This window comes from Passer domesticus, chromosome 11, assembly GCF_036417665.1.
Source record: "Passer domesticus isolate bPasDom1 chromosome 11, bPasDom1.hap1, whole genome shotgun sequence".
Lineage (NCBI taxonomy): Eukaryota > Metazoa > Chordata > Aves > Passeriformes > Passeridae > Passer > Passer domesticus.
In genome coordinates, this window is record NC_087484.1 from 31,603,549 (window position 1) to 31,664,496 (window position 60,948).

The 60,948-nt window shown below is 50.0% G+C and overlaps 1 protein-coding gene and 1 long non-coding RNA gene across 4 annotated transcripts; both read left to right on the forward strand.

Annotated features, from left to right (window-relative positions):
- Positions 1-31,489: 31,489 nt before the first annotated feature.
- Positions 31,490-49,774, forward strand: LOC135278273 (serine/threonine-protein kinase PAK 3-like). 3 transcript variants are annotated; one of them, XM_064384825.1, is made up of 18 exons: positions 31,490-31,609; positions 31,808-31,977; positions 32,791-32,862; positions 33,193-33,315; positions 33,595-33,720; positions 34,296-34,437; positions 36,618-36,681; positions 37,493-37,541; positions 38,783-38,892; positions 39,720-39,837; positions 40,672-40,771; positions 41,197-41,393; positions 41,724-41,858; positions 43,385-43,587; positions 43,768-43,907; positions 46,153-46,243; positions 46,624-46,944; positions 49,708-49,774. In XM_064384825.1, the coding sequence occupies exons 1-14, from the start codon at positions 31,546-31,548 to the stop codon at positions 43,427-43,429; spliced, it is 1,515 nt and encodes a 504-aa protein (XP_064240895.1). In that variant the 5' UTR covers positions 31,490-31,545; the 3' UTR covers positions 43,430-43,587; positions 43,768-43,907; positions 46,153-46,243; positions 46,624-46,944; positions 49,708-49,774. The 3 variants fall into 3 exon arrangements, with proteins under 3 accessions (XP_064240895.1, XP_064240897.1, XP_064240898.1); XM_064384827.1 differs by lacking the exon at positions 46,624-46,944; XM_064384828.1 differs by lacking the exon at positions 41,724-41,858.
- A 357-nt stretch (positions 49,775-50,131) lies between these two features.
- Positions 50,132-52,424, forward strand: LOC135278274 (uncharacterized). Its single transcript, XR_010345816.1, has 4 exons — positions 50,132-50,537; positions 51,266-51,437; positions 51,892-51,936; positions 52,076-52,424. It is a non-coding gene; the product is annotated as an uncharacterized LOC135278274 (long non-coding RNA).
- Positions 52,425-60,948: the final 8,524 nt, after the last annotated feature.

Here is a 60,948-nt window from a genome sequence, read left to right on the forward strand (position 1 = left end):
ACCCCCCTGTTGCTATGGTCAGTTTCCATGGCAACCATTCCCAGCACCCCGTTGCTATGGTCAGTTTCCATGGCAGCCATCCCCAGCCCACTGTTTCTATGGTCAGTTTCCATGGCAACCATCCCCAGCTGCCGTTTCTATGGTCGGTTTCCATGGCAACCATCCCCAGCCCCTGTTGCTATGGTCCGTTTCCATGGCAACCATCGCCACCCCCCGTTGCTATTGTCGGTTTCCATGGCTAGCATCACCAGCCCCTTCTTGCTATGGATAGTTTCCATACCAACCATCCCCAGCCTCGCGTTGCTATGGTCGGTTTCCATGACAACCATCCTCAGCCCACTGTTGCTGTGGTCAGTATCCATGGCAACCATCCCTAGCTCCCTGTTGCTATGGTCAGTTTCCAAGGAAAACGTCTCCAGCCCTCCCTTGCTATGGTCGGTTTCCATGGCAACAATCGTGAGCCCCCTGTTGCTATGGTCTATTTCCATGGCAGCCATCCCCAGCCCCCTGTTGCTATGGTCAGTTTCCATGGTAACCATCAACACCCCCCAGCTGCGATGGTCAGTTTCCATGGCAACAACCCCAGCCCCGTGTTGATATGGTCGGTTTCCACAGCAACCATCAATACCCCCTAGTTGCTGTGATCAATTTCCATGGCAACAACCCCAGCCCACTCTTACTATGGTCAGTTTCCACGGCAATTATCACCAGCCCCCAGTTGCTATGGCCAGTTTCCATGACAACCATCCCCAGCACCTTGTTACTATGCCAGGTTCCATGGCAACCATTCCCAGCCTCTTGTTCCTATGGTCAGTTTCCATGGCAACCAACCCCAGCCCCCTGTTGCTATGGTCAGTTTCCATGGCAAACATTACCAGCCCCCTGTTGCTATGGTCAGTTTCCATGGCAACCATCCCCAACCCATTGTTGCTATGTCAGGTTCCATGGCAACTATCACAGCCCCCGTTGCAAAGGTCAGTTTCCATGGCAACCATCAGCAGCACACTGTTGCTATGATCAGTTTCCGTGGCAACCATCCCCAGCCCCCGGTTGCCATGGTCACTTTCCATGGCAACCATCACCAGCCCCTTGTTGCTATGATCAGTTTCCATAGACACCATCCCCAGCCCCCCTTGCTATGGTCGGTTTCCATGGCAGCCATCCCCACCCCATGTTGCTATGGTCAGTTTCCATGACAACCATCCCCACCTCCGGTTGCTATGGTCAGTTTCCATAGCAACCATCCCCCCCGTTGCTATGGTCAGTTTCCATCGCAACCATCACCAGCATGCCTGTTGCTATGCTCGGTTTCCATGGCAACCATACCCAGCACCCCGTTGCTATGGTCAGTTTCCATGGTAACCACCCGCAGCCCACTGTTGCTATGGTCACTTTCCATGGTAACCATCCCCCGCCCCTTGTTGCTATGATCAGTTTCCATGGCAGCCATCCCCAGCCCCTTGTTGCTACGGTTAGTTTCCATGGCAGCCATCCCCAGCCCACTGTGGCTATGGTTAGTTTCCATGGCAACTATCACCATCCCCCTGTTTCTATGGTCGGTATCCATGGCAGCCATCCCCAACCCCCTGTTGCTATGGTCAGTTTCCATGGCAACCATCCCCAGCTCCCGTTTCTATGGTCGGTTTCCATGGAAACCATCCCCAGCCCCCTGTTGCTATGGTCCGTTTCCATGGCAACCATCGCCTCCCCCCGTTGCTATTGTCGGTTTCCATGGCTACCATCACCAGCCCCTTCTTGCTATGGGTAGTTTCCATACCAACCATCCCCAGCCTCTCGTTGCTATGGTCGGTTTCCATGACAACCATCCTCAGCCCACTGTTGCTATGGTCAGTATCCATGGCAACCATCCCTAGCTCCCTGTTGCTATGGTCAGTTTCCAAGGAAAACCTCTCCAGCCCTCCGTTGCTATGGTCGGTTTCCATGGCAACAATCGTGAGCCCCCTGTTGCTATGGTCAGTTTCCATGGCAACCATCAACAGCCCCCAGTTGCGATGGTCAGTTTCCATGGCAACCATCACCAGCCCCCTGTTGATATGGTCGGTTTCCACGGCAACCATCAACACCCCCCAGTTGCTGTGATCAATTTCCATGGCAACAACCCCCAGCCCACTCTTGCTATGGTCAGTTTCCACGGCAATTATCACCAGACCCCAGTTGCTATGGCCAGTTTCCATGGCAACCATCCCCAGCCCCTTGTTACTATGTCAGGATCCATGGCAACCATCCCCAGTCCCCCGTTGCTATGGTCAGTATCCATGGTAACCATCCGCAGCCCACTGTTGCTATGGTCACTTTCCATGGCAACCATCACCAGACCCCAGTTGCTATGGTCGGTTTGCAAGGAAAACATCACCAGCCCCCTGTTGCTATGGTCAGTTTCCGTGGCAACCATGCCCAGCCCCCGGTTGCCATGGTCACTTTCCATGGCTACCATCACCAGCCCCTTGCTGCTATGGTCAGTTTCCATGACAACCCTCCCCACCCACTGTTGCTATGGACAGTTTCCACAGCAATCATCACCAGACATATGTTGCTATGGTCAGTTTCCATAGCAACCATCCCCCCCCGTTGCTATGGTCAGTTTCCATCGCAACCATCACCAGCCCGCCTGTTGCTATGGTCAGTTTCCATGGCAAGCATCTCCAGACCCCTGTTGCTATGATGAGTTCCCATGGCAACCATCTCTAGACTCCTGTTGCTATGATTAGTTTCCATGGCAACCATCACCAGACCCCTGTTGATATGGTCAGTTTCCACGGCGAGCCTCACCAGCCGCCCGTTGCTATGGTCAGTTTTCATAGCAACCATCAACACCCCCCAGTTGCTATGATTAATTTCCATGGCAACCACCCCAGCCCCCTCTTTTTGTGATCACTTTCCATGGCAACCATCACCAGCCCACCGTTGCTATGGTCGGTTTCCATGGCAGCCATCCCCAGCCCCTTGTTTCGATGGTCGGTTTCCATGGCAACCATCCCAGACCCCTCTTTTTGCGGTCAGTTTCTATGGCAACCATCACCAGCCCACCGTTGCTATGGTCAGTTTTCATACCAATCATCCCCACCCCCCTGCTGCTAAGCTCAGTTTCCATGGCAACCATCCCCAGCACCCTGTTGCTGTGGTCGCTTTCCATGGCTACCATCACCAGACCCCTGTTGCTATGGTCAGTTTCCATGGCAACCATCACCAGACCCCTGTTGCTATGGTCAGTTTCCATGGCAACCATCACCAGCCCCCTGTTGCTATGGTCAGTTCCCAAGGAAAACATCACTAGGCCCCTCTTGCTATGGTCAGTTTCCAAGGCAACTATCCCCAGCTGCCTGTTGCTATGATTAGTTTCCACGGCAACCATCACCAGCCCCCTGTTGGTATGGTCCGTTTCCATGGCAACCATCAACACACCCCAGTTGCTATGATCAATTTACATGGCAACAACCCCCAGCCCACTCTTGCTGTGGTCAGCTTCCACGGCAATTATTACCAGCCCCCTGTTGCTATGGCCAGTTTCCATGGCAACCATCCCCAGCCCCTTGTTACTATGCCAGGTTCCATGGCAACCATCACCGGCCCCCCGTTGCTATGGTCAGTTTCCATGGCAACCATCCCCAGCCCCCAGTTGCCATAGTCACTTTCCATGGCAACCATTCCCAGCCCCTTGTTCCTATGGTCCGTTTCCATGGTAACCATCCCCAGCCCCCTATTGCTATGGTCAGTTTCCAAGGAAAACATCACCAGCCCCCTGGTGCTATGCTCAGTTTCCATGGCAACCATCCCCAGCACCCTGTTGCTATGGTCAGTTTCCATAGCAACCATCCCCCCCCGTTGCTATGGTCAGTTTCCATCGCAACCATCACCAGCCCGCCTGTTGCTATGGTCAGTTTCCATGGCAAGCATCTCCAGACCCCTGTTGCTATGATGAGTTCCCATGGCAACCATCTCTAGACTCCTGTTGCTATGATTAGTTTCCATGGCAACCATCACCAGACCCCTGTTGATATGGTCAGTTTCCACGGCGAGCCTCACCAGCCGCCCGTTGCTATGGTCAGTTTTCATAGCAACCATCAACACCCCCCAGTTGCTATGATTAATTTCCATGGCAACCACCCCAGCCCCCTCTTTTTGTGATCACTTTCCATGGCAACCATCACCAGCCCACCGTTGCTATGGTCGGTTTCCATGGCAGCCATCCCCAGCCCCTTGTTTCGATGGTCGGTTTCCATGGCAACCATCCCAGACCCCTCTTTTTGTGGTCAGTTTCTATGGCAACCATCACCAGCCCGCCGTTGCTATGGTCAGTTTTCATACCAATCATCCCCACCCCCCTGCTGCTAAGCTCAGTTTCCATGGCAACCATCCCCAGCACCCTGTTGCTGTGGTCGCTTTCCATGGCTACCATCACCAGACCCCTGTTGCTATGGTCAGTTTCCATGGCAACCATCACCAGCCCCCTGTTGCTATGGTCAGTTCCCAAGGAAAACATCACTAGGCCCCTCTTGCTATGGTCAGTTTCCAAGGCAACTATCCCCAGCTGCCTGTTGCTATGATTAGTTTCCACGGCAACCATCACCAGCCCCCTGTTGGTATGGTCCGTTTCCATGGCAACCATCAACACACCCCAGTTGCTATGATCAATTTACATGGCAACAACCCCCAGCCCACTCTTGCTGTGGTCAGCTTCCACGGCAATTATTACCAGCCTCCTGTTGCTATGGCCAGTTTCCATGGCAACCATCCCCAGCCCCTTGTTACTATGCCAGGTTCCATGGCAACCATCACCAGCCCCCCGTTGCTATGGTCAGTTTCCATGGCAACCATCCCCAGCCCCCAGTTGCCATAGTCACTTTCCACGGCAACCATTCCCAGCCCCTTGTTCCTATGGTCCGTTTCCATGGTAACCATCCCCAGCCCTCTATTGCTATGGTCAGTTTCCAAGGAAAACATCACCAGCCCCCTGGTGCTATGCTCAGTTTCCATGGCAACCATCCCCAGCACCCTGTTGCTATGGTCAGTTTCCATGGTAACCACCCGCAGCCCACTGCTGCTATGGTCACTTTCCATGGCAACCATCCCCCGCCCCTTGTTGCTATGGTCAGTTTCCATGGCAGCCATCCCCAGCCCACTGTTGCTATGGTCAGTTTCCATGGCAACCATCCCCAGCTCCCGATTCTATGGTCGGTTTCCATGGCAACCATCCCCAGCCCCCTGTTGCTATGGTCCGTTTCCATGGCAACCATCGCCACCCCCCGTTGCTATTGTCGGTTTCCAAGGCTACCATCACCAGCCCCTTCTTGCTATGGATAGTTTCCATACCAACCATCTCCAGCCTCTCGTTGCTATGGTCAGTTTCCATGGCAACCATCACCAGCCCCCCGTTGCTATGGTCAGATTCCATGGCAATCATCCCCAGCCCCCTGTTGCTATGGTCAGTTTCCATGGACACCATCCCCAGCCCCCCGTTGCTATGGTCAGTTTCCATGGCAGCCATCACCAGCCCCATGTTGATATGGTCAGTTTCCACGGCAATCATCACCTGACACCTGTTGCTATGGTCAGTTTCCATAGCAACCATCCCCCCGCCCGTTGCTCTGGTCAGTTTCCATCGCAACCATTCACCAGCCCGCCCGGTGCTATGGTCAGTTTCCACGGACACCATCCCTCCGCCCGTTGCTCTGGTCAGTTTCCATGGCAACCATCACCAGCTCCCCGTTGCTATGATCAGTTTCCATTGCAACCATCCCCAGCTCCCCGTTGATATGGTCGGTTTCCATAGCAACCATCCCCAGCCCCTATTGCTATGGTCAGTTTCCATGGCAACCATCACCAGCCTCCTGTTGCTATGGTCAGTATCCATGGCAGCGACCCCCAGTCCCCGGTTGCTATGGTCTATTTCCATGGCAACTATCACCAGCCCCCAGTTGCTATGGTCAGTTTCCATGGCAACCATCAAGGCCCCCCAGTTGGTATGATCAATTTCCACGGCAACCACCCCCAGCCCCCTCTTGTTGTGGTCAGTTTCCATGGCAACCAACCCCATACCCCTGTTGCCAAGGTCGGTTTCCATGGCAGCCATCACCAGCCCCCCGTTGCTATGGTAAATTTCCATGGAAACCATCCCTAGCCCCCTGTTGCAATGGTCGGTTTCCAGGGCAGCCATCACCAGCTCCCAGTTGCTATGGTCAGTTTCCGTGGCAACCATCCCCAAGCCCCTGTTGCAATGGTCATTTTTCATAGCAACCATACCCAGCCCCCTATTGCTATGGTCGGTTTCTAAAGCTACCATCTCCAGCCCCCTGTTGCTATGGTCGGTTTCCCTGGCAACCATCAGCAGCTCCAATTACTATGGTCGTTTTCCATGGCAGCCATCACCAGCCCACTGTTGCTATGGTCGGTTTCCAAGGAAAACGTCACCAGACCCCTGTTGCTATGGTCAGATTTCATGGCAACCATCCCCAGCCTCTTGTTGCTATGTCAGGTTCCATGGCAACCATCCCCAGCCCCCCGTTGCTATGGTTAGTTTCCATTGCAGCCATCCCCAGCCCCTAGTTTCTATGGTCGGTTTCCAAGGCAACCATCCCCAGTCCCCTGTTGCTATGGTTGCTTTCCATGGCAACCATCCCCAGCCCCCCGTTGCTATGGTCGGTATACAAGGAAAACATCACCAGCCCCCTGTTGCTATGGTCAGTTTCCATGGCAACCATCCCCAGCTCCCCGTTGCTATGGTCAGTTTCCATCGCAGCCATACCCAGCCCATTGATTCTGTGGTCGGTTTCCATGGCAACCATCCCCAGCTCCCCATTCCTATGGTCCGTTTCCACGTCGACCACCATTAGTACCCCGTTGCCATGGTAAATCTCCATGGCAACCATCCCCAGCCCACTGATGCTATGGTCAGTTTCTATGGCAGACATCAAAAGCCCCTTGTTCCTATGGTCCGTTTCCTTGGCAGCGATCCATAGCCCCCCGTTGCTATGGTCAGTTTCCATGGCAATCATCCCCAGCCCCCTGTTGTTATGGTCTGTTTCCGTGGCTACCATCACCAGCCCCCTGTTGCTATGATCGGTTACCATGGTAACCATCCCTAGCTCCCTGTTGCTATGGTCAGTTTTCCAGGAAAACATCACCAGCTCCCTGTTCCTATGGTCAGTTTTCAGAGCAACCATCACCTGCCCCCTGTTGATATGGTCTGTTTCCACGGCAACCATCCCCAGCAGCCCGTTGCTATGGTCAGTTTTCATGGCACACATCACCAGCCCCGCGTTGCTATGGTCGGTTTCCATGGCAAGCATCCCAAGCTCCCCGTTGCTATGATCAGTTTCCATGGCAGCCATCCCTAGCCCCCTCTTGCTATGGTCAGTTTCCAAGGAAAACATCACCAGCCCCTTCTTGCTATGGTCAGTTTCCATGGCAACCATCCCCAGCACCCTGTTGCTATGGTCAGATCCCAAGGAAAACATCACTAGCCCCCTCTTGCTATGGTCAATTTCCATGGCAAACATCCCCAGCCCCCCGTTGCTGTGGTCAGTTTCCACGGCAACCATCACCAGCCCCCTCTTGCTATGGTCCGTTTCCATGGCAACCATCAACACCCCCCAGTTGCTATGATCAATTTACATGGCCACAACCCCCAGCCCCCTCTTGTGGTGGTCAGATTCCATGGCAATCATCCCCAGCCCCCTCTTGCTATGGTCAGTTTCCAAGGAAAACATCTCCAGCCCCCTGTTGCAATGGACAGTTTTCATATCAACCATCACCAGCCCCCCGTTGCTATGGTCAGTTTCCATGGCAACCATCCCCAGCCCCCCGTAGCTATGGTCAGTTTCCACGGCAGCCATCACCAGACCACTGATGCTCTGGTCAGCTTCCATGGCAACCATCCCCACCTCCCCGTTTCTATGGTCAGTTTCCACGTCGACCACCATTAGTACCCCGTTGCTATGGTAAACCTCCATGGTAACCATCCCCAGCCCACTGTTGCTATGGTCAGTTTGCATGGCAGCCATCAAAAGCCCCTTGTTCCTATGGTCAGTTTCCTTGGCAGCGATCCACAGCCCCCTGTTGCTATGGTCAGTTTCCATGGCAATCATCCCCAGCCCCCTGTTGTTATGGTCGGTTTCCGTGGCTACCATCACCAGCCCCCTCTTGCTATGATCGATTTCCATGGTAACCATCACCAGCCCCCTGTTGGTATGGTCAGTTTCCAAGGAAAACGTCTCCAGCCCCCTGTTGCTATGGTCAGTTTTCATGGCAACCATCCCCAGCCTCTTGTTGCTATGGTCGGTTTCCATGACAACCATCCCCAGCCCGCCGTTGCTATTGTCAGCTTTCATGGCAGACATCACCGGCATACTGTTGCTATGGCAAGTATCCAAGGCAACCATCCCTAGCTCCCTGTTCCTATGGTCAGTTTTCCAGGAAAACTTCACCAGCCCCCTGTTGCTATGGTCAGTTTTCATAGCAACCATCCCCAGCACCCCATTGCTATGGTCAGTTTCCATGGCAAACATCACCAGCCCTCTTTGCTATGGTCAGTTTCCATGGCAGCCATCCCCAGCCCCCTCTTGCTATGGTCAGTTTCCAAGGAAAACGTCACCAGCCCCCAGTTGCTATGGTCAATTTCCACGGCAACAATCAGCAGCCACCTGTTGCTGTGGTCACTTCCCAATGAAAACATCACTAGCCCCCTCTTGCTATGGTCAGTTTCCATGGCAACCATCCCCAGCCGCCTGTTGCTATGATTAATTTCCACGGCAACCATCACCAGCCCCCTGTTGATACGGTCCGTTTCCATGGCAAGCATCAACACCCCCCAGTTGCTATGATCAATTTACATGGCAACAATCCCCAGCCCACTCTTGCTATGGTCAGTTTCAAAGGAAAACATCTCCAGCCCCCTGTTGCAATGGCCAGTTTTCATAGCAACCATCACCAGCCCCCTGATGCTATGGCCAGTTTCCATGGCAACCATTCCCAGCCCCTTCTTACTATGCCAGGTTCCATGGCAACCATCACCAGCCCCCCGTTGCTATGGTCAGTTTCCATGGCTACCATCCCCAGCCCCCAGTTGCCATAGTCACTTTCCATGGCAACCATTCCCAGCCCCTTGTTCCTATGGTCAGTTTCCATGGCAACCATCCCCACCTGCCTGTTGCTATGGTCCGTTTCCAAGGAAAACATCACCAGCTCCCTGCTGCTATGCTCGATTTCCATGGCAGCCATCACCAGCCCCATGTTGCTATGGTCAGTTTCCACGACAATCATCACCAGACACCTGTTGCTATGGTCAGTTTCCATAGCAATCATCCCCACCCCCAGATGCTATAGTCAGTTTCCATGGCAACCATCACCATTCCCCGTTGCTATGGTCAGTTTCCATGGTAACCATCCGCAGCCCACTGTTGCTATGATCACTTTCCATGGCAACCATCCCCCGCCCCTTGTTGCTATGATCAGTTTCCATGGCAGCCATCCCCAGCCCCCTGTTGCTATGGTCACTTTCCATGGCAACCATCGCCACCCCCCGTTTCTATAGTCGGTTTCCATGGAAACCATCCCCAGCCCCCTGTTGCTATGGTCGGTTTTCATGGCAACCATCCCCAGCCCCCCGTTGCTATGGTCGGTTTTCACGTCAGTCATCACCAGACCACTGTTGCTATGGTCAGTTTCCATGGCAACCATCCCCAGCTCCCCATTGCTATGGTCGGTTTCCATGGCAGCCATCACCAGCCCCATGTTGCTACGGTCGGTTTCCATGGCAACCATTCCCAGCTCCCCGTTCCTATGGTCAGTTTCCACGGCGACCACCATTAGTACCCCGTTGCTATGGTAAATCTCCATGGCAGCCATCCCCAGCCCACTGTTGCTATGGTCAATTTCCATGGCAGCCATCCCCAGCCCACTGTTGCTATGGTCAATTTCCATGGCAACCATCACCCGCCCCCTCTTGCTATGGTCAGTTTCCAAGGAAAACATCTCCAGCCCCCTGGTGCAATGGACAGTTTTCATATCAAACATCACCAGCCCCCTGTTGCTATTGTCTGTTTCCATGGCAACCATCCCCAGCCCCCAGTTGCTATGGTCAGTTTCCAAGGCAGCCATCACCAGACCACTGATGCTCTGGTCAGTTTCCATGGCAACCATCCCCAGCTCCCCATTGCTATGGTCAGTTTCCACGTCGACCACCATTAGTACCCCGTTGCTATGGTAAATCTCCATGGCAACCATCCCCAGCCCACTGTTGCTATGGTCAGTTTCCATGGCAGCCATCAAAAGCCCCTTGTTCCTATGGTCAGTTTCCTTGGCAGCGATCCTCAGCGCCCCGTTGCTATGGTCAGTTTCTATGGCAACCATCCCCAGCCCCCAGTTGCTATGGTCAGTTTCCATGGCAATTATCACCAGCCCGCCAGTTGCTATGCGCAGTTTCCATGGCAACCATCCCCAGCACCCCGTTGCTATGGTCAGTTTCCATGGTAACCATCCGCAGCCCACTGTTGCTATGATCACTTTCCATGGCAACCATCCCCCGCCCCTTGTTGCTATGATCAGTTTCCATGGCAGCCATCCCCAGCCCCCTGTTGCTATCGCCAGTTTCCATGGCAACCATCCCCAGCTCCCGATTCTATGGTCGGTTTCCATGGCAACCATCCCCAGCCCCCTGTTGCTATGGTCCGTTTCCATGGCAACCATCCCCACCCCCCATTGCTATTCTCGGTTTCCATGTCTACCATCACCAGCCCCTCCTTGCTATGGATAGTTTCCATGGTAACCATCCCCAGCTTCTCGTTGCTATGGTCGGTTTCCATGACAACCATCCTCAGCCCACTGTTGTTATGGTCAGTATCCATGGCAACCATCAACACCCCCCAATTCCGATGGTCAGTTTACATGGCAGCCATCGCCAGCCCCCTGTTGGTATGGTCAGGTTCCATGGCTACCATCACCAGCCCCCTGTTGCTGTGATCAATTTCCATGGCAACAACCCCAGCCCACTCTTGCTCTGGTCAGTTTCCACGGCAATTATCACTAGCCCCCAGTTGCTATGGCCATTTTCCATGGCAACCATCCCCAGCCCCTTGTTACTATGTCAAGATCCATGGCAACCATCACCATTCCCCGTTGCTATAGTCAGTTTCCATGGTAACCATCCGCAGCCCACTGTTGCTATGGTCATTTTCCATGGCAACCATCCCCCGTCCCTTGTTGCTATGGTCAGTTTCCATGGCAGCCAACCCCAGACCACTGTTGCTATGGTCAATTTCCATGGCAAACATCACCAGCCCCCTGTTGCTATGATCAGTTTCCATAGCAACCATCCCCAGCTCCCGTTGCTATGGTCAGTTTCCGTGGCAACCATCCCCAGCCCCCTGTTGCTATGGTCAATTTCTATGGCTACCATCACAAACCCCCTGTTGCAATGGTCAGTTTTCATAGCAACCATACCCAGCCCCCTGTTGCTATGGTCAGTTTCCATGGCAAGCATCACCAGGTCTCGTTACTATGGTCGGTTTCCAAGGAAAACGTCACCAGACCCCTGTTGCTATGGTCAGTTTCCATAGCAACCATCACCAGCCCCCGGTTGCCGTGGTCACTTTCCATGGACACCACCCGCAGCCCCCTGTTGCTATGGTCAGTTTCCATGGCAACCATCCCCAGCCCACTGTTGCTATGGTCGGTTTTTATGGCAGCCATCACCAGCCCCATGTTGCTATGCTCAGTTTCCATGGCAACCACGCCCAGCGCCCTCTTGCTATGGTCAGTTTCTATGGCAACCATCACAAATCCCCTATTGCTGTGGTCAGTTTCCATGGAAACCATCACCAGCCTCCTGTTGCTATGCTCAGTTTCCATGGCCACCATCTCCAGCCCCCCGTTGCTATGGTCGGTTTCCATGGCAACCATCCCCAGACCTTTTTTGCTATGGTCAGTTTCCATAGCAACCATCCCCAGCCCCCAGTTACTATGGTCTGTTTCCATGGCAACCACCCCCAGCCCCCTCTGGTTGGGGTCAGATTCCATGGCAATCATCCCCAGCCCCCCGTTGCTATGGTCAGTTTCCATGGACACCATCCCCAGCCCCCCTTGCTATGGTCAGTTTCCATGGCAATCATCACCAGACACCTGTTGCTAGGTCAGTTTACATCGCAACCATCACCAGCTTGCCGGTTGCCATGGTCAGTTTCCATGGCAACCATCCCCAGCCCTTTGTTGCTATGGTCAGTTTCCATAGCAACCATACCAGCCCCTATTACTATGGTCAGTTTCCATGGCAACCATCCCCAGCCCCCTGTTGCTATGGTCAGTATCCATGGCAGCGACCCCCAGCCCCAAGTTGCTATGGTCTGTTTCCATGGCAACTATCACCAGCCCCCAGTTGCTATGGTCTGTTTCCATGGCAACCATCAACGCCCCCAAGTTGCTATGATCAATTTCCATGGCAACCACCACCAGCCCCCTCTTGTTGTGGTCAGTTTCCATGGCAACAAACCCCATACCCCTGTTGCTATGGTCAGTTTCCATGGCAGCCATCCCCGGCCCCCCGTTGCTATGGTAAATTTCCATGGAAACCATCCCCAGCCCCCTGTTGCAATGGTCGGATTCCAGGGCAGCCATCACCAACCGCCAGTTGCTATGGTCAGTTTCCGTGGCAACCATCCCCAGCCCCCTGTTGCTGTGGTCAGTTTCTATGGCTACCATTTCCAGCCCCCTGTTGCAATGGTCGGATTCCAGGGCAGCCATCACCAGCCCCCAGTTGCTATGGTCAGTTTCCGTGGCAGCCATCACCAGCCCCCTGTTGCTATGGTCGGTTTCCAAGGAAAACGTCACCAGACCCCTGTTGCTATGGTCAGATTTCATGGCAACCATCCCCAGCCTCTTGTTGCTATGTCAGGTTCCATGGCAACCATCGCCAGCCCCCTGTTGCTATGGTCAGTTTCCACGGCAGCCATCCCCAGTGCCCTGTTGCAATGGTCGGTTTCCATGGCAACCATCACCAGCCCCCCGTGTCTATCGTCAGTTTCCATGGCGACCATCCGCAGCCCAATGTTGGTATGGTGAGTTTCCATGGCAACCATCCCCAGCCCTCCGTTGCTATGCTTAGTTTCCATGGCAGCCATCCCCAGCCCCTAGTTACTATGGTCAGTTTCCATGGCAACCATCCCCAGCCCCCCGTTGCTATGGTCGGTTTCCAAGGAAAACATCACCAGCACCCTGTTGCTATGCTCAGTTTCCATGGCAACCACGCCCAGCGCCCTCTTGCTATGGTCAGTTTCTATGGCAACCATCACAAATCCCCTATTGCTATGGTCAGTTTCCATGGAAACCATCACCAGCCTCCTGTTGCTATGATCAGTTTCCATGGCAACCATCACCAGCCCCCCGTTGCTGAGATCAATTTCCATGGCAACCATCAGCAGCCTCGTCTTGCTATGGTCAGTTTCCAAGGAAAACATTTCGAGTCCCCTGTTGCAATGGACAGTTTTTATAGCAACCACCACCAGCCCCCTGTTGCTATGGTCAGTTTTCATAGCAACCATCACCAGCCCCCTGTTCCTATGGTCAGTTTCCATGGCAACCATCCCCAGCCCCCCGTTGCTATGGTCAGTTTCCATCGCAGCCATCCCCAGCCCCTTGTTTCTGTGGTCGGTTTCCATGACAACCACCCCCACCCCCTGTTGCTATGGTCAGTTTCCACAGCAATCATCACCAGACAGCTGTTGCTATGGTCAGTTTCCATTGCAACCATCAGAAGCCCGCCTGTTGCTATGGTCAGTTTCCATCCCAACCATCACCAGCCCGCCTTTTGCTATGGTCAGTTTCCATAGCAACCATCCCCAGCCCCTTGTTGCTATGGTCAGTTTCTATGGCTACCATCACCAGCCCCCCGTTACTATGGTCGGTTTCCATGGACACCATCCCCAGCCCCCCGTTGCTATGGTCAGTTTCCATGGCAATCATCACCAGACACCTGTTGCTATGGTCAGTTTCCATAGTAACCATCCCCCCGCCCGTTGCTATGGTCAGTTTCCATGGCAACCATCAACACCCCGCAGTTGCTACGGCCTCTTTCCATGGACACCATCCCCAGCCCCCCCTTGCTATGGTCGGTTTCCCTGACAACCGCCCCCAGCCCCCCGTTGCAATAGTCAGTTTTCGTGGCAGACATCACCAGCCCACTGTTGCTATGGTCGGTTTCCATGGCAACCATCCCCAGCCCCTTGTTGCTATGGTCAGTTTCTATGGCTACCATCACCAGCCCCCCGTTACTATGGTCGGTTTCCATGGCAGCCATCTCCAGCCCCCTCTTGCTACGGTCAGTTTCCAAGGAAAACATCACCACCCCCTGTTTCTATGTTCAGTTCTCATGGCAGCCATCCCCAGTCCCCTGTTGCTATGGTCGGTTTCCAAGGAAAACGTCACCAGACCCCTGTTGCTATAGTCAGTTTTCATGGTAACCATCACCAGCCTCTTGTTGCTCTGTCAGGTTCCATGGCAACCATCCCCAGCCCCCCACTACTATGGTCGTTTTCCATTACAGGCATCACCAGACCCATGTTGCTATGGTCAGTTTCCATGGCAACAATCCCTAGCCCCGCGTTGGTATGGTCGGTTTCCATGGCAAGCATCCCTAGCGCCCCGTTGCTATGATCAGTTTCTATGGCAGCCATCCCCAGCCCCCTGTTGGCATGGTCAGTTTCCAGGCAAAACGTCACCAGACGCCTGTTGCTATGGTCAGTTTCCACGGCAGCCATCCCCAGCACCCTGTTGCAATGGTCGGTTTCCATGGCAACCATCACCAGACCCCCGTTGCTGTGGTCAGTATCCATGGCAGCGACCCCCAGACCCCTGTTGCTATGGTCAGTTTCCATAGCAACTATCACCAGCCCCCTGTTGCTATGGTCAGTTTCCATGGACACCTTCCCCAGCCCCCTGTTGCTATGGTCACATTCCATGGCAAACATCACCAGCCCACTGGTGCTATGGTCGGTTTCCCTGGCAGCCATCCCCAGCCCCATGTTGCTATGGTCAGTTCCCACGGCAATCATCACCAGACACCTGTTGCTATGGTCCGTTTCCATAGCAACCATCCCCACCCCCCTGTTGCTATGGTCAGTTTCCATCGCAACTATCACAAGCCCGCCAGTTGCTATGGTCAGTTTCCATGGCAACCATCACCAGCTCCCTTTGCTATGGTCGGTTTCCATTGCAACCATCACCAGCCCCATGTTGCTACGGTCAGTTTCCATGGCAACCATCCCCAGCCTCTCGTTCCTATTGTTGGTTTCCATGGCGACCATAATTTGCCCATCGTTGCTATGGTCGGTTTCCATGATAACCATCCTCAGACCCCCTGTTGCTATGGTGAGTTTCCATGGCAACCATCAACACCCCGCACTTCCTACGGCCTGTTTCCATGGCAACGAACCCCAGACCCCTCTTGCTATGGTCGTTTTCCATGACAACCGCCTCCAGCCCCCCGTTGCAATGGTCAGTTTTCATTGCAGACATCACCAGCCCACTGTTGCTATGGTCAGTTTCCATGGCAACCATCCCCAGCCCCATGTTGCTATGGTCAGTTTCTATGGCTACGATCACCAGCCACCCGTTACTATTGTCGGTTTCCATGGCAGCCATCTCCAGCCCCCTCTTGCTATGGTCAGTTTCCAAGGAAAACGTCACCAGACCCCTGTTGCAATGGTCAGTTTTCATGGCAACCAACCCCAGCCTCTTGTTGCTCTGTCAGGTTCCATGGCAACCATCGCCAGCCCCATGTTGCTATGGTCAGTTTCCACGGCAATCATCACTAGACACCTGTTGCTATGATCAGTTTCCATAGCAACCATCCCGACCTCCCTGTTGCTATGGTCAGTTTCCATGGGAACCATCCCCAGCCCCGCGTTGCTATGGTCGGTTTCCATGGCAGACATCACCAGCCAACTGTTGCTATGGTCTGTCTCCTTGGCTACCATCCCCAGCTCCCCGTTGCTATGGTCAGTTTCCATGGCAGCCATCCCCAGCCCCTTGTTTCTATGGTCGGTTTCCATGGCAACCATCCCCAGCCCCCTGTTCCTATGGTCACTTTCCATGGCAACCACCACTAGCACCCCGTTGCTATGGTAAATCTCCATGGCAACCATCCCCAGCCCACTGTTGCTGTGGTCAGTTTCCATGGCAGCCATCACCAGCCCCCTGTTCCTATGGTCAGTTTCCATGGCAGAGATCCACAGCCCCACGTTGCTATGATCAATTTCCATGGCAACCATCACCAGCCCCCTGTTGCTATGGTCAGTTTCCATGGCTACCATCACCAGCCTCCTGTTGCTATGATCGGTTTCCATGGCAACCATCACCAGCCCCCTGTTGATATTGTCAGTTTCCATGGCAACCATCCGCAGCCCACAGTTGCTATGGTCAGTTTCCATAGCAACCATCCCCAGCCCCCGGTTGCCATGGTCACTTTCCATGGCAACCATCCCCGGCACCTTGTTGCTATGGTCGATTTCCATAGAAGCCATCCCCAGCCCACTATTGCTATGGTCAGTTTCCATGGCAACCATCACCAGCCCCCTCTTGCTATTTTCAGTTTCTATTTCAACCATCCCGAGCTCCCGTTGCTATGGTTAGTTTCCATGGCAACCAGCCCCAGCCCCTTGTTGCTGTGGTCAGTTTCCGTGGCAACCATCACCAGCCCCTTCTTCCTATGGTCAGTTTCCAAGGAAAACATCTCCAGCCTCCTGTTGCTATGATCAGTTTCCATAGCAGCCATCCCCAGCCCCCAGTTGCTATGGTCAGTTTCGAAGGCAACCATCACCAACCCCCTGTTGCTATGGTCAGCTTCCATGGCAACCATCATTTGCCCCCGTTGCTATGGTCGGTTTCCATGGCAGCCATCACCAGCCCCATGTTGCTATGGTCGGTTTCCATGGCGACCACAATTTGCCCACCGTTGCTATGGTCCGTTTAGATAGCAACCATCCCCAGACCCCCGTCGGTATGGTCGGTTTCCATGATAACCATCCTCAGACCCCCTGTTGCTATGGTCACTTTCCATGGCAACCACCAAAACCCCGCAGTTGCTACGGCCTGTTTCCATGGCAACCATCCCTAGCTCTCTGCTGCTATGATCAGTTTCCATGGCAACCATCACCAGCCCCCTGTTGCTATGGCCAGATTTCATAGCAGCCATCCCCAGTCCCCTGTTGCTATGATCGGTTTCCATGGCAACCATCCCCAGCCCCCTGTTGCTATGGTGTGTTTCCATGGCAGCCATCCCCAGCCCCTTGTTCCTATGGTCAGTTTCCATGGCAACCATCCCTAGCCCTGCGTTGGTATGGTCGGTTTCCATGGCAAGCATCCCAAGCTCCCCGTTGCTATGGTCAGTTTTCATGGCAACCATCCCCAGCTCCCCATTGCCATGGTCGGTTTCCATGGCAGCCATCACCAGCCCCATGTTGCTACGGTCGGTTTCCATGGCAACCATTCCCGGCCCCCTGTTTCTATGGTCAGTTTCCATGGCAACCATCAACACCCCCCAGTGGCTATGATCAATTTCCATAGCAACAACCCCCAGCCCCCTGTTGCGATGGTCGGTATCCATTGCAGCCATCCCCATCCCCTGTTGCTATGGTCAATTACTATGGCAACCATCACCAGCCCACTGTTGCTATGGTCAGTTTCCATAGCAACCATCCCCAGCCCCCGGTTGCCATGGTCGCTTTCCATGGCAACCATCCCCAGCACCTTGTTGCTATGGTCTGTTTCCATGGAAGCCGTCCCCAGACCATTATTGCTATGGTCAGCTTCCATGGCAACCATCACCTGCCCCCTCTTGCTGTTGTCAGTTTCCATGGCAACCATCCCCAGCTCCCGTTGCTATGGTCAGTTTCCATGGCAACCATCACCAGCCCCTTGTTGCTGTGGTCAGTTTCCATGGCAACCATCCCCAGCCTCCCATTGCTATGTCAGGTTTCCATGGCAACCATCCCAAGCTCCCCGTTGCTATGATCAGTTTCCATGGCAACCATCCCCAGCCCCCTCTTGCTATGGTCAGTTTCCAAGGAAAACATCTCCAGCCCCCTGTTGCTATTGTCAGTTTCCACGGCAGCCATCCCCAACCCCCTGTTGGCATGGTCAGTTTCCAAGGAAAACGTCTCCAGCCCCTTGTTGCTATGGTCAGTTTTCATGGCAACCATACCCAGCCTCTTGTTGCTATGGTCGGTTTCCATGACAACCATCCCCAGCCCCTCGTTGCTGTGGTCAGCTTTCATGGCAGACATCACCAGCATACTGTTGCTATGGTCAGTATCCATGGCAACCATCCCTAGCTCCCTGTTGCTATGGTCAGTTTCCAAGGAAAACATCACCGGCCCCCTGTTGCTATGTGTGAGAGTCTGTCCGAAACTTCCCTCATTTTTTGCCTCTCGATCGTCATGAAAGCCAAGACCACCGGAGAAAGGGAAAGATCCTGTTCTGAAAATCCAGGTCTGTCTGGTCCACCAAGCCAGATTATTGCCTACGGGTGTGTTTGCTCAACTCATGGAACACTGCACCCAAGAAGGGGCAGTGTGCTCTCCTTCGCCTGCATCACCTAGCAACACTAGTGCTGGAATTTCTCCACCCTTCTGACTTGGCTGGACTTTCTCTCTGGAATGACCTTCCTGGAGGTCGCCACAAAAGGACCCTCCACTCACCGTACATCAACCACCGTGACAGATGGACTGAGATGGGAGAAGGTTCTCCCCTCAAGGACTGAGACGTGCGACCCCTACATGGAAAAGCTCCCCTCTTTTGCCAAAAGGACTAAGACTGAAATCCCCACCGTAGGGTGAAGGAAGGCGTGTGTGGGGACCGGAGCAAGTTTTGCAAGCGACCACTGGACCGAGAAGACAATGGTTCCTGCCTACGACATCTGCTGCTGACAACGCCTGCTCCTGATGGACTACTGATGGACTCCTTGTACCCTTTATCAATAGACTATTTTGAAATGGGTCCCCTTCCCCCTTTTCAAAAGGACTATAAAAAAGGTTAGACCTGACTGATACCTTTGAGATCTCCCCTGACGTGAAGACGACAGGCCTCTTCGTCGACCGGACTTCGAGGGACTTTGTCATCCGCACGTCTGGTAGCTATATACCTCCTTGCCCTCTCTCTCTCTTCTTTTTCTTTTCCTTATTCTTTTCCCTTTCTTCTTTCCCCCTTTCTCTAACACATCTTTGCTATGGCTATTTAATAAAAGTACATGTATTTTGATTTTACTGCAAATCCCCTTGTCGTGTCAGTTTTTGCACCCTGAGATCAGTGAAAAAAGAACCTCCACGAATCACGTCCTTAGGACGGATCGTGTCAGCAAGTCACGGGCTGTGCCAAGTTCTGCGTGGAGAACGATCACGTGTGACTCGTTTGCCTCTGGTACACTCTCCTTTTAGTGTTGTTATTACCGTTTGTGTTCTTTTTTCACTGCTCTTTCTAGTAAATTGTTCTTATCTCAACCCGTGATCTTTACCTATTTGTGCTCTTCTCTCCATCCTGCCACAGGGAAAGTGGTGGGGAAGTCAGTGAGGGGCACGTGCTCTGAGGGGTATCAGTGTGAGCACTCAACTAGGGAATACCATTCCTACACTGCAACAATGTGGAAAACTCAGTTTCCTAAGGTACTTTCCTTGGCTAGTCCTACAGGAAAATCAGCCTGCTGAAAAGCAACTGCTGTCATTGAACTGAAAGCCATTCTAGGTGACACCTGTTTTAAAGCACAGATTTAATAAAGTTACACAAGCAGCAAAAATTAAATATTGCCAAATCGTCTTTATAATAATATTTTAAATTATTTTAAAATCCAAGATGGGAGAAACTCCTGTGAATTTTTCCAATGCCACAGTGGCAAATAATACAAAGAATGTAAAGCAAATTACAACTGAATATTTTCAGCCCCTAAAAAAAAGTTAAGCAAAACAGCAGAAAGAGCTACATTTCAGCTGCATTTCCAAAGCAGATGGTTGATTTTAATGCTTAAGGCTACAGAAGGGGAAATGAGAGAATCTGTGTGTTGAAAAAAAAAAAAAAACAAACCATAATGGAACTGTGCACATGCATTCTGCTCCTCCTTGAAACGGGAATTGTCATATTCAAAATATCACTGAAAGTTGAGGCCAAAATTTCAAGCGACTTGATGTCAATCAGCTGTGTTGAATCTTTGAAGAGGGCATTGCTGGTCTGGCTTCACAGGCACCTGAATGAATTATGAACAGAAAATCTGTGTGTTCCAAATTATACTTTCTTGGATAAGTCAGATTTTCCAAAGATTCAACAAACAGGTTTGGGTTTGGTTTATTTTCTCCCTCTAAAAAGAGCTAAAAGAGTTCATGCACTCGCTTAGTCAGGTCAAGGTCCTGAAGGGTCACTCAGCCAGTATTGAGGTCACAGACAGTGGATTCCAGAAAGATGTCCTTGATTTTCAGACTTTTCACAGACAAAATACCAAGAAAGAAAAAATTGAAATCAATTGAATTCAGACTGCTTTGCTCTCCATGAAACCACAAACCCACACTCTACCCTTCTCATCAATACAAACACAGAAACACTGGCAGCCTTGGTTGGCAGAAGATGGAAAACTGTCATTTCCAGACACTCACTGAGAGCAGGCAATGTGAAAGCCCCGCCCTGGGTTTCACAGCCACTCCCCTCCTGTGCCCATCCCTTCAGGGCAGGCCCAGCATCAGGACGAGCTGTGGGAAGAGCTGGTGACAGTGGCAGGTCCCTCTGCCCAGGGCAGAAGGCACAGCACCTCTGCTCCTGGCTGGAACAGGGGCTGTTTGCCCAGCTAGACCTGGTGTCCCAAAAAGAGGAGGGGCCCTGGCCCCAGGGCTCTCCCCAGCCCTGCAAGAGGCCAAGCCACCAGCAGCTCTAGCAGGGCTCTTGCAACTCTTTACTCAAGGAAAAGGAAATCAATTGGTATTTCCCTCACACACTCCCTAGACACTGGTTTCTCTCCCTCCTAATGCCCTTCCCCTTCCCCTTGTGCCCCCCGTGGGTGACACTCCTGTGCTGGGGGCACAGCCAAGGGCCCCTGCAGTCGAGGGCCATGGCAGCAGTGCTGCCTCTTCCACAGGAAATCCTGCTGCAGCTGCCACACCTGCAGCATATCAGATGCCAAAGGCAGAGCGGGCAGCAGGAGCATCTGCTCTCTCACAGGACCATGCCCTCAATCTTCCTATCCAAACATCTGGATACACAGTGACTCCACAGCCCGAGGTAATCCAATCGGGGACACTCCCCTCTGATGTTCCAGCCCAGAAGGTAGAACTAATTTCAGTCACCCGAGCTTTGGAACTGAGTAGAGCAAAATGAGTTAACATTTGAACTGATTCATTATACACTTTTGGAGTGCTACGGGTACATGGGATTTCTGGAAAGAAAGGGACCTTTTGACCTCTCAAGGCACATCAATCAAAAATGGAAAAGAAATCTTGGACACACTTGAAAGTATCCAGAAACCAGAGGAAGTTGCCATCAGGCAGTGCAGAGCACACCAAGTGGATAGGACCAAATTTGAATTGGGGAAACATTTAGCCAACGAGGCTGCAGAAAAAGACATGTTAGAAAACAAAGCTTTATCTTTAATACCCTTGCCAGAGATACCTCTCCCAGTAGAAAAAACAGAGTATAATGCTAGGGACTGTCAATTAAGTGAAACTGTAGAAGCGTGATTTGATCCACAAGGCTAGGCACTTATCCCAGCTGGGCAAAGAGTAGTCCCAGAATCACTCCTCTGCGAAAAAATGGATTGCAAACACAAAGCTACTCATTGGAGTATTGAAAAACTCTTGAAACATTTGCAAAAATCTGTAATTGGGTCTGAAATGGCTCAGATTGTACAATCAAGACTCCAAAAGTGTATAGTTTGTAAAAGAGACAACTGTAGCACAGCTTGCAATGTAGTGCTAAGAGCCATAAAATCTGGAGATGTTCCAAGGGAATAATGCCTGATGGATTTCATTGAATTTCTCAGAAAATGGGGGTATCAATCCCTCCTACATCTGGTGGATACCTTTTCTGGGTGGCCAGAAGACTTCCCTTGTCATACCAACCAATCTAGGGAAGTGGCTAAAATACTGTTGAATCAAATAATACCTAGATTTGGGGTACCTTTGGGAATGTCATAGATAGAGGTTCCCACTTTCTTGCAGAAGGGGTACAAGAGGTTAGGAAAGCCTTGGGAATAGCTTGGGATCTTCATGCTCCTTACAGGCCCCAAGCTAGTGGCAAAGGAGAGAGAATGAATTACACAATCCAATTGAACTTGGGTAGAATACGTCAGGAAATCTCCTTGACATGGTTCCAAGCCTTACCCATGGCTCTGCTTTGAATCAGGATTCAGACATGGGGCACCAGCAAAATCTGGCCCTGTAAGCTGCTGTATGGTTGACCCTACCAAGTACCACACATTTCAGGAAACACACACATATAAGGAGAGGTTGATTTGAATAATTACCTCATTTCTCTCAGCAAAACTCTACAGGACTTACAGCGAGCAGTGGCGATCTCCAGACCAACAGGACTGGACATAGCAGTGAACAAGTTCCAACCAAGAGCTTGGGTGTACTTGAAAGGCTGGGGAAACTGCTCTGCTACAGCCAAAGCAGGACCTTCCCGAGTTCTGCAGACAATATTGCTGCATTGAAACAGACAGGGTAAAATTGGGGGTACACTGTGAGCAAGGGTGCTCACAGTGTACCGGAATCAAAAGAGCCAAAGCCTCTTAGCTCAAGAAAACATGTATTTGGGATTTGAAGAAATCCTTGTAAAAATCTTTGCACTTTGTAACATCAGCTGAGCCTGCCCCCAGCCTGGCTGATGGGACCCTGTCAGCAAAGGAAGTGCAGGAAGCCTGGAGAGGAGGCAGCGGTGCTTGAGGAGGCTCTGTGCCCTGCCAGCTCAGCACAGGACTGGGAATCCAACCACCTGACTCCTGCACTCCGTGGGAGCATTCCCTTCCTGGCCAGGCTGCGCTGAAGCTGTGCTGTGCCCGGCGCTGTGCATTGCCCTGGCGCTGTGCGTGCCGCACGGACAGTCCCGTTTGTGGCTCCGCACTGCCCGAGGCTCTCCCCCCTCACACAGGGCCCCGCCCCGCCCCGGGCGCCCCCTGGCGGCTGCCCGGCCCCGCCCGCCCCGCGCAGGCGCGCTCCCTGCCCATGGCGCCGCCCAGCGGCAGCCGCCCCTCCCTGCAGGCCCGGGCCGGGCTCGGGCCCTGCTGCTCGTCCTGGCCCTCGGCTCCCTTCTTTCCAGAGAGAGGAAGGCTCCAAAGGAAGCATTTCCAGCTGTGGCCCTCTGCTTTACTCTGTGGGGCCGAACGTCTCCCCTGAAGGTGGCCCTGGTGCGTCCATGAGTGCTGGTGCGGGAAAAGGCCCCTTCCTTCTGCCGCCAGCCGTCATCAGTGGCTCAAAAGCAGCACCCAGCTCTGGAAGGAGAAACAGCCCGTGGCACAGTGGTGCCATCCCTGCCCAGACGGGGCTTTCTGCCACAGCAGCAGCAGCAGCAGCAGGGCTTGCCTTGGCTTCACCTGGAAAGCCAGAAGCCTCTGTAAGTCAGCAGGTTGCCAGGCTGCATCAGCTCCTGGTGGGGATGAATCCTGCTAGCTCTGACCATTTCCAAAAGGTTATAAAGGCAGCAGTACAGACATACATGCAGAGCAACCAGCATCCCATAAATGTGTAAAACTGTGTGGGTTTTGTGGCATTCTTAGGGCTGTCATGCTGACGGTGCCTCCTGCACAGCTTGTGTGCCATGCCATTGCTGGGCCAGCCTTGTCCCCAAGCTGTCACCCCCAGACTCGTTCTCTGGCTGCTGTTGCATCTCAAAGCACGATTGCCCAATTGCTGAGTTCCAGCTCTCAGGCTGGAGCACCAACCCGTGCTGTTGCATGTGAACGAATGGTCTGTGTCCACTTCATTGTGCTGGCAGAAGCCACTTTTGCTGAGACATAGGACATAGAAAGTAGAGGAAAAAATCAGTTGGGAACTCTTGTATCAAAAATCAAGGTGACTGTGACATTGTGGAGAGGGAGAGAGAATGATGCATCTGACTCCACCTTATCAGAAAGCTAATTAATTACTTTGTTATAACATACTATATACATTGCATCTAAACTGAATCTGCCACACACTCACCCTTGCTCACAGCTGCACAGAACTGCATCCACTCTGATTCTCTCGTGACTGTCTCGTGACAGTCCCAACACACACATTCTCGTGGCCCTGATAGGCCAAGGGAACAAAACATCCTCACTTTGGGTAAACAATCTCCATATTGCATTCTACTTTGGCACAACACAGTCATAAGGATTGTCTTTTCTCTTTCTCTGATGTTCAGAAAATGTGAAACCCGGAAATATTCCTGGGAAGAATTGTGCCTTGCTTTTCTCTGTGAAGAGAATATGGCAACACTCTTGGGCTGGGCGCAGGCTGCTGGAGCTTTCTGTTGCTTTCCTTTGAGGAAACAGCAGTGTTTTGTGAATGGTGGGCAGAAAACGGTATGCCTGGCTCTGGGGAATGTTTTGTAAGCAGTGCATGTTTGAAACTATTCCCTGATCTCTAGCCTGGAGGAAATTAGGGTCACCCAGCAACATCTTAAAGCTTCAGGATTATGACACCAGTAAGGCACAAATGTGGGGTGTGCAGATCCACAGGCATTCCTCATCTAATCAGACATTTCTTGAGAATTGTCCTGACTTCCAGTGTGACATGGAGACGGAATTTGCATCAGGACAATATGCAGCCTCCCAGCTGTCACATGTGGTGTCTGACCAGCTGCTCTCTCCACTCCACTTGCTGGGCTCATGCCAGAGGTGGTCCTGGGGCTGGGAAACACCTGGACTTGTGTAGAGCCCTTCCAAAATGCTGCCATGGCTGCAAGAGCAGGCAAACAGCAAAAGCCCAGATCTTTCTCCGTTCTTTTTAGTTTTTAACTGAGACCTGGTGGTTTTTCCAGGCACTTTCTGTTTGTGCTCAGGAAGGTATTTTTAGGAGGGAGGAAAAAAAATTGGTTTCAAGGGCAGAGGAGAGGAGGGGGAAGGAAGCTTCTGAACTTTGGAAAGCTTTGGTTGCTCTGTTTTCCTGAGCCTGCCTTGCTAAGGTGTGCCCACCAGCTGAGCTATTTGGTCTCTGCCTCATAACTCCCTTTTAGGTGGGACTTTCCCATTTTGGTGGTTTTCCTCCCCCCACCAGCTTCTACATTGTCCCACATTGGGATTTAAGGTTCTTTTCCTTCCTTCTGTGTGTCCATTGGAGTCAGATCCCTGTGACTGCCAGATGCATACTGCAGGGAAGCTGCCAGAAGTGAGGCACAGGCCCCAAAGGCTTCTTTGAGGTGCTGTAATTGTGCAGCAGCAGTGTGCTGTGTGTGCAGCAGGTTGGTTACTTGGCTTTTTCCCCCCACTTAGGTGTCATTCTTCCTTCAGCAAGCCCTACAGTTTGCTGGTTGATGTTAGCCATGCAGCAAATGGGTGGGAATGACAGGCATTCCAGCTGAGTGAACTCTCCAGGATATTAGCAAAGCACAATTTCATCCACAGCATATAAGCAAATGTTCTTGGTTTTAATCAGAAGCACTGCTGGGCAAAAGGGCACATTGCCTTTGGCTTCCTCACATGCTGGCTCTTTCTGAGTGTTCAGCTTGGCATACAGGGTGAATGGGCTTGGTGCCTGTTCTGTGTTACTCTGGGATCCTTTGAGCTGTGGGTTATGGATTGCAAGGGGGTTTTGTGCTGCTTTGGGGCAGAGGAGAACTTTCTGGGCTTTTCTGTTGTGTTAGCTGTAGGGAAGGTTTGGTTGCCTTGCATGAACTCACAGAGCAAGCCAGAGCAGCTGCTATTGTGATGTCAGCAGAGGGCTGCCACGTCACAGCGTTGTCACCAGGAGGTTTTCCTGGTGCCCACAAGGCCTCAGCGTCCAGAGCAGCTCTTGGCGTGCTCCTTGCAGGAGGATCACCTCGTCTGAGCTGTTCTCAGATTACGGCCGGTGTTCCTTTTGTCTCTGTATTTTCTTGCACAGTCCTTGGACTGGTGCAAGTGTCCTGTTTTTACCCTTTTTACTTGCACAGTCTCAGGACTTGTGCAAGTGTCCTGTTTTACCCCTTTTTTACTTGCACAGTCTCAGGACTCGTGCAAGTGTCCTTTTTTTCCCCTTTTTACTTGCACAGTCTCAGGACTCATGCAAGTGTCCTGTTTTTCCCCTTTTTACTTGCACAGTCCCAGGACTTGTGCAAGTGGGGTTTTTTTCCATTTTTGTTTCCTGGCCTACGGACTCGAGCAGCCCTGCTCAAAGGATGGAGCGAGTCCGTAGAGCAGTCAGCAGCGCCTTTTCATTGGCGGCTTCTCGGAAAGCTTTTCTTCGTTTGGCTGGTAAATAGAAGTTTTTTTTTCCCTTTGGGGCAGCACGTTGGGACACAAATGGCATAAAGATGCCATATGTTTGGTAAAGCTCCTGTCAAGAGCTTCAGCTGGAGAAGGGGGTGTCTCTTGCCCAGCAGGGTGTAGGAACCTCCAAAATGCAGACTGGGAGAGCCTTGCATGCATCCTTCTAAAAACTGTGCAGGTCTCTGCAGAACTGAGGAAAAGCATCTTTGGATTGCATTCAATACTTAAAGGATGTGCCAGTCTAACTGGACCCCCTCTGTGTGCTCCAAGAGCCATTGGCTCTGCGCTGCAGGGCAAACTGCCGAGCACTTTGTGTGTGCTCCTGAAGCCCAGAGCTGGGCCTGTGCTGTGTCCCAACAGAACTGCAAGTGCTGAGAGGGGTTTGGTGGAAGCTTTTGTAGGGAATTGTTTACAGCAACTGTGTGGGACATGCTTCATGCAATTTACAAAACAAAAAAACAAGTCCAGGAAAGAGAGGAGAAAAAAGCTGCTTTAGCTGTAGGCTGGACAATGAGCTCCAATGTAGGCACTGCCTGCTAAGGAACAATTTGCATCTTCACGGCCAAGTTTCTAGTTCCTTAGTGGCAAAGCTGAGCAAAAGGTAGACACAGCCTAGGGTATTGGCCTGCAGTCTTGCTTGCTGTGTTAAAGAAGTGCTGCTCCTGGAGGGATGTTGTGAAAGGAGAATGCTTTCTGCTTGGGGGGACTTGTTCTGTGGGATTCCTCAGCACAAAGAGTTTTCTAACAGCACCTGGTTCATTTTCCCTTGCCCCCGGCAGCTCGCCTCAGAGGTGGAAGGAGTCCAGCGCGCGCTTCGGTGAGTGGGACGGGCACCCTTGACATTCCTGGTGTCTGAGGAGTGTGGAGAAAGCTGTGGGCTTGGCCTGTTGCAGTAGAGTGCCAGCCTGGCAAGCTGAAAGAAAGGCCACATCAGCGCCTGTATGAACACTACCAGAAGGATTCCATCCCTTTCCTCCTTTTCCACTGAAGAGGTTTTAACTAATGGAAGTCAAGCTTTGCAGGCAGGAGGCTGCATGCTGATTGTAGCCAGCCTGAAATATCTCCTGCAGAAACATGCACAATCCTGTCTAAACATTAGCCTTATCAGCCCTTTTTAATTGAGTTTTAATGCCTGAGCATCTCACTTTTACCCAAATTCATGACTTGTGCTTAGGACAGCTGGGAATAGAGCTCAGGAGAAATCAGGCTCTAAATGACAGGTTACTCCCTGTCCCTCACACTGCTGCCTGTCTGCAGAGCACCACAGCAGCAGCAGAACCTCCTCTGGCTCGCTCTCTTCCTCCAGAGGCTAAAGGGGACACAAAGGACAACAAACCTCCAGGCGTTGTCAGTCCAGGGCCTGAGCATCCTACAGCAATCAGTGGCAGCTTTGGTTGGTTGAGTGCAAAGCTTTGGGGCAGTGCAGAGCTGCAAGTTTCTGAGCAGACAGCCCTTGCCCTTTGAGGCTGAGGATGCTGTGGGCTGGAGTCCTGCCATGAGCTCGCACTTCAGCCCAGCCACTGACCCATGAGAAATGGCATCTGAAAATTGACATGCAGGCATCATTTTCCTGGCATTCTCACAGGGACTGTGAACTTCCCTTGGTGTCAGAGAAGCGGTAGCATGATGTCCTTTAGTGCTACTGGTGTGGAAGTCAGCCCCTCTGTGCACAGAGTCTGTGCAGGCTCCCTGCTGTCAGCAGAGAGAGGTCCCCAGGTGCAGTTCACAGCCTTGTGGGGTGCCGAGGAGCCGCTGTTGCCTGCAGGGACCCACCCCTCTCCACGCCCTATCTAGGTAGCTACAGGCACTGCTTCCACTGCCTCCTTAACTTTGACATGACCCAAGTGTGTTGAAAAGACTCCTGAGCAGCTCTGCATGGCAGAGACAAAATCTGTCTGTGAAGGGCTGGAATGCAGTTCCTGTTGGCTGCTCTTGAAGGCCTGAAATCCTGAGGGGAAGCCAGTTGAGCAGAGCTGAGCAGAGAAATGTTCCCTGCTTCTATTCAGACACTTCCAGAGCAACTCCAGGGTTAGTTGGGACATAAACACCACATCAATACCACATAAACAGCCCCACACAACAGCTTTTGTCTTCAGGAGGGCTGCTGCTTGCTGCTTCTAGCAGCTCTCAGGAGCCAACTTCCTTGCTCCTGATTGCTTGTTTGTGCTTTTTCCCTGCCTATTCCTTGCAGGTCCCGCGAGGAGAGGATCTTGCCAGTCAGGACTCCTGGGCCCAGACAGGAAAGGCGGAGCGGCAGGAGAGCACGGACAGAGTGCACGGTGCCCAGGAGTTCAGGTGTGTGTTGAGCTTTCTCGCTTTCTCTGAGCAGGGGTGGGCATTGCTGGGCTTTAGGAGGCCCAGTGTCAAAGAACAAATTTGGCTTTCTCATTGTTGACTTGCTCAGCACAGATGAGGGAAGGCAGCCCAGGGCAGGTCTGGCTGCTGAGCAACCTAGAGCACAGCTGCTTTCTGGGACTCACTCCTTAAACCCTGACAAAAAGCATTCCTAACTAGACCAGAGTAAAAGCAAGGGAGGGTCAGGCTGGGCTTAAGGAGAGCACAGCATTGACCTGCAAAGGCAGTCATGCAGCAGAACAAGTGTCTCAGAGAGCTTGGGCAGATTCCAGCCCTAGACATTCCAAAGCCCCAGCTGGATGGGGCCTTGAGCAGCCTGTCCAGATGCTGACCCCAAGTGCTTGGAACTGAAGACTGGGCTAGAGGCTTCCTGGGATCTCTGCCAGCCTAACCATCCTTTGATAATTGGATTGGAAAATCGTCCCCACCTCCTGCCCAAGCTATGGCTTGCAGGCTCTTTCCTTGTTTCACTAGTGAAAGCAAGAGTAATTGTGGCAGTACTCATCTAGACTTAGCAAGCATGTCTTAGCCAAAGAAGAACTTTTACAAGTCCAGTATCCACTGTAATCAGAAAGGAGTGTAAGAGCTAGCAGGCAGGAAGCTGTTACGCTGAGAGTACCTGAGCTTTCTGGAAGTGTTCTGTGGCTTCTGGAAGCTTGTTTGACTTCCTCAGCGGTGACTCCTTCACCTGCAGGAACAACAAAGAGAGATGCTGGTCTAGGGAGGGAATTGCAGCATTCTCTTGAGGTGGAAGTAGAGGGCTGTTGGAAGCCCCTGAGACTGCCTTGTGTGGGACATGGTATGCAGTCCTGGTCTTGCAAGGAGACTGTGTTGCAATTAAAGGCTTGTTTGTCTGTCTGCTTGCCGTAGGTGGAAGGAGTTGGCTGCATTTGAGAGAAAGCGCCACTCCTCACTAGAGAGGGTGTCTGAAGTGGCAGCACCGACAGCGGAGGAATGGCAGCCTCAGAGGGATCTGCTGAAGGAAGCGGTTCCTCTGGCAGTGCCAAAGGTACGCTCACCTTGTTCCTAGGCAGCACTTGTGGGAGAAGGATTTGTCCTAGCAAGACTCCCCCAAATGCTGCTTCTGGCAGTAAGCCAAGACCGAGCCTGTGTTGTTGTTGTTGTTGTTCCTCTTGAAAAATGGTGCCCCCCCACTGCCAGGTTTTCCGCTGGCAGCGGCCAGCCCACAGGGGCCTGGAGAAGCTGCTGCAGGAGTTCTCCCGCCAAGGGCACACCCTGTCCCAGGTGTGCAGAGAGAAGGCGGTGCTGGCGCAAGAGAACGCTGCTCTGGAAGCCCGACTGGCAGCCACGGAGCGGGACCTGCGAGGCCTTTCAGAGCAGCTGGCAGAGGCCAGGTAAAGGCAGGGAGGAGACCCTGGGTGGGACATTACTGAAGGTCTGTAGTTACAAAGGTGGTGAGCATTATGCCAGGATTTACTGCCTGCTGTGTGCTCTCCAGATGTTTCTTGGGCAGAGAAGCAAAGAGATACAAGCAAAAAGGGAAGGATACTGTGATGTGAATATTACTTTTCTGCCAGCTCAAGCTCTCAAAGCTTTTTTTGGGTGCCTGCTTGGGACCCCTTGCACATTCCTGTGACTAGTGCAAAGCAAGCCAACTTGGCACTCAGTTGAGGACCAGGGACACTGTGTAGATGTTTGCTGAATCCAGAAGTTTCCCTCTGGTTTTGCTTTCTCCTTCAGTGCATCTGACCATCAATCTTTTCTTGCCAAGTTGTTTGACACGGGGTTTTTGGAATTCAAGGCTCTTAGATGTGAATGATGTGAGTAGGACGCTGATACTTCAGGTGAAGCTGGAGGGTCATGCTGAAAATCTTGAGAGCCTGCAGAGCTGACTCTTGTGAAGGATGGTGCAGAACCTAGAACTACTTACAAACAGCAGCAGCAGCAGAAGGGAAAGGTCTTGTGACTTCTTGACAGTGTCTGGGGATTCTTGCTGAGCACTGATTCTTAACCACTTGTCCAGTCACCTCTGTAACCTGTCAAGGATCTTTTTGGCTGATCCTTCTTCCTTTTTAAAGAGTGCCCAGATATTTGGGCACTGCTGGCTTAGTTAGCCAAAAATAAAGGTAGCAAGTGGTCTTGTTCATCCAATTCCAGTAATTTAATTGGCCGGATATCTGTCCCTCCTCCTAGAGAGTTCTTGTGCAGATAGAAACCTACTTCTGGTTTCCTACTCATGCTGCTAGAAGCCAGAGGTTTTGCTATATGGTTTGGTGAATTCCTTTAGTCCCTTTTACTTAGAGAGTGCCTGGCCAACAAAGTACCTATACGTCCACTATGAATGGCATGAAGCATTGAGGAGTCAGCCAGGAGAGCCCTGTTCTGTCCTGCACCTGCGGAGTGACTTGGAAGTGCTGATGAGATCAGGGCTGTGAGCAGAGGCTGGGCTTTTGTCCCTTTGCAGATACTTGGTGGGCACACCCGTGTGTGATAGGTCAGGCAACAGCAATTTCAGCTTTGGTTGCTGAGACCAAACTGAGCTGGGCTAGGTCATGAGGAAAGGCTGCCCAGTCACCTGGAGGGGCCTGCTTTGCTATGTAAAGTGGCAAGATAGTCCTGCTGTATCTGAGTTTCCATGCAAGCCATTTTGTGTACTAAGGTGTAGGGATCTTAAAGCACATCTTACTGGAGAAGCTGCCCCTGTGTGCCAGGAGCAATTGCTCTTCATCTTCACGCCTTGTAGGTCAGAGAAGGAGAGCCTGCAAAGCAGCCTGCTGGAGGCTGAGCAGCACATATGGGAGCTGGAGATGGCCAGGAGCCCTGTGGAAGCCCAAGTGCACAGGGCCAGGCAGGCCAAGGAGGCGATACTGGGTGAGAGCCTGGTGCGCTTTGTTTCTGCTGGTGGCCCTGCCCAGTGCAGTGGCTGCGAAGGCAGCTCTGTGCCCAGGGCTTCTGAGCAGTGAAGCAGCTGAGGGCAGGTCCCTCCTTGCCTGAAACTGGAAGGGCTTAAGGCCAGCAGATTGCTCTGCTTGTGGAGTGTCTGACTGCTGCCGTGTGTCATGTTTGCAGAGGATGTGAGGGGCCTTCGTTGTGAGCTGCTGGCTGTAAGAGCTCTCAGCCAGCAGCAATGTGAAGACATGGCTGAACAGCTCCGCTGGGCACAAGAACAGTGCTGCAAGGCTCTGAGACTCTGGCAATCTGCCCAGGAAGAGGAAAAAAGGAACCTCATGCAAAAACTGGTAAGAAACAAGAGGCCCCTGAAGATTTCAGGCAGGTTTGGTGGGCTGGGTCAGCAGAAGAGCAGCCTGAGTATGTGACATGGCCACAAGCATCTGCTGTAGGCCAGACGTTGCTGGGCCAGGCAGCAGGGGCCTTCAAGGGCTCATACTTGAAGGCCTGTGAAGAGCCAGAGGACAATGCTGGGACAGTATATGCAGCCACAGGTTGAGGATGGGCATCAGCCAAGTTCCCCAGGAGGCTGGGTGGTCGCCACCCAAAGCATGGCAGCGAAGGGGCAGGATCTTCCCCACAGCCTTGTGCCATGCAGCAGGCAGCTGCTGACCTTGCTGCCAACTGCAGTCCCAGCAACTGGGTTCCTTGCTTTCTGTCCTCCCATGGTGGACAGATGTCTTTGGGCCTGAATCATACGCAAGAGGCCCCGTGCTGCTGGTATTTCAGCTGGTGGCCTGCCTTGTGACTGGATCATGGAGGCGCTGGCCTCATCCTCATCCTGCAGTCCATGTGCAGCTCTTCCTTGATCAAAGGGCAGGGGGAATGTGAGCACAGAGCCTCTGAGAACAGGCAGAAATGCTGAGGAGAGAGGGGCTAGAAAACAGGCAGCCATGAGAGCAGGGAAGGAAGGTGGCATCTCCTTCCTTCCACCTGCTGACACTCCCTCTACATTTTGGGTTAGAACAGCATTGCTGGAGGGCACAAAGTCATGACTCGTGCACTTTCCAGGTGGGGGGGTTGTTGGAGGGATGAAGCTTCCATTTCTCTCTATGGGGAGCATTGCTTGGACTTCATCAGGAATTGTCTGTTCCCCTGATCAGGAGAGACAACTGGAAGAGCAGCATGTGGAGGCACGGAAGCAGCTGGAGGAACGGGCAAACTTCCTGGCAGAGGTAGAGAGGGAGCAGGAGAAAAGGCTGCTTGAGATGAAGGGGGAAATTGGCATCATGCAAGCTGAAGAAGAAAAGCTACTAAGCAGAGGCAGTCAAGAGGCACAGAGTGTGGAAAGAGAGTTTGTGTGCTGTTTTGGACTCCTCTGGGCTCCCTATGGGCACTGCTTCCCTGGGCACTGTCTGTCTGGGTGGCATTGTCTCTTAGCTGGCCCCACAGAAATACGAGCATGAGAACAAAATGCTTTTGGAAAGCGAGAGCACATCAGTCTTGGTTGCCACACAAGTGGAGTGTGGGAAGTTTAAAGCCATCTTCTCTTCCTTTGTGGGCAGGTGCTGCAGGAAGAGCAGCGTCAGAAGGCTTGTGTCATCCACAAGGTGTACCAGCTGCAGAGAGAGCTGAAGCAAAGTGAGCAGCTGAGGCAGAAGCTGAATGAGCAGTGGCAGAATGAGCAGGTGAGCCTGAGTAGGCAGGCAGCAGAGGGAAGGGCAGTGATGGGGGCAGGAACTGGAGATCTGAGGAAAGGGGAGGCAAGGACTACTGCCCGCACTGGAAGCACAGAGCCTGGCAGGCTCCAGTGCTGAGCAGCAGGAAGAAGAGCTGGGATGGAAGGGTTAGAGCTGGGTAAAGAAGTAGAAAGAAGTGGCTGAATAGAAGTGCTTTTGAGACTGGAAAAGAGGAAACGTGAGTGTGATGGCAGGTGCCAGTAAGATTTCTCTTGATGGAATATCAAGGTCATGCTGCAGGCTGAGCTGCAGGAAGCTGAGAGAAAGATGAGGGCAATGGAGAAGAGGCACCAAGAGGAAATGGAAAGGATGCACAAGGTCCTGCTGCAGTACAGGCTGGCTGAAGAAAAGCAGGTGAGTGAAAGAGCAGGAGGCACTGCAGTCATGCAACAAGTGGTCTCTGCCCTTGTTGCCTTTCCCCTGCAGAGCAGCAGTGGATGGGGGCAATGTCTCTGACCGCCGTGCTCTGTGGGCTCCATAGCAGCTGGACAGAAGAACACTTCCTGGGCTGCTGAACCTCAGCTGCTGCCCTGGGCAGCAGGGCTAGTGCTTTGGCCTGTGGGCCAGCAATCCTGTGAATGTATTTCTGCTGGCCTCTTAGTGCTCCCTTTGTTTTTTGAGGGGTTTGTTCAGGTAAGCATGGTGACCCACACAGATTCTGAGCAAGTTGTCCCTGTCCATGGTGACTGCAGTCCTCAGAACGGGCTGAAGTGTAAAGTTGCTCTTTCCCTTTCACACTCTCCTCTACGGCTGGCTGTGACAAGCTGTAGTCTCTGACTGCTTGTGTGGGTTTGACTTGAGGAGGAAGAGTTGACAGCTCAGCTTGCAGCCTAACACCAGTGCTGTTCCTAAGGGCTTGCCTTTGAAATGCTCTGTCTGGGGCATCTCTGCCAAGCACCTTTCTGACACAAACAAATTTCTTGTCCCAGGTGGATGCAGGATCTGCCATCGAAGCTGCTGGTGCAGCAGCATCCTGCCAAGAAGCCTCCTCTCCACAGCCTGAAAACCAGAGCATGAGCAGCTCGGCCCGCTCAAGCCAGGAGACAGAGAAGCAGTTCCTGAAGCTGCTGAGTACGTGCTGGGGATTTCTTGTGTGACCGAGCAGTGTTTTATGGTGTGTGTGCCTCAGCATGGGCTGGAGCACATGTTCCTCCTGCCTTTGGTGTCAGACAGACATTGTGGATCTCTACAGAAGCCAGTGTTGTGCTTGGGGGCAGCCAGACAGCACTTTGAGGCATTCCTTTTGCCTTTGAGGGCAGCTGGGAGTGGGTGGGCTTTGCCTGAGCTTCCCTGTGCAGTGAAGACAAGAGCAGGGATTGTTTTGCAAGCAGCAGAAGGCTGCAACCCAGCCAATGACTCCGTGAAGGTGTGTGTGCTAGTCTGGCCAAACTGATGAGAACACTTGGCTTCCTGGATTCCCTTTAGACTCCTGACCTGTCATTGGAGACAAAATTTTGTCATTGGAGACAAAATACTTCCCAGAACTTGATTGTCTGTGGGGCTGGTTTAATGCTGGTGTTGTTTTTATAACTGTTAGTACTTCTACTGTTCCTTCTTCAGTTTGGGCTTGATAAGAATTCTACATTTTGGTTAGCCTGACCTTCTGGATGAGAACATCAGTTGATAGCACAAATAAGAGAGGAAGAGGTCTTTTCAATGTGCCCTAAAAGCTAAAATTCTTAGAACAATCCCGAGGTATCAGAGAAGAAGAGTTGTTTTCAAAGTGCCCCAAAAGATGAAAACCACCACACTTTTTTTGACAATCCCTGTTTGATATTTTAGTTGTATGCCTAGGAAGATGCATCAAAGAGACACATCCATGTGGCATTTCCAGATAGAACTGCCCTGCAGGCAATTCTCAGGAGGAAGCCTGCAGCCCCTCTGCTGCATGTTCCTCCAGTACCAGGCACTTTGTCACTGCTAATGCCCAGCTGATAAACACTCTTGGAATACTAAGCATTGGCCTCAATCCCTGCACAGATTCCTGCACTCGAGGAAAGCACACCAAGGCCTTGGTGACTCTGCAGTACAGCTGAGTTGCTTCTTACAACTAGTAAGGGCTGCCAGTGCAGTGCTGTCAGAGACTAACGGGTCAGGCACAGAGCAGAGCCCAGTTTACTCAGTGTCTGCCATCAGCTGTTGGGACAAAAGGTGGATTGATTGACTCCTCCGTGGGTCTGAAGAGAAAGACAACCATGTTCTGTCTTGAGTGGGGTCAACAGCTTGTAACAGAGCTGGGTGTGCCTCTGGCTTCTTGACAGTGGCTGTCAGTGGCCGTTCGTGCGCTTTGCCAAGCTTTTTGTCATACCTGCCCTGCCACTGACAGCTGCTGTGCCTGCAGGGGCTGGAGACTTCCTCAGCTGTGGGGTTGCAGCTGCCGCCCCGTTGCTGCAGCTTTGCCTGGGCTGGTGAGAGGATCAGCATCTCCTTTGTGCAGGTGTCTGTGTCACGGCAGCGCCTGAGGAGTGGCGCTGTCCTTGTGACCCGTCTGGGCTGTGCCCTTTGGGAAGATGGGGCACGTGGGTGCTGTTCAAGGGGCTGAGTCCAGTGCCAGTGGTTGCTGCAGCCCGGGCTGAAGACCAGCACTTGTAGTTCTTCACTGAATGAGGAACAGGCAAAGTGGTCTTCAGAACTTAGCCTGCTCCTAAATGAAAAGGGTTCTAATTCTTAGAGCCATTGTTCTTGGATGTAGCATGAGCTGCTGTTCTCTGAAAATGTCAAGGCATTCTTTAGGCAAACTGCTGAGAGGAAGGGAACATCCCCTCCTCTCCTGGAATTCACTTTGCAATATTCTTTCTGGTCTGCAAAAAGCAGATGTTGATAAAAATTCATCCCAGATCCCAGGGTGCATTGAATCTTTGGAAGTATGTAATCTTGTGCTGAATCTCCCAAGAGAGTGTTTCTTCCCAAGAAAATGAAGGCTGCTGATTTTTCAGCCCTCCTTCCCATTTGTAGATGACAGCCGCTTGCCTTGGTGCCTGTTCTCTTCTGATTTCTGTCTGCTCTGATGGTTTTTCCATGGGCTTAGTTTCCTGTCAAGGCAACCCTGCAAAGGAGTGTGGGAGAATCAGACTCTGTGCAGAGCTGCCTGTCTTGCTGGGGCTGCTGTTGTTGTTGTTGTTGTTGATGTTATCGTTAGCCAAAAGACCACAAATTGCTCAGAGCCCCAGAGAGTGGAGCTGGGTTTCAGATCTCCTGCAAGCTCAATCTCTCTGTTTTGAACTTTGCTTCTTGCATTTTGTTTCTTTCAGGGTGTGTGGTGAGTGTGGAAGATCCAGAAAAGAAGTACACTGGATGGGAACATCTTGGCAGTGGGTGAGTGCAGCCACGGGCCACAGAACCACGGGCCAGGAATTTTGGTGGTGCAATAGCATGTGGGAAGTCAGGCAAGCTGCAAGCATCTTGAGAGCCTGGCTCCAGATTGTCCCTGTCTCACTACTGAGGCAGTACAAGGCATCATCAAAGATAACTGGATGCTGACAATGTCTTGGCTGCCTCAAGGAGCAGGACCTGGAAGCCCTCCTGTCTCTCCAAGATGGGGCACCAGTTTGCCTATTTTCCCAGGAGACATGGTTTTGTATGATTCAAAGTAATATGGCCACACTCATGAAGGAAGGAAAACCTGAGAGAGCAGGTTTTGTGTGTTGTTTCCCACCAGACAGCTGTCAGATAACAGCTCTCAGTAGCATTCCTTAGTAGTATTTTTCTGGAAACAATATTCAGTGGTCAGGAAAATAAGAAAGGCTGTATGGCATTTCCTGAGTTTGGCAGGTAGGATGAAAAGAGAGCAGTGAGAAGGCCCAGCAGCACTGTGTGTTTCATTGCCTGGAAAGGCACGTCACAGGCACAGACACAAGAAGGAAAAGGCAAAGAAAACCCCCCAACATGCATAAGCTAGTGTGTCCATTGGAGATTTCTAGCAGCCCTTTTTCTTCCTGTGGGAGCCAGCTTTTCTCTTGGACACTCTGCATGGCAGAGGGCTGCTGGGCTGCTGTGCCTTGGCTGAAGAGTAGACAAAGCCCAGTGTTTTAGAGACACTGCAGGCAGCAGAGAGCTCCTGCCTGGGGTGCCTTTTGCTCCTCAGCACTGAACAACTTCTCTGTTCTTGCCACTGTTCTGATTCTAGGGGCTTTGGAGCTGTTTATAAGGCCTTCGACACTGCCACAGGACAAGCGGTGAGTGCCCATGCAGATCTTGCAGTTCTTGAGTGCTTTCCCCTGTGATGTGATCTGTGGCCAGAGCTTTGGCCTGCCTGTCTTTGCTGCAGAGGCTGTTCTGCAGAAGCAGTCTGTCTAGAGGCAGGCTGCAAAATGCATTTGGGACAGACTTTGTCCTTCCTACCTACCTGAATGAATGCAAGGATGGCCGTGGTGTCTTTCAGAGGACACGCTAGCTTGGACTTACTGGATAAATATGCATAGATTAGCTGATGGCAAGGGCCATCATTCCAGCCCAATTCCTCTTAAGCCCAGGATCAGACACAGATATTTTGTTTTCTATCACGTGATTCAGTTGGAAAATACAATGCAAGCCCTTCAGAAAGAGAGATCTTGTCTGGAGCACAGTTTTGCCTTTCAGTCCTAGGGAACCTAGTTCACATACACACACACCTACACACACACACACAGAGAGAGACACGTGCACAGATGAATGAGAAGAAGTTGATGAAGAGCCTTAAATAATACAACCTTGTGTTGATCCTGTGTTCCACTAGAGAGATGCTCTCTGTTCTGACCAGGCATGGTGGTGTCTTGGAGAGTCTTGCTGCTCTTTGGGGCTAGAAGTTCCAAGTCCTGAATTCTTCTTTTTGACTCTCAGGAAATACATTCCATCTTCCTTAATAGTAAGGAATTAAAGAAGGTAGTTCCTTATCCAGCTGCAGAGCTGTGCTCAGGAACTGCACTTGGAGGGAGGTTTCGGAGGCGTCCGAAAGCCCTGAGCCCTGTACTTAGAACCTGGGGCACATCCATAGTGTACCACAGAAAGGGGTATTCATTTTTAAACCCATTCAATAATTTCAAGTCTAAAGATTGTTCTTCAAAGTTGCAAAAGCCAAACTGAAGAAGTGAGGATGTGCTGGGATTGTAACTTTACCTTGAGTCGCTTTGCAGTTCTTTTTTGACAGCATTTTCCCCATCATGTTTGTATGTGTTTACTCTGGCACACAATTGAATTGGCAGCCATCTCTTCACAGGAGAAAAATTACTTTTGGCTTCCAAAGCGTGTGTAAATGATAATAGTAGTGCTAAACAAAGTCTGTTTGAGAAGCCTGCGAGTGCAGAGGGTGGTGTTAGCGCTTTGTGGTTGATGGTTTAGAGTCCCTTTTTTCCGAGGTGACAAGGCATCCAGGCCCATGAGTGCCAGAGAAAGAGGCTCTGGTCATGTCTGTCCCTAAGAGCTTTTGATGTCATTGTAGGTGGCTGTAAAGGAACTTTATCTCCAGCACCAGGGCTGTGAGGGAATATTAAAAGAAATCCTGCTCATGAGAGAAAATAAGAACGCCAATATTGTCAGCTACTTAGAAAGGTAAGTAGTTCTGGTGATTTTCTGGGAACGTTCATTTCCATACTTGCAAGGCAAAGATTTAAAAGCTCTTTAGCCTCTGGCAGAAAATGGATCTTTCAATGAACATCAATCCACTCCTGCACCAGGCATGGGAGGAGTTTGCATTCTGTCCCCATGAATGCTTCCTGACATAAACAGCTTGAAGATTGATCTCAGAAACGTGGCTCTCTTACTAAGCCAGCAGCCTGTATGTTCACTTGCTGCATGTGGTTTTGCTGGTTTGGGGCGTGATTTTTTCTAAGTGTTGGAGGAGAAAACATGCCAGAGATTATGTACCTTGTGCTGTTCCCACTATTTTCCATAGCCTTGCATGCCAAAAGACTAGGCTAGGAGACACATAATTTGCCAGGTCTGAAATTGTTTTCCTGTTTGTGACTGTCCTTTCTGCAAGGTTTTCCAAAGGGTGTTGGCAGTGCTGCACACCCACTTGCCTTTAGTAAAAGCTGTGAAAACTGTGTCTCCTTGCTCCTGAAAGGAATGCGGCAATTTGTGTCTGAAGATGATGAAGCAGCTGCTGGGATGTGTCCACTTCCAGATTTATCTTTTTCCTCACTAAACCTCCTTTTTCCCCTGCTTGCCACCTAAGCCGTCTCCTTTTCCATGGATGTGCCTTCCTCCTTTAGGTGGCACAGATGGCAGGCACTGGCTAGCCTAGGTGGAGTGTGTCTTCATTTGATTCCGTCTTCATTTACCAGTGACCTGGAAACAAAACTCAGCTGTAGTCTTTTCTTCCCCACAGCAATTTAGCTGTGCACATTCAGCTCCATGCTCTTGCTTTCCTCTTGCAGCTACCTTGTGGATGAGGCTGTCCTGCTGGTGTTGGAATATATGGATGGAGGCTCCTTAGCTGATGTGGTCACCGTGAGAAGGATGGCTGTAGGACACATAGCAACAGTGTGTCGGGAGGTAAGGGGTCCTGCTTGTGCTTGCGAAGGCTTGGACAAGGCTAGTCCTTTGAAAGCACTGCAAAGTGAGTGATTCCATGTTCAGAGCTTTCTTTCTGTGTTGCTCTTCTGCTTCAGAGAAGAAAGAGCATCTGGACTGAACTGCCTGCCAGTGTCCCTGCCCTTCCTGTACTCTGTTCTTCACTCTTATCCACCATCATTGAACTCTCTGTCTCTTTTTCCTTTTTATTTTCTGTTCTGCACTTTGCCTCCCCAAGCCTTTGCCCAGAGCCTTTCTGCACTGCCTTCTTTGCCTGTAAGTGCAAAGGTGCTGCTGTGAGAGTTTTAAACCAGAGGCCAAGCCAAAGAGAGACTCATCTGCCACAGGTCTCCACTCCAAAGGATGGCATGGCACCCAGCATGGTGCTTGCTGCTGAAAACTGACAAAGGAGCTACTTCCAAGTCTGCTGTCGAGGCAGCCGTAGAACCCTTGTCCTCCAGTCTCCCGCCCGACAGTGATCTCCTTGGTATCCAAGGCAGGGACGTTTTCCTCTTTTGGCAAACCATTGTTTGTCGTCCGGACGGGGAGAGCGCATCCGCTGCAGCAGCGCTCATTCTGACTGGCTTTGCAGGGGACAGTCTCGAGCAACGACTGACTGATGTTTCCCCCTCCAAAGCGAATATGCCTTCCCTTGGAAAGATCCTGCTCTCCTAGTGCTGCAGCAGCAAGCTCTTCCTCCTGCCAGCACTCACTGCTCCTTGGAGATCTGTGAATCTTCAGGAGCAGCCTCCTTTTGCATGTGATGAAATCAGATCAGGCTAACTTTTGGCCTCCTGTTTCTTTTTCCCCTGGCAGTGCCTGCAAGGCCTGGCTTTCCTTCATGCCAAGCAGGTGATCCACAGAGACATCAAAAGTGACAACATCCTTCTGGGCCGGGACGGCTCCGTCAAGCTGGGTGGGTATTCCTGCTCAGGCGCAGCGCTGCGGGGAGGCGGTGTGGGGCTGCTTTGGAGAGGTGCCGGGTGCCAGCAGTGGCTGCTGAGAGTGCAGGGAGCGCTGTGCAAGCCCAGGCCGCAGCTGGAAGGTGCTGAGTGGTCTAGAGAGCAACCAGGTATCCAGAGTAACTTTGGTTTGTGGGTGTTCCTTCCAAAGGGAGAGAGTTACAGTGTAAACGTTCAGGGCAATGAGGAAAAGCCAAGGTTTTGTAGGAGTCATAGGCGGGTTGTCACCTGCACAATTGCCCATGTCCTTGGCTGCAGCCCTGAGGAAGGAGAGCCCAGCTGCTTTTCCAGATTGATTCAGCACTGCATTCTGGGACTGAGAGTGAGGAACCCTTTTCCTTGGTTTCCTACTTGAAGCAGTGTTTGTTTTCCTCCTCAGCTGATTTTGGCCTCTGTGCTGTGCTCAGCCCTGAGCACAGGAAACGGAGGTCGATGGTCGGGACCACTTACTGGATGGCACCCGAGGTCGTGAGAAGAGAGCCTTACGGCCCCAAAGTGGACACCTGGTCCCTTGGCATTGTGGGAATAGAAATGGCCACAGGAGAGGCTCCTTATATGCAGGAGACCAGTGACAAGGTAAGGTGCAAATGTGCTCAGATAGCCGTGTCCTTCTGCTCCGAGTCCATTAGAGAAAATCCCATTCCCACAGCTTGAAGTGCTTCCAGCAAGGGCCACTTCAAAAAAGGTCTCTGGGGCTCACATCAGCTGTCAAGGCAAGACCTGGTGCAGCTTGGAATAGCTGGGGCTGCACTGGAACCTTTTTTCCTTTGGGAGAGAAGGCTCATCTCTAAGTATCTGGTAGGCAAGAAATTGCCACTGCAGACTGGAGCTTCAAAGATGGGGTCTAGGTGAGCCCTGAAGGATATGGAAGAATCACATAGAGTCTCATGTTTCCTTTTGCTTCAGGCCAGCTACCTGATAGGCAAGCAAGGGGTTCCAAATCTGCACCAGCTCAGGCTACCCCCTGGCTTGTGTGAATTTCTGGGCTGCTGCCTGCAGATGGATGTGGACAGGCGAGGCTCTGCCAAGGAACTTCTGCAGGTACAAGGCAAAGCGGCTGCAGGCCAAACAGCTGTTCCCTGCCAGGGTTTGCTCCTCGGCCAAACTCCAGGGAATCAGATGGGCCCCCCACAGAGTAATCTCTGCTTTGGGTGCTTTTCAAATGAAAGCCAAGTAGGCTCTTGATTGCTGAGGTTAGAAGGGCCCAGTGAAGGTCATCTAGCCCAGAACTCCAGCCACTGGCAAGGACATCTTCAAGTAGATCAGGTTGCTCAGAGTCCCATCCAACCGGAGCTTGAATGTTGCTGGGCTTGGGGCTCCTCCCAGCTCTCTGGGCAGCCTGTGCCAGTGTTCCAGCACTCTCCTCACAAACAGTTTCTTCCTCAGAGCCAATCTGAATTGAGTGTCTTTTAGCTTAAAGCCATTCCCCCTTGTCCTCTTGCAATTGGCCCTGCTAAAAGATATGTCCCCAGCTTTCTTAGGAGCCCCTACAACTATTGAAAAGTCTCCTTGGGGCTTGCTCTTCTCCAGGCTAAACAAGCACAAGTCTCTCAGCCCTTCCTCAGAGGAGAGCTCGCACCTTCTGGTCATTTCTGTGTCCCTCTTTTGCTCTCAGGTGCTGTATTCAGGTTTGCCTGGTAGCAAAGGAACTGAAGTATTGCAATGCTGGGGACGGGGGCTTGAGGAACACAATGAAAGCAGTCCCTGCCAAGCGGTTTTAGATTGGTCTGTGGGAAGGTGGGGGCTGGGGTGGAGCTCACTCTGAGCATCCGAGGGCAGCCAGCTTGTCCCTCCTGGCCCACCCTTGGAGGTTTCTGCCAGCCAAACAGGCACAGCTGTGCAGGATTTGTGCCAGCCCCATGTGCTGCCTGGCCCCATCAAGTAGCTGAGAATGGCTGTGGCTTTGCTGCCAGGTTTGGTGGCAGACAAGGAGCTGGTGACCGGGCCACTTCCTTGGCTGTGCCTGCTGTGAAGGAAGATGCCAGCCAGCACAGGAGGGAGTGGGGTGTGCTGAGGCAGACACTGCTCTTCCTGCAAGCCAGAGCTGAGCACATCTGCACCCTGCTGCTTGTGTCCTTGCTCCTGGCTTGCTGCTGAAAACCTGCATGTCCAGCTTTCCTGAGATCAACACGTGGGATCAACATTTTTCAGAGCTCTTGGGAGTCTCTTGAGGAGTGCCTTTTGCCATATATCTCTCTTGGACACTCAAAGAGCCCATGTCTGTAGAAAAAAGGAGCTTAAATAAGTCTGCTGACTTTCCTGAAAGGAATAAATCCTTAGGACAGCAAGCAGCAATCCCACAGTTATAGGAGGACAAAAATCCCAGCAAGTGACAACACCATGAGGAATGGACTAGTGCAGTTCTGGGCTGTGTTTGCCTGTGACAGCAGCATGCTGGACATGAAGGCAGATGTGCTGCTGGTGCCCTCAGCCCCATGTCTGTGTATTTCTGGGTGCTGGAGGAATCCAGCTCGACCCTGTTAGGAACTCAGTTTGGAAAAGAATGGTTCCTTTTTCCTTTGTCTCTTTTAATTTGGTTTGTTTTGTTTCTTTTTCCCTTTGGGCAGCATCCATTTCTGCAATCAGCAGAGCCTCTCTTAAGCCTCTTCTGACAGCCTGATTGCTGCCATCCCTGCAGCAAGGGAATGCAGGAAGCAAAGGAAATGAGAAGGACCACGTCAGCACTGGAGAACAGAGCCTCTGAGAGCACGTAGGAATCCAGAGAAGAGAGGGGCTAGGAAAGAGGGAGCCATCAGAGCAGGAAAGGAAGGTGCCATCTCCTTTTCTCCCACCTGCTGAATTTCTGCTTAGGACAGCATTTCTGGAGGGCACAGAGTCACTACTGATGTGCATTTTTCTGGTGGGGGGTGGTGTGAGGCAAGAAGCTTCCACTGATTATTTGGGGAGCTTGTCTGGGACTACATTGAAAGTGTCTTCCTCCCCTCACCAGGAGCTGGAAGGGCAGCGTTTGGAGGCACAGTAGCTGCTGGCACCATGGGCAAACTTCCTGGCAGAGGTAGAGAAGGAGCAGGAGAAAAGGCTGCTTGAGATGAAGCAGGAAGTTGCCACCATGCAAGTGACCAAGAAGAGGTACGAAGCTGAGGCAGTCAAAAGGCAAAGGGTGTGAAAAGAGAGCTTGTGTGTTGTTTTGGACTGCTCTGCACTCCTTATGGGCACTGTTTCTCTGGGCTCTGTCAGTCTGGGTGGCTTTGTCTCCCTGCTGGCCCTTGGTAAACAGTGCTGGAGAGACCTTTGTGCCATGAGGGAAAGGAGCGGTCAGGTGAGAGACTACCAGAATGCAGGTTTGAGGAAGGCAGGAATGGCACTGCAGGCCCAAAGATAATGGGAAAGGCAGAGCTGTGTCTCAGAAGGAGGGAGGTCCCCCAGAATGCTCCCTGCAGAGCCAGGCTGGAGCTGTGGGAGCAGGCTGGCTGTCAGGCTGCTGAGGAGGTGCCTGAAGCTGCTGAGTACGTCCTGAGTGTTCTCTGTCTGATGGACCAGTGCATGGTGTGTGTGCCTCAGCATGGCCTGGAGCACATGTTCCTCCTGCCTTTGGTGTCAGACAGACATTGTGGATCTCTACAGAAGCCACTGTTGTGCTCAGGGGCAGCCACGCAGCACTTTGGGGCATTCCTTTTGCCTTTGAGGGCAGCTGGGAGTGGGTGGGCTTTGCCTGAGCTTCCCTGTGCAGTGAAGACAAAAGCAGGGATTGTTTTGCAAGCAGCAGAAGGCTGCAACCCAGCCAATGCCTCCGTGAAGGTGTGTGTGCTAGTCTGGCCAAACTGATGAGAACACTTGGCTTCCTAGATTCCCTTTAGACTCTGACTTGTCACCAGCCATTGAAGACAAAATACTTCCAAGAAATTGATTGGCTGTGTGGCTGGTTTAATGCTGGTGTTGTTTTTATGACTGTTAGTACTTCTACTGTTCCTTCTACAGTTTGGGTTTGATAAGAACTCTACATTTTGGTTAGCCTGACCTCCTGGAGGAGCATATCAGTTGACAGCACAAATAAGAGAGGAAGAGTTGTTTTCAAAGTGCCCCAAAAGAAGAAAACGACCACACTTTTTTTTTTTTTTTTTTAAATCCCTGTTGGATATTTTAGTTGTAGATGCATCAAAGAGACACATCCATATGGCATTTCCAGATAGAACTGCCCTGCAGGCAATTCTCAGGAGGAAGCCTGCAGCCCCTCTGCTGCATGTTCCTCCAGTACCAGGCACTTTGTCACTGCTAATGCCCAGTTGGTAAACACTCTTGGAATACTAAGCATTGGCCTTAATCCCTGCACAGATTCCTGCACTCGAGGAAAGCACACCAAGGCCTTGGTGACTCTGCAGTAGAGCTGAGTTGCTTCAAATAGTAGGAGCTGCAGAGAGGCAGAGAGGACTTTTATAAGGTCACTTCCAGTGAGGTTTATTTGAGCGCCCCAAAGGGGAACCAGAGACAAATATGAGCCATGTCCTCTGCACAAGGTTTAAGCGGGGGTGGGTACAGGGTCCGTAGCAAGGGGCAGGGCAAAGGGAATTGGCTCTCAGGGAAGAAGGGGCCATCCACCTCTTCCTGACCCCCTCTCTTTACATATTGTGACTAAACCACTAAATGTGTTTTTTTCAATGGAAGTCTTGCTGGATATGAATGGAGATACTTGGTTGTTTCCAATTGGTGAAACATTAATATGGCTTAAAACTCATGCGGCAAGGGAATAATTCAGCTCTGTGCAAAAAGACATTGTTCAGCTCTAATTGCGTGCTCACACCCAATTCAGGAACAATCATATTTCTCTAGTGTGCATGCAGCAACCATAATGAAGATTTGTTTTCTGAAATGTCTGCCCATAGGTAGCCAAGTGGAATCCAAAGGAGAATTCCTTCAGTCTGAAGGAACATCTATTTCAAACCCTTCAGACTGATTGGCCTGGCTACACTGACACAGACAGACAGAATTTGAAGTTAATATTCAGTCGTTCAGAGAACGGGAAAAAAAAAGCCCTGGAAATGAAGCCTAGATTCTTAGAATATGCTGAGGTAGCAGGGACCTGCCAGGATCCTGGTCCTGCACAGACACCACGAGAATCACACCCTGTGCCCAAAGAGTTGTCCAAACGCTTTTTGAGCTCTTTCTGCAGTGACCACTGGCTTGGGGAGCCTGTTGCAATGCTCGAGCACCCTCTGGGCCATGAATGTTTTCATGATATCCTGATTAAGCTCCCTCAATTCAGCTTCATGCTGTTTCCTTGAGTCCTGACACTCAAGGTCTGTTTTCCTTGCATGGAAAGAACTATGACAGTTGATATTCAGGCTTTTTAACATGAACTATTGGATCATCCATACAGAAAATCAGCTCCATCTCAGAACCCCACCAACACCAGTCAAGTGACATCTCTGGGACCTTCTGAGAGAGACGCTCCAGCAAGACCTGCTCAGGTATTTTGTGCATTTTTAACCTTCTGGACTGTATGGTAAATTTTAGCAGACTTGCTGGTGGTGTAAAAGCTGTGATGTCAATGTGCAGGACCTTCCCTTTTCGGGAAGTTTTGATGGAGCTCCTGAATGGGAATGTCTTTCTCTCAAAGCATTTTAGCTCCAGACTTGAAGTAGGACTTGCTAAGTGCTAGGATGAGAAAGGAGGGATGAGATAGAGCCTGTATTTACCTGCAGTTTACTTGCTAGTTTGAATGCTCTTTTTAGTTAAGAAAGATGTGTTTTCAACCTTGGCCAGTTCAGAAATGCTGCCTTTTCAGAATGGGAGCAAAAGCTGACCCTGCTCCTAGGTTGATGAACAAATTATGTTGTCATTGTTGCAGAAACGGCCTCTGGCTTCTGAATTTATCAGTCCTGTGATGAGGAAGAAGAGGACAATTGGTCACTGGCCCAGTCATGTCCAGGCAGCAGCTGGTGGCCACTTTTCTTCCTTCTTTCTGCCTTCCACATCCCTTTGCTTTTTGGACATGCTTCCAAGTTTTGGCTCCATTTCCCCCTGCACTCATGTGGTGCAAAAACGAGAGAAATTTCAGAGTTCCATCATCCCAGCACCTGCCAGAGTGCAGAGGAGATCCCCAATTCAAACAGGAAGAAAAATGAATTGGGAAGACTGAAGCAGTTGCATCCCTTGGATTTCGATGAAGGTATTAATGTGCTGGTTTCCCTGACTCCTGTTTTCATAACTGTGGTGTAAAGATTTGGTTATTAAGGTGCAATTAAGGTGCAAGCGCACCTCTTTCCACAGTCAAGAGTAAAAATGTTATTGAACAGGAAATGCAAAGTAGGGAGATAGAAAGAAATAAGAGAAGAGAGGCAGGGTGAGGGGAAGAGAGAGACATTCAGTAGGAAGATATCATCCCCACATGGGCCCTCTGTCATCCAGCTGGTCCTTCCTCACCCTTGGTCTTCTCGGTGGTGGGGGTTCCCAAGTCTCTCTGGGGGTACCACCTTTATACTGACCAAGATTGGGGGATCCACAGGGTGGTCACAGCTGTCCCCACGTCTTGGGCTAGAAGCCATGGAAGCAGTGATTCTCCTTACCCACACTCTCTACAGTGGAGTTTCTGTCTGGTGTCCTAATTCCAAACCTTCATCTCTGCTAGGCCAAGGCTTAGTGCTTTTCTTCCTGCCATCTGTGCTTCTCTCATATTCCTCTTCTGGTGGTTCATTATATGGAAACATCCTTCTTTGACAGTGTTTGGAAATAGTTAATTGTGCTCTTGCACCTTGTGACAAGGGAGCTTTGAAAGCTGGCTCTGGATACACAAAGGCACTGCTCTACATCACTGCTCTACCATTACCCCTGATGTATGGTCATGAAAAATCAAGAATTTTTTTTTTTTTCCTGCCATTAGATTAGATTGTATCTCTTGCTTTAAAAGACAACAACAGCAAAGCCCAGAACCTGTGCTGCTGGAACCTTGTCTAAAATGACATTAAGTTTTAGAAATTCTCCCTCTAAGTAGTGCAAAAACCAGTTGAGGACAAAGAAATGTGAAATTGCTTGCTGTTGGGAGAAGCTGATTAAAATGAAGAACCAGGCATTATAAAACCACAGGGAATGGGTTATTTCTTTCCATTTGATTTCTAGTAAACTGACCGTTGACTGAGACACCGCTTTTTCCATCAGCAGATTTCCAAGACTGCATGCTGAATGCACAAACCTGTCACACATTGATTTCAGACTAGTTTACTGAAACAGTCAAATCTCTGTGATTGCATGGTTTTTCACTGAACTCAGCCTTTTCATGGAAACTCCAAAGGCTCAAAACCTGGGGTGTGGTTTCCTGGAGATCTGGATTTGAATGGGGCTGTGAGTTCCTCTCCATCCCAGCTGCAGAATTTCCTTCTTCAAAAGCTGTGGAAGTAGTACAGACTGAAAACAGTGTTGAAAAGCTAAACATAAAGGCATAAAGAACACTTGATTTCTGATGACAGGGACACAGGCAGTAGGGCAGAGTTCAGTTGCTTTGTTAAATCTGTGGCTTGTCTCTTTTGGAGGTTGACCTTGCAGATTCCAAGTTGGGTTTGGCGTGGAGGCAGGTTTAGAGTGTGCAGATGCCTCTTGCAAGTGCTGGTGTGCTTGTAGAGACAGGTGCTTTGAGATGGTCTTCCCACATTTCTTCTGGACATGCACACGGCACCTGCAAACCTTGGGAGCCTTTGGAAGGATTTCTGCTTGAATCCATAAACACATGAGCAGCTTTTATCAGGAGGCAGTAACAAAATTCTGCCCAGATGGTGAAGGAAAAATCTGTTCTGTGTTTCAAATTGGGGCTCAGGCTGAAGCTTTTGTGTGGACTGAGCCATGAGAGCAACTGCACTTTTGGAAATTAAATGCTCACAGCAAAGGCAAGTTGTATTGAACATGCTCTGACTATTGGTATTTCTGTCCAGCTTTATTACTATATTTACACTTCTTTTTATACTTCTGCTATACCATGTAATAGTTTGAACACTGAAATCAACAAAAGCAAATGGAATATCACATGACAGCTCTTTCCTCAAAAATTAAAGCTCAGGTGGCCTAAAGATTGGCAAGAATGGCTGAGTTTGAACAAGATTACTTTGTGTAAATAAGGGCAATGGAAGCTCACAAGGAACATAAAGGATCCTGTGGGTCTTTGATGCTTGGCACAAAACCTCAAGTGGAAAGCAGAGATTACCAAGATCCTGAGTGTTCCTTCCTGTTTCTGCTGACTTTTCCTTATGGCAGCTCTTTTTATTATCATCGTAGCTCTTCAACATTTCTTTGGAAAGAGGGCTTTGAGGTTATGTGTGCAATGCTTCCCAAATGCCTTTGGAAAGAGCCAAAGGGCAATTCACAAGTGCAGAGCTGTTTCCAACCCCATCCTGCCATGTTAATCTGTTTTGGCTGCAGGTCATTGGAGCCTTAGTGCCAGTAAGCCAAATAGAATGGAACTGGCTTTCCTGCTGACAAGAGTGCAGGCACTCCTCCAAACTTTGGGCCCTGGAACTGGCAGGGAATTGGGGATAAAACATGGTGTGAGAAGAACTCAGCTTCCTTCTTCATTTCTTGTTAGAACCTCAATGTTGGTCTCTCTCAAGCTGTTGTCTTTTGTGAAGCTGCATCTGTTGCTGCAATAATTGAATGGCTCTGCAGATGACACCTCATGCTTTATATATGACAAATTATATAGCTGGGGCTAACACTGTGGGAATGCACAACCTGTAGGATAAAGTGGCCATTCCCTCTTTCTAAACCCCAGGACAGGCTACTGTGGAGAGGGTTGTGTGTGCCCCATTAATAAATGTTACTGCTTCTTCTAAATAATTTATTGTGAAAAGAAAGCACTGAAGGACTTTTCTCAAGAATGTCCAATGGGGATCCTTTGGCCTTTTAACGATCTCCTGACGAAGAGTGTCAAAATTCTGCTTTTCTGCAGGAACAAGAAAAGATCCTTCCATTGCCTCCACATGCTCTGCAACAAGCAACCAAGCAGACTACTTGAGGTGAGCCAAATAGCAATTCACTCTTGCCACTCTCAGTGGGGTGCAGTGTCCATCTCTTTGCTGTGCTGAAAGGATGAGTTTGAGCAGGTTTTGTTGGGCCTCCAAGGCTCAGAGCAGAGATGAACACCGAGGTGGGTTAGGCCCAGACGGGCCCTCCCTTCCTGCAGTGCAGCTGCACAGGCTCAGCTGCAGCAGTGCTGCTGCATCCCCTCATGGCATTTGCAGGAGAGGAGGGAGAAGTGTGTGTGTGGTATAAAGCCCTGGAAACTGCTCGCAGCTTGTGTCAGGGCAGTGGTGTTGGCAGGGGCAGCCAGGCCTCCTGCAGCTCTGGGGCTCTGGGGCATCTGCGGCCTTTGGAGCAGGCGCGGCAGGGCCCCGGCTCACATTGCTCCGGGACCGCCCAAAATGGGGAAAGGCATCTGTGGTTTTCTTTTCAAAATTATCCTGCTAGTCAGGTGTATCAGGCCTGGCATGCATCCTTGGCACAAGTTGTTGTCTGTCCTACTACTGAATTTCAACTTGTTAGCAATTTACTGCTTGTCAAAATTAATCTCAGGGTGGTTTGAAGGAATTGATTCCAACGTGGAGGGAGTTTTTATCATCCAATAAGAACCAGACCTTAAGGCCCAGAGGAGCAGAAGCATTGGTGTGAGAGTGTTGGCAAGTGACATCTATTATTCTCATTGCCACTTCATCTTGGATTTGTATCATGAGCTTGATAAACCTCACACCTGCTGATTTGAGGGAGAAGGAAATGAAGAAGGTTTGACTCCCATCAGTGGCTTTGAGCATTAATGAGTTTTTCCCTCCTTAGGAGCTGATGTGCTTTGGGTATTCTTCTTGTAGTTTCTGACTTGTCTAGAGTTTGCTTTTGTGGCTTTGTTTCCTTTTGTGTATTAGAAATGCCTCAGTTCCCAGGTCAGTGATGTAACTTGCTCTCCACTAGAAGAATCAAATATTATCATTGACTCTGCTTTACCATTAGCAGAAAAGAATGTAGCTCAAAAATTCACTCATCTCCATAAATACATTCCTTTACAAAAATATTTTGCAGATGAATTTTTGCAGTCATATGTAACTCAATTAAGTTTTTCCTACAGAGGAAGAGATTATAATTTAGTTATGTCTTCTCTTCCTGAAGCTGCTGTGTTTGTTTTTCCTTTGACATTTGAAATGAGGGCACATAATTTCTAAATGTGCTCCACCTGCTCATGAAGGAAACCTCTACAATGTCAGCGATTTTGAACTAGAAATGGGCCATATAGAAATGTGGCAGATTCCCAGAGTTACCTGACTACATTCTCTTGATGCACATGAGCTTGAAAGCAAAAACTGTCAGGCCCAGAGCCACTGACTCAAAGCTTGGTTGTCTGTGTTTGAGATTTCACTGTGCTTGGTGTCAAATTATATGTGTGTTTTATGGATTAGAAACACACTCAAATGTTCTCTTAGAGTTCACTCAGAGAAAAATGGTCTCATTTTTTCCTTTAGAAAATACAGAGCAATTGTCTCCTTGGAGCAACGCCAGCACTACAAGGACGACTTCAATGCAGAATATGAGGAATATTGGAATTTATATTTTAAGATTGACAAGATCATCAAGAAATTCAGACAATTTCAGGAGCAATGGAAGTCTCTGACTCCAGGCTCCAAAGCTTATCAGGTAAAGAAGGATAAAACCACGAAGACTGTGCTTCATCACAGCAGTGTTTTGGATTCCCTGGAGCTGCTCAGTGAGACAGAGGGAAACTGTGGAACTGGCAAATATGCTCAGACACTGCTTGGGCTGAGTCTGATTTTTGCAAGACCCTGCCCAAAAGCCCCTGTTTGAGCTGTCTATGAAGAAACAGTTGTCTATGAGAGATGTCCCAAGCAGAGTCTTAGAGCATGGACTCCTTCTGTTGCCTATTGAGAGGCTTAATTACAGATCTTGGGTGATGCTGGGAGATGGAGATTTATTTTGCAGAGCTCCCAGAAGAGTGGTGGCTCACAGAGAAGAAAATCTCTATAGAGTCAGACTGAATGTACTTTTAGTGTTTTACCAAAGCGTGCATTTTATGGTGCCAGTGAAACATTCTTCGTGATTTGTTATTTTTGTTTCTTTGTTTTTCCTGCAGATGCTGCATTATCGAATCCTAGCAGATTATCAGCAGTTACAACAGGTACGTGTGACACCAGACCTGCAGGGCCATGGCAACTGCTAAGTTTGCCTCAAGGCATTTTTAAAGCAAAGGACATCAGATTCTAAGCTCTGCAGAAGTGTTTGCGTGCCCTGATTTTCTTTTGCTTTCTCCTTCACAGGGTAGCCCCAGCTACTCTGAAATGAAGAGTGGGTGCCAGTACCTCCACAAGAAGCTGGCCCATATTCAGAGCCGCATTTCTGAATTTGACCAGCAGTGAGTGGAGTACTGGCACCAGACATCAGCTTCAGCATGGAAGATCTCTGAAATCAGGATTTTTCATTTCAACTAGAAGATTAGATTTTTTAGGATTCTTTAAATTAGTACAGAAGAGTAGGTTATCTTAGCACTGAGCAGTAGGTGATTTCTTATAAATGTAGGATTAGTTCAAAGAAGTTTAGTAAGTTTAAGTCAAAGTTGAAAGATGATAGTATTGAAATTTAACAATAAAGAAATCTCACTATTGGTAATTCCTTCTCTCCTTGTTGATTGTATCATTTGCATTGGGTTTCTTCTGGTCACTTGTTTTCTTCAAGTCCTAAGTTTGTCCACTGAAATAAATTGATCAGTAGAGGGTGGAAGCCCACTACCTCTACTATGAAGTTGAGCTCATTTTAAGAAAAGATGGTAGTGGATGGAAATTCTTTATGATAAGTGTAGGGGTGGTTTTTGACCTTTCTTGTTAAATTCAAACTCTTTGCCAAAGTTGTCAAAGGCTTAGAAGTTGGACAAACCTGTCCCCAAATGACCTTGTTTTGGAGGGTTGCAGAGGAGTGCACATGGGCTGCTCTAAGCTGTCAGCTGAAGCAGCTCTCAGGACTGCTTGGAGATCATGGCCTCCCCTTGTCAGTGAGCCAGGAAAGATCCAGATCTCTGTAAGAGTTTTCTAAAACACTTGGAGTAATGTTGGAGGCAAGGTACTTCAATGGATTTTAAATGGAAATTCAGTTCAAGTGTCCCTATGGAAATGCTGTCAATTTCTTAGCATTTTTAAGACTAATCTGTCTCAAGCAGCCTTTCTAGAGAGACACAGATCTTGATTCCAGCACAAACCTATGGGGACTTTGATGTTTGAGACTTTTCCTAAGTTTCCTCCATGTATTCATTCAGCTGACATGGTAGAGCTGTTGCCAGCAAGGCTGTAAGCATCTTTAGGGAAAGGATATGAAATTGATTGAGGGAGGATAATATTTGGGAACACTCAAAGGTGGCTATGAATGCCCCTTTCTTCCTTGCAGAGCATTCCACAAATTCCTCCATTGTCTCCAAGCCAATGATGTTGAGTCCCTGTACCTGAGAGCCCTTGGGGTGTTTTGTGATTGAACACCTGAGCCATTGTTGCCCTTCTGCTCTCCTTCAAGCCAAGTTCAAGAAAATGTCACCTCCTAAACCCTGAGACTTGGGTCCATTTTTGCCTTGCTCAGGGGTGCTCCTCCAGCTCTGCAGTGCAGCAGCCCCAGGGACGCTGCCGTGGGGGGCATGGGGTGAATTGTGCTGGGCTGCCTCCCCTGGGCTTGCTGGCTGCTGCTGCTTGACAGAGCGTGCCAGAGTGCTGCTGCCCAGGCTGGGCTGAGACTGAGGACTTTTCATGGTTACCCCTTCATGATATATCTTTCCCTTGATGGGATTTCTTCTAACTCACTCTAGACTGCATTAGAAAGTTTTATTTCCATGCTTAACAAATTGAGGCTTCAAATTCTCATCTATATTTTCCCCTCCAGTCCCTTATGTGTTGGGGCTGGCTTCCCTTGGGGACAGGTGTATCAATGTACTGATCCCATCCCCTTTTATTGCTGCAGGAGTGCTTAGGAACACTTCAAATGGTCCTTTCCACTTTTCTTTAGGTGGCTTGTTGCTGTGCTTTCTGACATAAGACACAGTCCCCAGGCTGATGAGGATGTACCTGAGTATCCAAAGTCACCAGGGTTGGTCACAGCAGAGACTTGTGGAAAAATGAGAGCACTTTCCAAGAAGATGATAAGGGACTGAAATTATCATTTCCTATCATATGATTTTCTCTAGAAAGCATTGGAACTTTATAGTGCCTTCCATAGAGCATTTCCTATGGGCTCATTTTTTCTTTAGAAGCCACTGGAATTCTGCACCTCAAGAGAGCAAGGGGAAGCACTGGTGGCCACTTCAGTGAGTTTTCCTGGCCACTTTTATTCATTTCTGGTTTTAGACTCTGATTTGTTCTCTCAGTCTTGCTGCTGGGAATGACCTCCATGGGCTGAGTAGGTCCCATTTAACTGGGAGTGTTTTAGATAACTTTTGTACAGTTTCAGCTCTGAAATGAGAATCTCTATGGATGACATTCCAAAAGGAATAAATGAATCCTAATCTTAGTAGTTTTTCTTTTATTACTACTTGAGGTAATTCTTTGAGTTGGTTTGTTTTTTGGTTTTTTGATTTTTATTTTTTTTACCTTTTTGTTTTGTTTTGGTTTTTTGGGTTTTTGTTTGTTTGTTTGTTTGTTTGGGTTTTTTGCTATTGTTGCTATTGTTGATTTTGGGTGGTGGTTTTGTTTTGGGTCTTTTGTTTGTTTGTTTGTTTGTTTGTTTGTTTGTTTGGTTTGGTTTTGTATTTGAAAGTTTGTGGGGTTTTTTTGTTTTTCTGTTGGGGTTTTTTTGTGGCAAGGAAAAGCCTCTGGCCATACAGAAAATGGGTCCACAAACTGTAGAAGGGTTCCTGGCTGAACAAGGCCATGGCATTCTCCTGTGAGAATTGGAAAATCTGGTCTGCAGTTTACACAGTTACTCTGAAGACCATGTACTGTCCCCAGAACGAGACAGACCATGTACTGTCCTCCAACAGATACATCAAGGAAGAAGGAGCATTGTGCCCAGATGAAACCAAATGCCAAGCACACACAAGTGGGAACTGCTAATTTGGCACACCTTAGCTAAAGATGCTTATGGTGTGACAGCCAATCAGTAATTAACATGCATGTGTGAATGCAGCTACTGAACCAAGGAGCATTAAGCATTAGTGGCCTGAGACAGTGTCTAGAGAAGGATAAATGTGCCAAAGTTGCTTAAAAAAGGGGAGCAGCATGTAGCCACATGGGCTGTGAGTGTCGTTCCTCGGCCAACTCTCCGTGGGACCCTCTTCCCTTTGGTGCCTGTGAACAGGGACTCTCTTTGCTGAAATGCAGTTCGCTGAAATGCAGTTCCCCTAAACGCGGAAGACTCCGAGCATCAGGTTCCCAGGCATAGCAGGAATCTATGGATGCACTAATGGAGCACTAACATTCTCACCCTGCTCTACTTACTTTACATTTGAATACAGGCTGGTAGAAGGAGAGATCTGGCTTTGATTTCTCCCCAAGTTACCTGTTGCACTTTCAGGTTAGGAGTACATGTAAAATGCAGCTAATCACTCTCTCTACCCATGAATATTCCACCAGTGGACTGACTTACAGAAACATCCTTTTTCTCTTTGTACCTTCCTAAGTGGTGCCATAATGAACAGAAGATTTGCAGAAATCACACAGAAAACCACCAAAACTGCTGAAATTAACACTCAATTCCATGAGAAAGGCTTCTGAGAAAATGCTTGACAGGATCACTGAACAAACTCAAGCTTAGAAGAGAAATATTCATTTTAGCACTGATCAAGGGGAAAGAAAAAGAAATGCTGTAAAAATTCCAAGTGGAAGATAAGGAGAAAGACAGGAAGCTGAGGAAGAGCAAGGCCCTGTCAGATGAGCTGTGGAAGGTAACTTTGTGCCCCAGCGCTGTCAGAGGACGTTCCCTGTCATTGGTGCAAGCAGCTGGAGACAGAAATACTGCTTGATTTGGGGGCCACAGTCTAGGTAAGTGCAGAGGTGGTTCAATAACGTGACATGAGGGAGTTCCCCCAGGGCAACTGGGATGCCTGAAAGAAGTGAACAGCTCAGCACAGCCTGGCCTGCTCGGCTGCTTTTCCTTCTGATCCTCCTGGGGAGGCTCTGACATTTCCTCTTCCCTGATGGAAGTGCAGCTGCTGCCAAGGGAAACGTCCCCATACTGACTCAGTGTTCCCTTTGCTTCCCACATGTCCCATCTGCTGTCCCTGTCCAGGAGAGCTGCTCTGCACGGGAGGAGGAGACCGAGGGAGAGCCTGGGAACATGGGGGGCTGCAATCCCTGCTGATCTGGTTCTGTTTATGGATGGGTAGAGTTAGACTTGGATAGTTACAAGTGTAGGGATATTTACATACATTGACTGATATTTGTGTAGGTATCTGTGTATGTATATTGTTATATTGATGCATGGATATTGATGGGTTTACACCTGTAGTTATATTTACATACTTGTACATTTTTGTAGCTGTGTAGTTCTATTGCTGGGGTTGTATGGATTTTTTTATTGATCCATTGATATTTGTATATTTATAGATATGTTTGTTATGTGTGTATTATAAGTCATATATGGAATGAAATACGTAATACATATTTACATCTATATATTCTTATGGATATATATGTATTTACTTCTACTTAAATATATATGGAGTTGCATAGTTCTAAAATTGTATTTATTTCATTCTGGATCTGAGATTCTTTAGAGAGGGATATTGATATTCCTGTGCTGGGGTCGGCTGTTGCTTGTCTCTGCCCCAGCACGGGAAAAAGTGGTTCTGGGTAGGCCGCGCTCTTGAAGAAGGAGTCTGGACTCTTGCTTTTAGGTCTTCAATCGAGTTTATTATTTCTTATCTACAAAGATTTTCTGTCTGTCCAGCCGAGGTCAGATCAGCAAGACAGCCAAAGGCACTCTCTCTCGCCCACGAGGCGGTTGTCTCTTTTATAATGAAAATTACGTATTCGATATTTACCTTTACTTCCCAATACTTTTTGCCCTTGTTGGCAAGTGTACTCTTTCTATGAACCAATCCACACATGCCAACATCATCTTGAACATGGATGCCAAGGAGAAGAAAGAAGAAGGACAGGGCACGCCCAAATTCCTCCATCTTGGGACTCCTGATCCATGTACAGAATTCTAGACCCCCCTGTACAATACATAAAACCCCCCTGTACAGTGCATTCTAACTTAAGTTCTAACAAGTGAATAACATCCCCTCACCATTCAGACATGAAATTCTCTCATCTCCTCACCTTCAGGTGTCATTTCTTTAAAAGGATCAAAGTCAAGCCACCAGGTACTTTTGGCAACATTCCAGGGCCTCCGAGCCCCCCAAGGGTTGTCTCGGTAGCTCTGGACATCCGGAGTGATGTACTGAGTTCCCACATTCCTGTATTTGTATATGGGCTGTACAGTTGTAGTAATATGTAAAAAATTTAATTGTTAAACTTCAATTCATATTTGTGTATAGTGAGTTGTAGAGTTGCAATAAACTAATTTTTTAAACTGAAGTTGATATTTGTATATATTTACAAAGCACAATTATCTCAAAAAGAATTAGATTTAAACTTAAATTGATATTTGCATGTTTATACATTGGCAGCACAAGTGTAGCAATTTAAAACAAATTTCATTTTTAAACTAAAGGGTTTTTTGCATATTTGTACATTACTAGTGCAGGTGTAGCTATCTGCAATAAATGTAATGATTCAATTGAAGGAACTGTAGATTTGTGCTACCCAAAGCCAGGAGCAGATGGAAATGCTGCAGGATTTGGGCCATGGAAATCCCCGGCCATGCCCAGCACAGGCCCCACCTGCACTCAGGCTGGGCAAGGGCAGCGCAGATTTGGGATGGCAGCAGAGCCACACGTTGGCTCAGAACTCGCTGCCAAGGTCTGCTGAGAAAACTCCGGGGCTACACTGAGAGCAGAACTCCAAGCAGGAGCCACCTGGGGAGGACAAATCCACCCCCCATCCCACGGGCAGCTCTTCAGGAAGAGCTCCAAGTGTCCCCCTGAAGCTCATCCCAGAGCCCAGAAGCCAACAGGGATCCTGAGCCAGCTCCGCTGCCTTTGGCAGCACTTGGGCAAATGAGCTGCAGCAAGGGGGAGGCAGCAGTGACTGTGACTGCTGCAGGCTGGGGATGAAGGAAGGGCCATGGACACAAGTGCTGAGATGCTCCAAAATCCAGAAAGAGGCTGGAGAACCGGGAAGGAACAAGTTCTGACAAGCACTGAAATGATGGAAGCCCTTTGTGTGAAGTTCCCTGAAGGAACTACCAGGGATATGGATGCTATAATAAGTAGTACCAGAAGACACAAATGCAGTAACACCAGGAGATGGTCTGTATGACCCACAGGCAATGGCTGAGAAAAAGACCAAGTCTATATTTTATATTTTCTGTTTATTATAGTATCTATATTAAAATATATAGTATGTAGTCTACAGATGACAAATTACATATATAATAAATTCATATGTGTTGTGTGATACATTTTGGTATATTTTGATAAATGTTTTTATTTTGTACAGATTTGATATATTCCTCCAACTTGGGAGAGTGAAGATGTACAGCAGTCCAAAACCTTCTGCCCACACAGCAATCAGCCCCGGCTGTGTGCATGCACACCCACCCACTGTCCTTGCTCTCCTCAGCACCTCGGGGCTGCTGTTTGCACAGAATTGGGATGAATTTAACTCAACAGAGCCACGAGTGGGGTGTCCAGCTTGTCATGAACACTCATGTGGCAAGGAACAACAGAGCTCTCAAATCACATCATCACAGGTCCTTTCATTCCTGCTGGGCACTGAGGAACTCCTAAAAGCACAAAGACACAGAGAAGAGGTGGAAAAAATTGGCATCATGCTACTGCTGGTATCCTCATGGAGGAAAATCTGCTGGGTTTCTTAAGGTCAAAGCTTTCCAAAAACTAGGAAAACTGCTCAGCACCATGAGCCCAATTGTGAGAGGTTTCCTTGACTTGGCAAAGCTGGGATGTTAACAGTGGACTCTGTCCTTGGCTCAAATCACCTGCCCTCACCTGCAGACAAAAGCACCACCACCAGCAGTAGCTACATCAGTCCATTTTATCAAAAAGCTGTGTTAAATACGGGAGACAAAAGGAAAACATATCAGACACTGTGGATTAATGTAAGGACTCTGTGAAACAGTTGCAAAGCAAAGGGCAGCAGCTTCTCTCTGGGACACTCCCTGTGCTCCAGGGCAGCCGGGCTGTCCAGCTGCCCAGGACCCGGCGCTGCGCGAGCTCTGCAGAGCTGCACAGCGGGGAGGCAGCTTCGGGCACCTCAGCCCCTGGCCAGGAGTGGCTTCGTGCTCTGGAGGGCTCCCTGTGGGCAAATGCAGGCTGCTGGCCTTCTGCTCTTGGCCCTAGCCTGGCCTTGCAGGGCTAATCCTCTTCCCTGTCTCAAATGTGCTAAAGACAGACTTGTTTGTTTCCAGCTCTGCACAGCAATGATTTGCACCACAAAATACTGAAGGACTGAAGCCTGAACTTCAGACCCTGCCTGAAGCCTCAACAACAGGACCTGAGCCAAAGCTGCCCTCTAGGTGACCCTTCCAACCAAATGTTCTGTGTATCTGCTCCTTAACCAAGTATTGCTATCAAAAGGATCAATGCATCCATTCACTGGGGAAACACGTCTGCACCTTTCTGCATTAGGAAAATGGACAAGGCCACACCTGGCCCTGGCTCCTCCTTGAGCCCTGGGCAGGCTCGGGCAGAAAACCAAGAGGAGAATGAAATCAGATGTCCCCCAGAAGAAGCTCTGTCACGTTGCCTGTCCAGCACTGTCACAGCCGGGCTGCTCTCACAGCGCACTCGGAAGCCTCGTGGCCAGCAAAGGTGGAGGCTCTGCAGGATTTCCCAGTTCCCGGCCGTGGCTCTCCAGGGCTTGGCTGGGACAGCTTCCCCCAGCTGATGTGCCGCTCTGGATGAAGGGGAAAGCATTGGGGTATCTGCTGATGTATCTTTCTTAACCACTAGAGGCAACCTTTTGTAATAATGCTGGGGTGCATTGCTTGGCTTCTCCTTTTCTGACTCTTTCTTGCACTTTTGCATTGCAGTAAATGACACTATTCCTCCAGCTGGTGTCTGTGTCTGCATCTCCGACCCTCCCCACTATCAAAACAAACACACAGCCACTTTAGCACCAGACCTGCCTCTCTGCCAGCCCTTCTCTTGGAAAAATCCCTGATGGCCATCTCTGCAAAGGAAATTCTCACTTGGCAACTTCCTTTTCTGCAGGCAGCTGAGAAAAGGAGCCACTCCCAGCTCTGGACACCTCTGGAAACCAGCTGCTTTCAGCAGTCACAGCCCTGAAATATCAACCTCCTTCCTTAACCTGCCACTGGGAGCTCCCACCAAGAGGCCTTTTGTCCAAGGATGCCCACAGAAGAGCTCGAGGAGGGAGCAATTTGGAACACAACTCCTCCAGAGTTTAAACCTGCCTTTATCTAATGAGCACACACCGACCTGTCCCAAAGAGAAAGCAGGCAGGAAAGAGAAGCTGCTCTCCCACAACAGCAAACTCTCTGCTTTCTTCTGTTCCAGCTGGAGAGTGGAAAACATGGCCTACACCTCAGTGTGGGAAGGAACCTGGGAATTGGCCTCATCTGGGAGCCTAGCAGAGAGAAGTTTCCTAAAGACATGGAAAAGATTCTCTGGAAGCAAAAGATTATGGCAATAATTCTGCAAGGAAAAAAACCCAAAAAACCAAACCAAACCAAAACAAAAAAACCCACCAAACAAACAACAACAACAACAAAAAAAACCCTAAAAAAACCACCAAACAAAAACAGAGTAATTGAAGCATTTCAAGAAGTTCCCAGACTGAAATTTGTGCCCCAACATGACAGCCTCAAAGTCTCTGTGGCGAGTCAGGAAGCTCAGGAATGAATCTGCAGGGCTTGGATAAACATCATTGGTGTGCGTCCCCCAGAGCACAAGCAGCTCCTCAACAAGACTTCAAGGCTGAGGGACAAAGCTTCCCCCTTCAGCCCTCCACTGTGGAGGATTTTGTGAACAGCTGGCTAGCTGACAAAGGTCACACTGATATAATACCGTTAGTTAAGGATGAAGGAGATGGGTATAGGAGCCAGCAGTCAGTGTCCAAACCTGGCAAGGGCA

Excerpts from the sequence above, each read along its gene's own strand:
- LOC135278273 (XM_064384825.1), top strand. The coding sequence starts at position 31,546 with ATGGCCAGGAGCCCTGTGGAAGCCCAAGTGCACAGGGCCAGGCAGGCC. Across the intron at positions 37,542-38,782 it reads ACACTGCCACAGGACAAGCG|GTGGCTGTAAAGGAACTTTA; the intron begins GTGAGTGCCCAT and ends ATGTCATTGTAG. Across the intron at positions 39,838-40,671 it reads TAGCAACAGTGTGTCGGGAG|TGCCTGCAAGGCCTGGCTTT; the intron begins GTAAGGGGTCCT and ends TTCCCCTGGCAG.